This window comes from Tachypleus tridentatus, chromosome 12, assembly GCF_004210375.1.
Source record: "Tachypleus tridentatus isolate NWPU-2018 chromosome 12, ASM421037v1, whole genome shotgun sequence".
Classification (NCBI taxonomy): Eukaryota; Metazoa; Arthropoda; class Merostomata; order Xiphosura; family Limulidae; genus Tachypleus; species Tachypleus tridentatus.
In genome coordinates, this window is record NC_134836.1 from 28,472,012 (window position 1) to 28,544,100 (window position 72,089).

Consider the following 72,089-nt stretch of genomic DNA (forward strand, 5'->3'; position numbering starts at 1 on the left):
AGCCAATTACCTTGAAGATCGAACGACTAGTATTAGTCCACGGAGTACGCAATTTAAACTTATAGGGAACAACAATATATTACAAGTGAATTGTAAAATAGACCATTTACAAAGCGAAACGTAGGTTGTCGTAATGATCTGTATCCTCAAAAACGCAGTGTTTGATTACCGAAGATGAAAGTTTCAGCCCATCGATTAGTGAACTGGTCTGAGCATATTATAGAGCTCAATCGATTAAACCTTCGGGCCAATACAGAAATTATGTGTGTGACAAGAGACGCGACAAAATCATTAAATAGATAAATTAATGAAAAATTGAACAAATCAAGCTTATTTTACATGCAAATGTAGTCCGGATTCTCAAAAGAAACTCCTACAGTTTTCGAATAAATCCTTCCGATACAAACTATAGAACATATTTAATTATTTTAAAATAAACACTGTTCTAAATTTCTGATTTGACAAACTTGTGTTTTTGTTATATCGTTATTTACTTTCAGCTTTCAAAACTCTTTAGAAATTTTAAATTTATGCTTACCAGATGATTTTACTTTCCAACGATGACTGATTCTCTGAGGCCTAGCATGGCCATGTGGTTAAGGCGTTCGATTCGTAATCTGAGGGTCGCGAGTTCGAATCCCCGTCACACCAAACATGCTCGCCCTTTCAGCCATGAGGGCCTTATAATGTGACGGTCAATGCCACTATTCGTTAGTAAAAGAGTAGCCCAAGAGTTGGCGGTGGGTGGTGATGACTAGCTGCCTTCCCTCTAGTATTATATTGCTAAATTAGGGAGAGCTGTCGCAGATAGCCCTCGTGTAGCTTTGCGCAAAATTCAGAAACAAACAAACAAACTGATCCTCTGGTGGTGAAAGAGCTAATCCTAAGATGATCTTTTTTACAAATTTACTCATCTAATTGGAGCTCTGAAAAAGAAATAGTGATATATATCGAATGTCACGTTTCTTACTTTCGTACACCGTATAATAGTATAATGAAAGTTTCACGTGATTGACCTCAAATGATTTTCAAACCTTATTTCAAGAGTCCTTTCAAGCATCGCTGAGACGTGAAGAATAACGTTTTATACAAAGTGAGATAATACGTTCATATTTCATCTCAAGAAGTGTGGTTTAGAGCCAAAAATACGAATTAGTAATCGTTTGCTTGAAAAACTAAAAATCAGAAAATATGCCTCAGAAATGCAAATTGTTAGCCCATTCTCTGAGTACCGAATCCAGTACTTCATGTAAACATTTGCTTTGCTGACAAATATAATTACTTCAACTTCTACAAGGATTCCGTGGCATTTTCTTTAGCCCTATAATCACGAAACGACTTTTCGTGTACTTAGTCCATTTAAATTGCACATGCATTATTCTGTACGCTATATAATGGTTAGGTATAATTTTTCAACAGAATTAGTGTTTTTCAATCCTGTCTTTTCCTTAGTTCCTCTCCAATTTACATGATCTACTCGACTGTATGAGAAATAAACGTTAACGCCACTCACGTTTCCTTATTCTGTGAAACGACTAAATATTCATAAGATATTGATATTATTTCTTTGATATACGGTAAATACTATCGCGTATTTTACACAAATTTTAGTAGTTTCTGCTCAATAATTTACTTCAATAAACTGCGTTTACTCAGCAATGGATAAAGTAGGAATAGTTCACAAAATAAACAGCACCATCTGAGCAGTAACAGTCCATATAATTGAAAATATTAGAGTACTAATACTTCACATGACTTGTAGAATCACTGAACCAATGGCTGGGATCTCACGTTCTGGTTAAGTGTATGTCGGTTTCCATTTGTTAAGTTTTGTTTGTTTATTGTTAAGTACAAGGCTACACAATGAGTATCTGTACTGTACAAATATCAGTACCGAAACCTAGTTTTAATCTTCATAAGCTCTGCTTATTCTAAACCATCAAGTGACATTTCAAGTTTAAAATACATACCAATACAGATATTTTGAAGTGAAGAAAATACTGCCCATTAAATCCCATTCTAATAAATTCTCTAGCTTTAAATATTACCAAAGGTACAAATCCAGAAGTATGTAGAAAACAGAATGAAAGGGGAAAGTAGAGACGACCGTGGGTTTGAATCCCTCTCGCATCAAATATGCTCACCCTTTCAGCCGTGGGGGCGTTATAATGTGTCGTTGGTAAAAGAGTAGCCCAAGAGTTGGCGGTAGGTGGTGATGACTAACTGCCTTCCTTCTAGCCTTACACTGCTATATTTGGACGGCTAGTACAGATAGCCCTCGTGTAGCTTTGCGCGAAATTTAAAACCAAACAAACAGTAAAGAGACAACTGAAAAGATATTCTTGATTCGATCGAAGTAAATCCTATAACTGTGTTATCTACGCTTTATTCAGTGAATGTACAAAGGAGAGAATTATCAAAATATTTTTATTTTTTTGCAATTCAAGTTTCAGAATTCCTGATAACAAGATTTTCTCTGAAATTCGATTTGGTGTTTCACTGTCTATTTTTACTTCACGATAACAATTCATTGTCTGAAACCAACCACATTGTTTAAAGTCATTTCTCATATTTTAAAGTGTATCAGATTCACATCAATTTCTTTGTTTCCAGATATAGTAAGTTGCTTACAATTCCCTCGACTTTTAAAGTGTCCTGGTTAGATTTCTACTTTCATTCTAATACAGTTTTTGTCCTGAACTTAACCGTCAATGTGGTATCACTCTGTGTGAAATGTCATAATTTAATTCTCATTTAGAGCAAGAAGCCGACTTAGAACATTTTATTAAGTGAGATTAAAATCAGTAGTTGAAGAAAATAAGCTATAATAAAATGATAATATGTTTCGTCAAATTTAAAATTTTCCTATTGGTTTTATATTTCAAAAACACCGTAACACCTATTTATTATAAACTCGGATAGTTCTACTCTCGAGTTAGCGAGATTCCCTCTTAAAATACTCAAATTTTATAACTGCTGCTGAATATTTACGATCTCTGGCAGCAACTGTTTGAAGATTAACCAAATAAGAAGTCTTAAAAATGATGAAGGCAAATAAAATTTTATAAAGGAAATTGTATAAGTTAAAGTAAGTGTGTTTAATGTGAAACAGTGTTTGCCGGCAGTTCGCCTCGTAAACATCTAACAAAAACTCATTTTGATCAGTAAGGTATGCTTAATTTTTGCTTACCAACTTATATAAAACTATCATATTTTATTACTAAGGACATAGATAGGATCGCCGATATCCTTGTTTGTTATATTATTATTCAGGTAGTGTTGCTTTTAAAAAATTATACGCGAACTGTTAGACATATCAAGTGGATACGCTATACGTCCGTGATCGAATTATTTTAGGTGAATATCATATAAAGGCTTTTCACCTCGTTAACCATTCAATATAGAAATGTTGAGTCAGAAACGACGTTAACAGCTGCATTATCTAACTGATCAATATTTGCAATGCCAAGTCAATAAGTTATTTTCTTGCCACGTGGTTAGAGTATTGGATCGTGGATCCGAGGGTCCATGGTTCTCGTCTTTGTCACAAAATCGTGCTCAGCACCTTAGGTTCTTGGGTTCCTTACAGAAGTGCAACACAAATTTTGTTCCTGGATAGTATGTGTTTTTCATAATTGCTTATGTTGTAAAAGTACAGAAAATGGCCATTATTCCCTTCAGACTTTGCTTTTGTGACCTGTATAATGAAATTTAGAAATTAACGTATTTTGTACATAAAAACGGACAAATTTGCACATTTTGATTTACATAAGATCTGAATAAAGCAACATATGAATCAAATTTACGTGTATTTATACTAAAGTTATTCAAAAATGAAAAAAAATGTTTAGAGTTGAGTAGCTTTTTGAGGTTTGCGGCTGTATTGTTATTTGTTATTTTGAATATTGCGTAAAGCCATTCATGGGCTATCTGCGCTAGCCGTCCCTAATTTTGTAGTGTAAGACTAGAGGAACGGCAGGTTACTCTTTTACCAACGAATAGTGGGATTGTCCGTCACATTGTAACGGTCCCAAGGCTGAAAGGGCAAGCATGTTTGGTGCGACTAGGATTCGAACCCGCGGCCCTCGGATTACGAGTCGAACACCATGCCGGGCTTTGCAAGTGTAATACAAATCACTTTCACGTATCAGCCTCCAAATATAGTCTCCCATCATGTTTTCGTTATATGGTCCCAGGTCACAAAAGCAAAGTTTGAAGAGAGAAATAGGTCTTTTCCATTTACTTTAGGCATAAGCAATTGGGAAATAACACTTTCTACCCAGGAACAAGAAAAGTAAAAATTTTATTACATAGTGTAATCGATACACATTAAATAGAGTAGCTTAAAAACTGTTTGTGGACAAACTTAAGCAGCTTACTTCCTTTTAGTCAGTCAGATCAAAACGAATGAGTCGTTTTGGGAATATCCAAAACACAAACAAGGTGTATTCTCATGGTTGATATACTTTACTGAAATTTTCCATTTAAAACTACTTTCACATAAATCAACCCAGAATTAATTGAATATTGTAAAATGTATTAGCAGCGTTAATTTTGTAAAATGAACTATTACTTGGTTTTAAGTTATGTATATCGCAATATGCCATTTCTTGTGTGTATTTAGGTACATGCACTATCAGAAACCTGCAGAATATTTGTGATCAAATTATATTGTCTCCCGGTGGGGTAGTGGTAAGCCTTTAGATTCATAGTGTTAAAATCAGGGGCTCGTTTCCCCTCGGTGTATACGTCAGATTGCACGAGGTGGCATTGTTGTAAGAAAAAACACACACAAACTGGTATATCTATTGCAACAGTACTTCTTTAAATACAGGATTTCTAGAATAACACAAAATAATCCTAATCGTAGGCACCGAAATCTATAAGCTCACTTTTTTGGCCTAACATTAGTCAAGCTTTTATCAGTTACAGCCTATATTTAATAAAGAGATAAATTAACACTAACTTGCTTACGTTTTTGCTTTAGTTTAGTAAAGGCTATGCCTTAACGTAGTTAACACTATAATTAAATAAACTTATAATATTGTTATACGACTTAACGTTAGACCTTTTGAAAAATTTCCACAACATTTTAACACGAAGTCCGCGCACATTTTCAAGAAATATAAAACTGAGTATTATCATAATAGACTTATAAAACAAATATTTATTATCCACTCAATGAACTTGCGTATAAACCTCTAATATTAACCTTCCAGTTAGCGAATCATTTTTGGGCCGTTAAATACTAATTGTTGTTGTTGTTTTTAGCTTGTTCATGCACTTAATGCAAAGATGTGACAAAACAAATAAAGCGAAGGTGTTTATTTTATGTATAAAATACAGAGGGGATCAATTTGCTTGTTTGTCTTAAATTTCGGGCAAAGCTACACGACGGCTATACACCAAACATACTCGACCTTTCAGCCGTGGGGGCGTTATAATGTCACGGTCAATCCCACTATTCTTTGGTAAAAGAGTAGCCCAAGAGTTGGCGGTGGGTGGTGATGACTAGCTGCTTTCTCTCTAGTTTTACACTGCTAAATTAGAGACGGCTAGTGCAGATAGCCCTTGTGTAGCTGTGCGCGAAATTCGAAAACAAAATCACATCAGTGCACCAAAAAAGGCTTCAGCTTTCTTGGCTTTTCTCATACCTTACCAATACATTTATTTTCGTTTCGAGAAATTTATAACAAAAAAACTATAGTGTCTTAAATCTATTAATATCTTCTCATTTTATGAGAAAGGATAAAGGAGATAAGTTAGAATTTCAATCACTTAATTGTATTTGTGTTCAAATATTTATGAAAACAGAAACTGGAAACCTTTAACGATAAAAATAAACATGTGAATCATTTTCAAAATGAGACTATGCTTTAAACCGTTATTATTTACCTCATCAATTTTCACTAGGGAAAATAAAATAACTTTAGGCCTGAAGAGAGAATTACTGAACATTAAAGGTATAGAATATATTACGTAGAGTAAATGAGTAGAGAAGACTGGTGCTACACAACATCACAGCAAGTCTGGTATTCATCAAATGCTTTATTACATTTGATGGAAAGCAATCGTTCTGAGCCTGGTCTGCTTATTTAAAAGATTTTGTGAAGCGTTTCGAGCTTCTTGTTTCCATACCAAACGATTTGATAGGTTACCAAGTAAAATGAGTAAAAATAAACTACTGATTTTAAAGTAATATTGCTGTGTGAGTGTGCGCAATAAATTTTTCAAAGGGCATTTAGATGCACAGCGAAATACTTACATTATGCTGTCAAGTATGTATAAACACATTTGTATTTTAAACAGTTTATACATCACTAGTTTATTAGAACCAATACGGAAGTTCAAATGTGGAGTTTTTAAAAAAACTGATGTTACTGTTTGATCGATATGACTAAATAGGTAATTTGATCAACAGTGGCTTTATGAATTATCTTTTAAAAAAACAATGAACGCTTAAAAATGTTATTTTTCATTGTTCCAGTATCCTATTCACTAGAGACTTGAAATAAAATTGGAATATTAAATAGGGATGAAATGCAATGAAAGTTTGTTTGCTCTTGCATGATTATACTGAAAGGCCACGTGCGCTAGCTGTCCCCAAGTTTCACCTGAGAGACTCAAGGAAAGACAGCTAAGTGGTAAAAGCGCCACCGCCATTTTTCGAGCTACACTATAAAATCTTATATACATAAACAAACATCGTTTCCCGTACTGTTGGTGTGAACTTGCACCAGAATTTCAAACATTAATTTTTTTTAAGAAATAAAATGGTAAGAGTAATAATTACAAATGTATTTGAGTTAATAAATCTCCCAGTAAATAATGACGGATAAAATTTAAAACTGGACAAAATTTACTTAAATTCTGTAATAGGTTTTGGCATGATAGTAGGTTAAATATTTTTATTAAATATAGATCACGAATCTTTACAGTTCTAATTGTTGTCTGTTTCAAATATAATTCACACTCTACAAAATAATTTTTTCCTTGTTACAGTAAAGACACATCGGGCTATTTGCTGTGTCCACTGAGAGGAATCGAACTGCTGATTTTAGCTTTGTAAATTCGAAGACTTACCATTGTCCCAGTGGAGGACGGGAAAGAATGAATGCAGCTCATGTAATAATTTTGAATTTCTTATAACCCGCAAAGAAATCTGGGCAAAGAATGGGAACTTAAACTTGTTAAACATTATACAAGGATATAAAAATACTACAAAATACATTTGGAGGTACGTATAATACTATTTGTAAACAATGAAATAAGTACACACAATGTAATTACAAAATTTAATACAGCTGAATTACATTGTACATGTAAGACCAACAAGGTAAATATTGTCGCAGTTTATAAATGAAATAAATATAGTAAACAAACTTATATCACAAACCTAAAAATGTTTAATTGCAAACAAAATGTAATGCATTTAATGTAAGAAACATAAATTATGAAGAGAGTATTATCACATATTGCATACACATGATCTGTTTTTCAGAGTTTTATTTTTGCATACCTTTTACTATTAGATAACCATCAAACTTATGTCATGATTATAGTTTTACTAGAGGCAGATTAATTGAACTCAAATCAAACAACAGTCATAGCATTAAGAGTTGTAAATTATTTTAATATAAAATAAAAATATCAGTGAAAACATGACATATGATACGTTAAATTATAATGCAGTTTCAAAAATACATTATAAAAAAATTGATACGTTAGTAAAACGAACTGATTTTGATAGTATTTATCAAAAGTCAAATATACAAGGTGCATATTACATGTTTAATACTATACTATTAAAACTTTGATAAAATGTGTGAAAATATTAGAAAAATAAATGATAAATGAATTAATAAATTCTATTTAACATAGAAATGTATTCGAAAATAAGGAAATAAAGCACCACCAAATCATATTGAGTTATTTAACCTGTTGATTGCCAAGTATTTCAGCTGCTACAATACAACTTTAATGCTTCTTCATTTTGTAACTTTTTCGTGACGCCATTTTGGATCGAAAATGAAACAATTTGTAAGTAGGGCAAATGCATGTATGTGCTGCCATCTAGCGTTGAAGTTAGGTATTATTGAAAACGAATTAACTCATCGGTGGCACTGTGTTACCGATCGGCTTGGACGAGTTATCTCCTGAACAGGTTAAAGTTTAAAACCCCTGAGTGGGTTTATAAAACGAACAAGAAATTATTACAAGCAAAATATGCTCGTAGCCAACCTAAGATAAAAAAAAAAGAAATATAATTAATGATTAGTTGAAGAATATCAGTAAATCCAAAAAAATAAAGTATTTCAGTTCATAAAAGAAGAATTCAATTTAAAAAACAGTCTTCATTATTTATAAGCTATTTAAATTCATTCTTTACGTGTAGTCATAAAAATAACATCCAATCAGGTTAAGATAATGCAAAGTAATTTATAAGTGAGAGTTGTTGTAGTTCTTAATTATAGTTGAGTTAGATGATATACAATAAATATTATATCAGTGTAAATTGTATGCTTTAACACCAACTGATGACTATAAAATTATGAAATTATAATTTTTTTGGAGAAATAGAAAAGTTGCAGGAAACGATAAAATCGCAGTTAAAATTTCAATGTATTGTAGTAATAAATCAACATATAACAAATAACATATTTATTTAATATCCCAATGGGAAAAGTAACATTTCCAAACATTTCAAACAATGTTGTCATTTTTAATAAAATTTAAATGAGGTAGTGGAAGTAATCTATATAATTACAGACCAATCACTTTATTATCATTTATATAAAAAAATTCAGGAAAACTAATTAATTTTTCATTTTTATTTCTTTAGTTCAGTAAATATTTCTCAAATTCCTAGCTCGTCTTTAGGAAAAAGATGAATGCATATATCAGACGTTTAATAAATTACATCATTTAATATATGACGATATGATAACTTTTCTTGGCATATCAAAAGGTTTAGATACAGTTTCACAAGAACTGTTATTTAAACAAAAACACAAGAACTGAATAATAATTATTGTTTAAAATTAAGTAGTTTAATTAATATAAATATAACTTTTTGTTATTTATTATTTCTGTTTTATTTAAAAGATTTCTATGAAATGAAACTTAATGTGGAAATAACTAGTTTTATAGACGATGTAAAATACGTAGAGGGAGCCAACAGAAATTACTGCGACTAATTTCAATATTTGTGGCACTTTGTGTTTACTTTTTTGTGACTCCTATAACACTATATGATCCTGTATCCAACGAAGTCGTGGAACCAAATTTTTTCACTCATTGGCAATACCACCGAAGATTGTGCTGTTGAGAATTTAATATAATTTTACTTTACCTGAATCTAAGGTAAAGCTGCAATCAGTGCAAGATCAGAAAAGCACGGCTCTGCATCCATATTATGTACATTATTGACCAGACAAAAGATAGCCAATCAACAGTACCCTACCACTCATATCAAGAGGTTAACCGTCATTCTTATAACGCATTCTCAGCTTAAATTGAAATATTTCACAGATTCAAGCTTAACTTGACATGTTGATTAGGTCGCAGGACTCACAATCAGTGAATATGCTTTCCCATTCAGCTATGAAGGAGGTATAATGTTACAATGAATCCCACTATTCTTTAGTAAAAGAGTATCTTAAGAGTTAGCAACGGACAGTGTTGATTAATCTATCACTGCTGAATTAGAAACAGCTAGTGCAGACAGCCCTAGAGTAACCATGAAAAATCCTAAACAACAAAAACAAACACAGATTCAAATTCGATTCGCCAGATGCAAACTCCAAAGCTCTATCATAAGGTTAATCCGCGCTCTTCGTCAATTAGTTAAAATATTACCTAGAAACCTAAATGAATTTCATCTTTCTATTTTCTACCTTTCAGTACGAAAAGAAAAACAAGGCTTTTAGTAAATGGAACTCAACACCTTACTTAAGTGGGCGTCAAATACTGCGGGTCACATCAACCTGAAAAGTGTTGTCAAATATTTGAAACATAACATCAAACTCATAAATGTTGTAAATATTGTGGAATGATGGATTGAGGATTCCTTGTTTGTATTTTGTTACTTACAAAACAGATTTTAATTAACGTGTTCGTGTTTTATTATTAAACTGATTTATAATATAATACGACTTATTGTTATTTTTTACTTTTATTAATATTTCGTTACTTGTGTAAATGAAATATCAATGGTGTTCTAATCCATATACCATTCTCATAAAAATCGATTTTAGCAACAGTCAAAGGTTTACATTATTAATTTTTTATTCTATATTTATTTTACCACACGTAACAATCAGATGTAGGAGAAAACACAGAATTTCCCTGTCTCATGTCATTTCTAGAGGGCCTAAGGTTAGTTTGTTTGTTTTGAATTTCGCGCAAAGCTACTCGAGTGCTATCTGCGCTAGCCGTCCCTAATTTAGCAGTGTAAGACTGGAGGGAAGGCAGCTAGTCTTCACCACCAACCGCCAACTCTTAGGCAACTCTTTTACCAATGAATAGTGGGATTCACATTATAACGCCCCACGGCTGAAAGGGCGAGAATGTTTGGTACGACCGGAATTCGAACCCGCGACCCTCAGATCACGAGTCGAACGCTTAACACGCTCGGCCATGCCGGGCCCAAAGGGCCTAAGGATTATCAGCTCCAACATTTCGCCAGTTATAAGCGAACACGCATACACACTCTTTTAACAACCATTCTTTTGGTCACGAATTTATTGAATTCAAGTCTTAAGTAAATTGGGAGAAATTAATCAATTCATTTTACTTTGGTGTGAATCTAATGCAAAGCTAACCGAGGGCTATCTGCGCTAGCCGTCCATAATTTAGCAATGAAGGACTGGAGGAAACAAGGATAGTCATCACCTCCCAATGTTAAATTTTGGGCTACTCATTTACCAATGCATAGTGAGCTTAACTGTAAATGTTACGTCCCCACTGCTGAAACGGCGATTATGTTTCATGGGACGGGAATTTAATCCCGCGATTCTCAAATTACGAATCAAGGGCCTCAACCATGTGGGCATGCTAGACCTTTCAGTTTAGTCCTAGTAAATGAGGGACAATGGATAAGTTCAATATTTGTTGATAATTTACGACTCTTTTCAGAAATTGAAACGAGACATAAAAATTGAAATATAGTTTTTATTCTTTTTCAGTATAAGTGTGGTTATACTTATTTTTATCGATTTCTTGAGCACAAAACGATCCTTGGAATATCAATACAATGTGTATATAAACATCAAGAACAATATTATTCCGTCGCACTAAACATAGTCGCCCTTTCAGACGTGGGGAGATATAATATGACGGTCAATTCCACAATTCGTTGTTAAAAAAGTAGCATAAGAGTTAGCGGTGGGCGGTGATAACTAGCTGTCTTCCCTATAGTTTTACTCTGCTAAATTAGGGACGGCTAGCGCAGATATCCCTCGTCTTGGTTTGCACGAAATTCAAAAAGAAACAAACAATATTCTCATATCCATCCTGGCAAGAAACCAACGGATTTCGTGGTTTGATTTGGAAGTAACATATCTTGTCTATTGACTAATTTAACAAATTGTACTGATTATTAGAATCAAAATAAAAAATGAGAAAACCTAAGCCTTGAATGGTAAACGTTTCTTGTATGTTACTTAAGCTTCAACATACATGTACCTCAGGCTCCAAAGCGTCGTATTTGTGTATTCCGTCTGTTGACTGTTTTTTTTTGTTTTATTTCTTCGAATTTTATTTTGTTTTGGCATAATTCTCTACTCGTGAAGGGATGATGAACTGTTCAGGCCATTCAATATGTATTTTGCGAATTTATCGAGCTTTCTAAGAGAATAAAATGGATTCACAATATCAGAATTCCGAAGAAAAATATGTGTGTAAAAATGTGAACACTTTCCAAAATTTTATACTGTAGCAAAAAGATTGAAATGGCGGAAAAAAATTGCTACTTTTCATTAAGATTTTGTAAATAAAGCACTTTATAATAGTTCAAAATATTTTGCTGCTGTTATATTAAAATGAAGACGAAATGTTTTGTTTAGTTTCCACACTGTATAAGAAAACAAAAACGTTCGCTTATTGATCTTTGAGGCATCAGAAACTAATCATCAGAGCAAGAAAACTTGAGAGAGGACTGACACAGACCAACAAAATCCTATGTTGGATTTTAACTATGTGATAAACTTCAATTAAATTTTCGTTATTAGCTTTGACAATAACTAGCCAAAAATTAACAACTGTTAAACACAACAACTTAAAAATCACAAACCTGTGAGAACACACAGCGTACCAAAACATTGTTCACAATGTGAATACTTTTCAAACACTACAGATCAAAACAACGTTAACAATGGCCGATACTCTTATTCGAAAACAACGGGAAAAAAATACATGCGCTTCATACGATATTTAATAAATTACGTCATTCGGTTGATGACGATACGATAATTTTACGTATTTTTTATTGGAATATCAAAAGGTTTTGACAATAGCTGTTAATAAACAAAATCTAAAAACTGGATGAACAATTATTGTTTTAGATTTGTTTAAACATAGTATATTAAATAGAACAAAAGTAGTTTAATTAATACGATTATAGCTATGAAATTACGTTTAGAACATCCCAGGGATAATTTCTGAGTCCTTTATTATTTTTGTCTGATTTAAACGATTTATGTGAAATTATGCTTAATGTAGAAATAAATATTTTTCGAGACGATTAATTACTTTCCTGATAACGCTAAACAATAACTAATTATTGAACTATAAAGAAATGATTTGATGAACATTATTTATGTATACATGTTAGACAGACAGGTCATATGAGATTTTCTTTAAGGTAATCAGAGGTATAATTGAAAGTAACCTAATAAATTATAGCAATTATAAATGTATGTTTTAAAATAATTAAAATGATAGAACCATTTATTATAATTTACAAAAGAATCAGAATATGTTAAATTTTTCCAAATTTTAACATACTTCAGATTTATTTGAGAATTAAAAAATAATAAAATCATGAAGTATTAAAATAAAATTTTATAAAAATGTAAATACCTTACTGAAACAAAGAATACTTATTATGACTGGTTAATTCAATCCTAAACGTTCCTTTCTATTTAAATTACCAATATATTATAAGGTGTATGCTGTTACACTATGCACAAATTTTGTTCCTGGATAGTATGTGTTATTTTTTAATTGCTCTTGTTGTAAAAGTACAGAAAATGGCCAGTATTCCCTTCAAACATTGCTTTTGTAACCTGGATAATAAAATTTAGAAATTAGCCTATTTTGTATATAAAAACGGATAAATTTGCACATTTTCATTCACATAAGGTCTGAATAAAACAACGTATGAATCAAGATTTACATGTATTCATACTAAAATTATAAAAAATGAACAAAAATATTTAGAAATGAGTTGTTTCTTTGAGATTTGCGACTGTAATGTAAATCACTTTCACGTATCAGCCCCCAGATATAGTCTCCCATCATGTTTTCGTCATACGCTCCCAGGTCACAAAAGCAAAGTTTGAAGAGAAATAGGTCTTTTCCATTTATTCTAGACATAAGCAATTGTGAATTAACACTTTCTGCCCAGGAACAAGAAAAAGTAAAAATTTTGTTATGTAGTGTTATAATCAGAATACGATAATGTGTATGTTTTCTTATAATAAAGCCACATCAGGCTATCTGCTGAGCCCATCACGGGCAATCGAACCCCTGATTTTAGCGTTGTAAATCCCTACACATATTGCTGTACTAACGGGGAACAAATATGATAATACGACATCACATGATTAAACTCTAAATATTTTACCATTTTGTAAATTACAAATTTGCAATACATGGAAGTGATAAAAATTAAAAATTAATATTTAAACCCCAATTTTGGTAATGAAAATCTTAAAGAGAAATATTAAATATTCAGAAAAGGTTTTTATTAAACAGATAGACTTTATAATAATATTTAAAATAAAATAAGTATAATAGTAGATATATGTGTGTGTATATATATACAGCTTGAAATTGAAAAACTAATAGAAACTGAGTTTTGATACCCGTTGTGGGCAGAGCACAGATAGCGTTTCATTGTGCTTAATAATAAACAATAACAATGAAATTGAAAAAAATTACTATGACTGATTACCTAGAAAATATATTTACAGCGTGTATTTATATATTTAAAATGAAGCATTATGAATGTGTAAAATATAAATTATTATGAAGTAAACATTTTTAAAGTGTAATTAAAATATATTTGTTTGATATTTAATTGTATACAGCTATTAATGTATTTATTTATTAAAAATAATATTGTTCTTAACCTCATAAAGCAATCATAATCCGCACTCGAATAATGTTTGTAGGTGTCAATATGTTTTGCAATTGTTGTTTTTTTTATAATAAAATATATAACTTTGAAAAATAACAATTTTTGTCTAACCAAAAATTGGGATTCCACAGTAACCCTTGTAACACACTCACGACTTTTGTGTGAGGACTTTGGTTTCTTTTTTGTGAAATGGAAAGTGAACAAAGGACCCACAGATCTATAGTATGACACGCTCACGACCAATACGCCACTCTTGACTCTACGATAAACATTGTATGTTGATAATATTTCGTACTTAGGAAATTCTCAGTTACATTGTTGCTGTATTTATCATCTTGTGACTTCACCTCTTACATAAAACTGAGCACATTAGGCTTTTGGGCGGAGTGCATCCTACTGGTTATGTACTGACGCTATGGATCGGGGATTCATGTTTACGACCCTCTTTCAAAAACAATGCTCCAACTTTGGGGTCGTAAGTACGATATATGAATGACTGTCAAATCCAACCTTTGGTTAACGTAACAATATCCTAAGAGTTTGTGGTGAGTACTGTATGTCAGTTTAAAATTAAAGATAATTATACATAAATGCTCTTTTATTAGCTATGCGCCAAATTCTGATATTTTAAATTTCGTTAAACCTGAGACATAACTGAATTAAATACACCTTATACTGTGGTTGTTGTGATATTAGCTTATCCGTTAAGGATTCCATTGCAAACGTGTGCAAAAAATGGCCACTTAGATCTATCATTTGCAAAAGGACGATCTTCTTCTGATGTGAGAACTCATCAGATAAGTTTACTCGCGATCTGTGTGAAGTGCTATTAGTATGCAGCACTAAACCAACAGTTTTATTTTATCTGGTAGTGAATAATTTTGGAAAGTCACACAAATCTCTTACTGTACGTTACTTGGAGCGAGAAAGCGCCACTTATACCACGGCATTGGATCTGTATTAACTTGGTTGTGTAAGAATATTGCTTGGCAGGCTTATGAGTTTCATATGATTTCCGCAAGTAAAGTGTTGTATTTGTGAGTGTGTGTTTTGTTTCTTATAGCAAAGCCACATTGGCTATCTGCTGAGCTCACCGAGGGGAATCGGATCCCTGATTTTAGCATTGTACATCCGTAGACATACCGCTGCACTAGCGGGGGGCAAGTAAAGTGTTTTAATAGTTAGAGTTTATATCATGTAAAAGCAGGGTTAGGGTCAATATTTTGTAAATAAATAGCATACCATCCTAATATTTAAACTATTATATAATATTTAACGTTACACAAACCACATTTTAACATTGTTGTGGAACCATAGCCTTCAGGTTGAAAAACCCTTCTTAATCTACAGAGTTGTACCTAACAAAAGAGTTGGAGAACACGTAAATCGTATCAGGCTGGAAACTTTATTCAATTAATCTTTTTTTTCCTTACTAAGCATCTTGGTAGCTAAGTAGTAAATTTGAAGACTTATGATGCTAAAATGAGGGTTTCGATTACACGAGATAGGCAGAGCGTAGGTAGCTCATTCTAAACATTATAAATATTCTATGACATTGCATACTCGTGGTTAGAATGACATATTAAATTAGCTATATTAATTACTTAGGTACGTTAAGGCTGTAACCTCCGTAGTAGTTTATTTTGATAAGAACGTAATGAAAGAGTCAACTAAGTTTTCCACCTAGCGAATCTCACTACTGAATGAGTTCCAAGTTATCTATTTCTCGAGTCTATAAAAGAGGAGAACAAACACGAAAGTGAATAAAACGAAGTTTTTGGCCCTAAGTCGATTCATAGCATATTACAGTGTTTAACCATAAAAGCATTAATGGTATACCCTGAGAGAAATGAAGTCGTATACTTTGAAAATATTACTTTGGTAAATTTTGAAAATATTGCAGTGTATTATGGTACTCTGAAGAAATCAACGTTTAGTATAAAGTGTTGTAAGGTCGAGTTATCCTACATACACTACCTATTACTCCATTTGTAAATTATAGGTGTATTTCCATAGGGTTTATAAAAATGTTCCTTTTCAAGAGTAGATAAAACCAAAATTAAAAACAACAAATATTTCTCTTGCTTTTAAAACTCATGCTATGCTATGTTATACCTAACAGGGTGTATAATTCTTCTCGTGAGTCATGACATACACACATTTTACAAATTGCAACGTTAATAATCCCTTATGTAGCATCATCTTAGTGTCTACTGACTTACTGACAGATAGAATACAGGTGCGAGTAGCTAAAACAGACCAAGTGGCCCTTGGCCTGATTTCGAGGAAATTATGCTTGGAAAACTTGTTTATAACAGCTTCCACGTTGTGAAAACAACACAATTTACTTTTCCAATACTAAGAGTTATTTCAGTGTTATGGTTAGTACCCTATGTACGATAACCTAGGTATAATTATCAAATAGAAAATAATTTATGTCAACGATATATTTATTATTAATCGTAATTTTACTTTACTACGTTTGAGCTGCCATATTCAATGTGGGCCTGTATTGGTAGTGGCTAAAATTCAACTGTGGGTCTTTTTTATGGAAGTGTAGCACAATGCTTCTCAAACACAAGTCTCGACCCAAAAATGAGTCGCGAGGAACCGCTGTTCCTTAAGCTGCAAGTGATGAAGTTTTATACACATAAAATATGAAAAGCGCATTATTTGTGTTGTGCACCTTTGGATGAAAGGAAATGCTAATCAGCAGGAAGAAGGCGTCACCCACTGTCCATACGTTCGTATTGCGCGTTGCCACGACGTAGTGTCAAAATATTATAATTTGGTAATGACTAATGATATAGGCAGTGCATCACTGGAGTTGACTGTTTGTTTTGAATTTTGCGCAAAGCTACTCGAAGGCTATATGCGCTAGCCGTTCCTAATTTAGCAGTGTAAGACTAGAGGGAAAGCAGCTAGTCAACACCATCCACCACCAGCTATTGGGTTACTCTTTACCAACGAATTGTGGGATTGACCATAACATTATAGCGCTCCCACGGCTGAAAGGGCCAGCATGTTTGGTGTGACGTGGATTCGAACCCCGCGACCCTCTGATTACGAGTTGAGTGTCTTAACCATCTGGCCATGCCGGGCCTTTTTCAGGAAGTCAAATTTTACTTTACTTGAAATGGTTTTTAATGCTTTTCTCGCTTGTAAAATATATCTCTGTAATACTCGTTCTTGTTAAAAACGTTTTTGTCAATGTCCAATCGAAATGAATCGTATATTGTGTTATGGTTGTTGTTAAGTGACATTATAATAACTTCGGTAAAAGAAAGGGTGGAAATTTGAAAACCGTTGGTTGTTATCATTTTGACCGTTATTAAAGATAGGTTCTTTTTTCCTAATTTATATTCCAAAATACATTGAATAATTCAAAACTTTTAATATTTAGCATATGTCAACTGGAAACCGTTATTTCTGGAAAGTGTTTGAGCATGTTTTAGTGAAAAGTTCGTTTAATAGAATTTTTTAAAAAGATTGTTTTTTATCAATTCTGTAAACATTAGTATTACAATGTGACCATTTTCTCACAAATAGTACAAAATCTGTATTTGGGGAAGGAATGAAACCTTTCGTGGAAAAAAGATATACATATTGATGATCTTTACTAAATACATGCATTCGGTTATTTTCTACAGACTTGTCTCACGCTTTTTGTTAAATGAATTACGAAAACAACCATTAGTAGAAGAGTTTTAGTTATTTGAAAGGAAAAACAATTACCTGGTTCAGTGGTTTTGTCAAACAAACACACACCAGTTTAATGATGAATAAGTCCAATGGTTTATCTCCATATTAGTCATTTCTAACAGTTGTAAATAGTGAACCTAGTCTCGAGCAAAAGTCTTTGTTATGAGTAGCATTGTTACACAAAATGGTTCTGCTGTCATTTAACACCTAAACTGGTTCGCGAATTCATTTCCGAAATGAGTATTTCTCCAGCATACTTAATAAAATTTCAGACTTTTCTCTTGTAATTATTGGTGATCGAATGTCATAAAGTAACTAACAAATATTGATCTGATTAAATGTAATTTTTTAACTAAACAGCTTCGTCTTAGGTTTGTTTCTTCTTTTTCAATATCTTTTTTCGATAAAATTGATTAATTGACCAAAAGCTATATAATAGTCCATTTATATTCTGCCCAATACGGGTATCGAAACCCCATTTCTAGCGGTATCAGATCACAGACGTTCCTCTGTGCCACTGGGAAAGATGCTTGTTTTGGAATTTCGCACAAAGCTACTCGAGGGCTATCTGTGCTAGCCGTCCCTAATTTAGCAGTGAAAGACTAGAAAGAAGGCAGCTAGTCATCACCACCCACCGCCAACTCTTGGGCTACTCTTTTACCAACGAATAGTTGGATTGACCGTTACATTATAACGCCCTCACGGCTGGGAGGGCGAGCATGTTTGGAGGGACGCGGATGCGAACCCGCCACCCTCAGATTACGAGTCGCACGCCTTAACGCGCTTGGCCATGCCGGGTCTTTAAAAAGGGCGAGCATGTTTGGTGCAACGGGGACACGAACCCACGACCCTCAGATTACCAATCGAGTGCCTTAACCACCTGGCCATGCCGTGCCCACTGGGAAGGAGGTCTCTCTCATAGAAAAGGTGAACTTATTGCAAAGCAGTAATTGAAGAACGGTTGTAAGCTATAATACTGTAAACAAACGCAATCTTAAATACCTAAATCATATTCTCAGACACCGTTTCTGTTTTTTTTTCTGACAATTTGTAACATTCGCTACTGACTGTTGAGGAATATAATTAATCAAGGGTTTCATAAACGGCAAATAAAGTTCACAGTAATTAAAGTTGTTACACATCCTTCAAAACAATTTTCCAAACAAGTTTATTTATGTGTTTCTGTATTTTTTATTTGTGTGTATGCATATACTGTAAATGTAAATTGCAGTTTTTGTTATAAAAATCTAAAATAGCAAAACTGTGACAAGGAAACCGAGGCTTAGCTGTTTGTCTGCTGACAGCACAATATGAAGCATTTGATCGTCTGGAAATGCGATAACGAGCGTTAAAATATTATCTTTTAATCAAAAGATTAACTTTTGCATCTCTTTTTTATTTCTTCTCTACGCTTGTTGAATGTTAATAAGTAGTGTCCTTTTATTACTGTGCTCAGTATAATGTAGATAATTAAACATAGCCTTCCGCGAGACTGGAACGATTCTAATTTTCTTTCCAGCAACGCTCAAATTCCTCGTGCTTTGTTTTTAGTTTTCAGAAGAATTAATAAGAAAATATTATTAACTCCCTCTAGAAATTCGAGCATAAAATAAAACGTTAAGGCGAATTTAATTCATGATCAGTTTTAAAATTTGATTTTTTAGGCAAGAAAAACTGAGAAGTTTCAATTATTAATCATATATTTCCAGAAGATGGCTCTCTTTTTTGGGCTAAAAGGTCACAGTTTTAATAGGTTAAAAAACAACATTTACACTTTAAACATGATCACGACAACAAATGTAATCAACTACTGGCCCTTACATCTCTGTTATAAACTTGAAATTAGTTCATTAGCTAATGTATATTTTATAGTTTTCGTGGTTTAATGTTTTCAACCACACGATTAGACACTAAGTTTTGATTTGTTAGACTACACCACACCACACTTAATCTTAATTCTAATCGTTGTGTATTAATGATACGGTATGCTTTTATAATGTTTACCACCATGATTAACTGTTTTATGTTTGTTATAACACTGTCATGATTTTGAAACGAAGACATTTAGTGGTAGTATTTTATATTCAACCTGCTTTTATATGTTTGTCTATCATAACATTGTCATGATTCTAAAATGCTGACATCTAGCTGTATTAAAGTCAATTTCAGCTTTTGCTTTTTCAGTGTACCAAAAGTTAATGTTTTTTTTTGTTAAAATATCTCCACCATATACTTTCTTGACTAAGATTAGTAAAATTCAGTCATGTGAAACGTATAACGAATTTAACATAAGGTTTTCTGTATATTTTATCATAAATGCTGTGGTTTATTGCCTTTAATGATGGCTCTAAAGTTTGAAAGTTAAAAGCAGCAGTTGTCCAACTATCTTTTATGCGAGGATTAAGCGCCAAACTCTATATTCAAGTGTTTTAAAAAACAGTGAGTATCCAATAGGTTTGGGTGCTAATGATGAAGAATTTATGTCATTATGGTAAGTCCTGTTGAGAGAGTTGTAGTAGGCCCAGTATGGCCGGGTGGTTAAGGCGCTCGACTCGTAATCAGAGGGTCGCGGATTCAGCCATGAGGACGCTATAATGTGACGGTCAATCCCAGTATTCGTTGGTGAAAGAGTATCCTAAGAGTTGGCGGTGGGTGGTGATGAATAGCTGCCTTCCCTCTAGTCTTATTCTGCTAAATTAGGGATGGCTAGCGCATATAGCCCTCGTGTAGCTTTGCGCGAAATTGAAAACAAACCAAAACATTATAGTAAATCTTGATAAGGAACTTATCCAGTTGCAGTAATCCCCGTTAGAAGATTATTCTCTGACATTGTATTCAGATGAATTAACTTGTTGTATAAAGTGGAATCTACTCAATAACATTAAATTCTGATAAAAAGTTATCTAGGTCACTAAACGATAATTTTTTGAGCAGATTGTAAAATTTAAATGCGTAACCAAAAATTAGCAAACATATTTGCACAGTATACTTTTTTAAAAAAAAAACATTTTTGTATATAAAATCGATATTTATGATTTCAAAAAGATTGTAACAGAATAATTTGTTTTTTAAATACACTTCTATGAAAATATTTATCTTCATCAGTTTCTTTACAAACGAAACTTTGCCAATTGCGTCCCTAATAACCTTCCAACTACTCCTTGTATTCATAGTTGATTTAATTTAAAAATACAATTCTTTAAATGGATTTGGGGATTGCTACTTCGGGTCTGACTGCTGAAAAAAACAACAACAAAATCACGCTTCTCACTGAGAAAGTAAAGATGGTTAAATCCCATAATTAAATCAAAATAGTCTAAGAGTTAACTGTGAGAGCAGCTAAGTAGTTGCTTTCCTTCTAGTTCAATTGAAAATTTGAGACGGATGACAAAGACAGCCTTGCGTAGGTTTGTGCGGAAATTCAAAATCAAACAAACTAAGTTCGTTACGTAGCATGCATGAAGTTGGGTACCAAATACAGTTTATTAGTAAGAATGGAAGTACCGTCTTCCTTCTACATTTTTTAGCTGTTTACATTTGATTAAAGATACGCTTAAGAACTTAAACAAGCACTGCCAAAAGCCAAAACCTTATAATATATCAACAGAATTGTAAGTTAAAGGAAAACTTGTCAGTCCATCAAAACATTACAATGGAAAGTCAATATCTTACACCTATCAGAAACATAGTAAGAAAAGCAGAATTTAGTGGATCTCTCAGATGTGTCTGATCAACAAGAGGGAAAAATAATGGGGCTAAAATAAAAAAAAAACTTATAGGTCTATCAGAAACGTTGTAATCCAGAGGAATTTTAAGAATACTTTTAAATAATATTTTATTGGTTTGCTTTGTGAGAATATTCCAATTCATAATCACAACGGTGTTGACACCTTCTGACAGAGGACCGGCATGGTCAGGTGGTTAAGGCGTTTGACTCTTAAACTGAGGGTCGCGTGTTCGAATCCACGTCGAACCAAACATGCTTGCCCCTTTAGCCGTGGGGGAGTTATAATGTGACTATCCATCCCACTATTCGTTGGTAAAAGTTTAGGCTAAGAGTGGGTGGTGATTTTTAGCCGCTTTCATCTAGCCTTACACTGCCATACTCGGGATGGCTAGTGCAGAGAGCTCTCGTTTAGCTTTGCACAAAATTCAAAACCAAAAAAAAAGGTTTTATTATTGTCAAACTTATGCCTCATGGTATTAAGTATGCGATTAATACCTGTATATTAATATCCAAGTTCCTTGTAATCTTAAACTGCTCTGTTATCCTTATAATTAAAATTATTTAAAATAGCCCAACGTTTACAATGAAATTAAATACTGAAACTTAAAAGCTACTGCTGTAACTCACTATTAGGAATATATTATAATCTACCTAGATTTTAAGTATAAAATTAGCTGTGAAGTCACTACGAATCTTACTAACTTTTTAAACACATACTTTTAAAACGATTTAAACACCAAGCTGCCTGTATATCGATAATTTTATTGGTTATAGACCCCTATCAACATATCAATCCCACATCAAAACACAGTAATTAATTCCTCGAATCATTCTTGGAGTCTCTATATCGTTTGCCCATAAAATGAGTTGTTTAACGTAACTTAGTCTTGCCATTTTATTACACGAAATTATCAAAAACAAAATTATTCAAGAGATATGCAAAATGTGACCTGTCCTGTATTAAACGGTATAAAACAAATTCTCTAAGTTGGGGTGTTAATTACGTATCCATATGAAGTTTTGCTTAAGAAATCTACAATCAAATCACTAATCCTTGAAAGTAGGCTTAGTAGTTAAGCCTTTATTTAAGTTTCTCCTGTACCTTTTGGAAACAAGAGTAGAAAAAAACTTTGTATTAATTAGTTTATTGGTAAGAAATGTAAAAATCAAAACTTTACTTTTATCATCCCATGAATTTTGCTACGTAGAAGATTTTAGGATTTTTAAAATAAAACGGAGCCGAGCATGGCTCAGTATTTAATGGGCTGGACTGTGGAACAGATCGACTTTCTCTGTTACCGCTTCCCACTTTGGAGCCCTGAGTGCTTTATAGGAGTGAACATCAGATCCAACTATTCGATTCGATGTAACTAAAGAGATAGCAGTGAGAGATTTTAACTAACTGCCTTCTCTCTAGTTTATCACTTCAAAATCAGGAACGGTTAGCGCAGCAGGTTTGCGCGAAATTCATCAAGAAATTATTTAAAAGGGTATGACGTAGTCTACTGGTTAGTGTTCCGCACTTTGTGCGTACATTTGCTGAAATATCTGAAACAATATCTATGTTTTGAGAACACGGACTGAAAGAAATATATTTGGAAACTAAAGATACTTCTTACCTACAACAAGCTAAGTTAATAACAAACTGTGATGCACAGATGTTTAGTGTCAGTAAACAGCAACCTGTGTGTGTATGTTCAGTATAGAGAATCTAGGCTGGAGATGCTTTAAAAGCATATTAACGTACCAAATCAAAATATTTGTAAAAACGTGATAATACATTAGGGACAATTTTATTTACTTAGCAATGTTAATAGCAACTGCTTTTAATCAAATTACACATTCGTCACACACACCACCTAAAAATAATGGGTCGAGAATGACTCAATTGTTAGCGTGCCTAAGCTGCAAGACTTTTGTGTTTTTGGCACGCGATCAATTGCCACAAAAATGTGATCCACACTTTGGGGTCGTAAGAGTGATGGTCAAATTCCATTTTTCAATCAGACAAAATTAGCTAAAAGTTAGAAATTGGCATTGTTGGATCGCTACCTCATTTTCATGGTTTATAAATTCAAAATTAGGATAGTAATGCGCAGAGACCATTTATGTAGTATTTCTACTAACGACACTGTTTGTGGAAAAATTAATATACATATATTTCAGTGAACTGATTAGACTAAGATAAACTGATGGACGATAAGCTCACTGAAAGAGATAATAGAGAAACGTACTGAGGAATGGTTGTTACAACCAGAAAACTCATAAATATCCTTTATTTCGTAAAATGCATTCCTTTTAGCAGTTTATTCTGTCTTTCTATATTCATCAGTGAGACAACGGTAAACTTATGGTATTAGAACGTTAAAGTCGTGGGTTCGATTCAGAGCGATGGGCATAAGAACTGCTTCACCACAGCTTTGTGTTAAAACAAACTCTTTTTCTCTGTGTATGAGATGACGGATGAGTGGGCTTACAGATATATAATAAAATGAAATTATTGAAAAGTACAACAAAAATGGAAAATTTCTAATGTCAAATGGAGACAAAAGTCGACACATTTTATTTTTTATGTATAAATTAATTGTTTTCTTAAAACGTTCACTAACATGGAATTTTCTATTTCTTGTTACTACTAAAACAAAGAATCATCAATGATATTGCAATCAAAGTATCCTAGATGACTTTAAGAATCAATGGCTCGTTTTGTTTAAAATTCCATCTTTTGGCAAATGGGTTGAAAGAGAAAAGATAAACATAATAAAGTAGATTCATGAAAAGAAGTGATATTGACACAAAGTAAATGTTCCTTAGTATAGTGATGTTCCTTAGTATACAGTCATGTGAAAAAGTTAGGACACCCTATGAAAGCCTATTTTTGCAGAATTACATTTACAGAAGATCTTGAAAAGTCTTCTCTTCAGTTTTAATTGTTTAGTTATATTCCTATAATCTCTCAGTATTGTTGAAATTGAGATTAATATATATATATATATATTCAAAAGTGTCACACAAATACACAGGCTTTCATTGGGTGTCATAACTTTTTCACATACCTGTAGTGAAAATCCTTAGTATAGTGAAGTTCCTCAGTATAGTGATGTTCCTTAGTATAGTGACGTTCCTTAGTATAGTGATATTCCTTAGTATGATGATGTTCCTTAGTATAGTGATGTACCTTAGTATAGTGAAGTTCTTTAGTATAGTGAAGTATCTTGATATAGTGATGTACCTTAGTATAGTGAAGTTCCTTAGTATAATGAAGTCCCTTAGTATGGTGATGTTCCTTAGTTTTGTGGGGTTCCTAGTATAGTGACGTTCCTTAGTATAGTGATGTTCCTAAGTATAGTGTAGTTCCTTAGTATAGTGAAGTCCCTTAGTATAGTGAGTTCCTTAGTATAGTGATGTTTCTTAGTCTTGTGGGGTTCCTAGTTTAGTGACGTTCCTTAGTATTGTGATGTTCCTTAGTATAGTGATGTTCCTTTCTATGATGATGTTCCTTAGTACAGTGAAGTTCCTTTCTATGATGATGTTCCTTAGTATAGTGATGTTCCTTTCTATGATGATGTTCCTTAGTACAGTGATGTTCCTTTCTATGATGATGTTCCTTAGTATAGTGATGTTCCTTTCTATGATGATGTTCATTAGTATAGTGATGTTCCTTTCTATGATGATGTTCCTTAGTACAGTGAAGTTCCTTTCTATGATGATGTTCCTTAGTACAGTGATGTTCCTTTCTATGATGATGTTCCTTAGTATAGTGATGTTCCTTTCTATGATGATGTTCATTAGTATAGTGATGTTCTTTAGTATAGTGAAGTATCTTAATATAGTGATGTACCTTAGTATAATGAAGTCCCTTAATATAGTGATGTTCCTTAGTTTTGTGGGGTTCGTAGTATAGTGATGTTCCTAAGTATAGTGTAGTTCCTTAGTATAGTGAAGTCCCTTAGTATAGTGAGTTCCTTAGTATAGTGATGTTTCTTAGTCTTGTGGGGTTCCTAGTTTAGTGACGTTCCTTAGTATTGTGATGTTCCTTAGTATAGTGATGTTCCTCTCTATGATGATGCTCCTTAGTATAGTGAAGTTCCTTAGTATAGTGATGTTTCTTAGTCTTGTGGGGTTCCTAGTTTAGTGACGTTCCTTAGTATTGTGATGTTCCTTAGTATTGTGATGTTCCTTAGTATAGTGATGTTCCTCTCTATGATGATGTTCCTTAGTATAGTGATGTTCCTCTCTATGATGATGCTCCTTAGTATAGTGAAGTTCCTTAGTATAGTGATGTTTCTTAGTCTTGTGGGGTTCCTAGTTTAGTGACGTTCCTTAGTATTGTGATGTTCCTTAGTATAGTGATGTTCCTCTCTATGATGATGTTCCTTAGCATAGTGATGTTACTTAGTATAGTGATGTTACTTAGTATAGTGAAATTCCTTAGTATAGGGATGTTTCTTAGTATATTGATGTTCCATAGTATAGTGATGTTCCTTAGTACAGTGATGTTCCTTAGTGTAGTGAAGTTCCTTAGTATAGTGAAATTTCTTATTATAGTGATGTTCCTTAGCATAGGGATGTTCTTTAGTATTGTGATGTTCTTTAGTACAGTGATGTTCCTTAGTATAGTGAAGTTCCTTAGTATAGTGAAATTTCTTATTATAGTGATGTTCTTTAGTATAGTGATGTTCCTTAGTATAGTGATGTTTCTTAGTATAGTGATGTTCCTTAGTATAGTGATGTTCCTTAATTTTTTATATCGCTTCAATGATGAGCTCACTCGATGCTTCTTGATATCACACAATTACGTTTCGCTTACAACTTCAGCAATCCTGTTTTCTGACATGATCGCACAAGACAATTATTCGTCAAAAAACAAACGACAACAGATTTTTTGAAAACTAGAATTAGGATTTTCTTAGCTTTGAAATATTTGTGGCAGTAACATAATTCATAATATTTGAGAAAAGGAAAAATAAAGCAAGTTTTTTTTCGTCTTTATAGGCTTTGATGTATCATTCTTACAATAAGCATACAGTTCGTTCTCCTTTGGAACAGCGGTATGTCTGCGGATGTATACCGCCAGAAACCGAGTTTCAATATCTTTAGTGGGCAGAGAATAGATAGCCGTTGTGTAGCTTTGTACTGAATAACAAACATCAAAAGCATAACGAAGCAGGCCCGGCATGGCCACACGGTTAAGGCACTCGACTCGTAATCAGAGGGTCCGTGGTTCGAATACTACGTTGCACCAAACATGCTCGCTCTTTCAGCCGTAGGGGCGTTATAATGTTACGGCCAGTTGCACTATTCGTTAGTAAAAGAGTAGACCAAGAGTTAGCAGTGGGTGGTGATGACTATTTGCTTTCACTGCAGTCTTACACTGCTAAATTAGGAAAGGCAAGAGCAGATGGCCCTCGTGTTGCTTTATACGAAATTCACAACGATGCATACAGCTCTTTCCTTCTCTCTGTTCTCATATACTGTTCCCAGTATGAAATAACACGGTTCTTCGATCTTCAGTTAATAAGACACACTTGTCTTGCAAGATTGATTAAGTGACTTTGCGACTTTTGTATACAGTTTGTATGTAAGATGACCCAACAACTTTTGCTGTTCACTAATCAATACTCTTAATCTTTGTAATTATATTCTCCTTTGGTCTGATCGGAACTAGTAACCGGTCCAAAAAAATTGAGTAATATCGCACTGGTCCTCTGCCGGTTCAGTACCAGTCAGTTTTGTTATGATACTAGTGGTAAAATTGGTATATTTATTGCAACTGTACTTATTTAACTACAGGATTTCTTGAATACAAAAAAAGTATAATCACAGCTGCCGACATCTGTCAGTACCCTGTCGTTACTAGGTATGCCTACTTTCGATAAATGGATAAATTAATAATGTAATTTGTGCACATTTTTTGCTTTATTTTAGTTAAAGCAAAAATTAACATTGTCGTTAAACAAACTTGTGAGGTTATAGTACACTAGGCCTTTTATTAAAATTTTAATATGTTGTTGTACAAAATATTTATTGAAGGTTTTTGCATCCGTCTTTTTTTTTTTACACTTGTGAGAATTAAGTGTGAACACATGCGCATTTATATAGTAAGATGTGCACTCGTTTTCAGTGCAGACGAAAACTGAGCGCTGTTGTAACAGATCATATCCCAAGTGTTACCAATTGCTGGGCCGTACTTGACCAACCTTGTACAGTGTCGTAATACAGGAGAGACAAAAGTCTTTAAACGTACTGAAGGACTAACAATATTTCTTGAAGCAAGCACGAACATTAACATTTATTAAGGTGGATGAGAGGTAAAATAACGGTTTACATTGAGCGCAAACAAATCGGTAAATAAAACTCAACCAGAAATGTAATATCGATTTTAGTTGTTGGTGATAGTTGGTAAAATATTTTATTATAAATTAATTTTATTCTAGAACTTTATACTGTTTCTACAAAAGTAATGGCCTAATGGTTAACACGTCGGTATGTGGATTAGAAGATCCAGTGTTCACAACTTGTTTGTTGCAAATTATTTATTTCTTGCTAAGCATAAAACAGCACGTGGGCTGGGTCTCTGTTCTCTGCCCACCGCAACTTCAAAACCAGATTTTGATTGTTATAAACCGTCATAGTTATCGCTGAGCTGCCGGGGAACGATACCATAAATTCACGCTCAGCACTTTCGGACTGTGTGTGCCTCATACGAGCAAAGGTCACGTCCCACTACTTGATTAGTGCAGACCAATAGATGGATGTGGCTCTGTTGACTATGGGCATAGGGTTTTGAATCGTGGGCATTCAGGCAAGCAAACTATCGGGAAACGTCTGGGCCAAGAGTATTTGAATAGGGGAATTGGGAGTCTTTAAGTAAATGCAGGCAGTTGTAACATTTGGAATGAATTACACAGTAGATAAAGATGTCAACAAAAAGTTACAGGAATATGATAGACAGAGGTAAATGTGATAAAACTAGAAAGTAATACCTGGGTTACTGATGTCAGTGAAACCTCTGAAAGAATGTTTTATTTGTAGTTGAACACAAACAGAACAAGCACGAGGAGACAGATTGAATTACTTGACCTACTGATTCTTTTCAAAATTACAAGTATTTCTTTTGGACAATGCAAAATTTCACCTTCGAAAATACAGGGAATCCTTCTCGGTTCCAAATTGATCAAGGATCCGGATAATGTTTGGTAGTGTGATGAATGATCTCAAACTTAATGTACCCAAGAAATTCAGAACAAATCCAGTTAAACTTTTCAGAGAAATTAGCAGAAATCCGCGAAAATGCCCCATCTCTCTATTATTTAAAAAAAAATCAAAGTAATACAGAATAGGGATCCGGAACTTGATTCAGAACAAATTAGTTGAGAACTGTTCCACATCGACTTCCTGTCTTTTGTAAAATATTCGTTGATATTGGTCATTAGTTTTCGAAATAATCGCGCAGAAACAGAAATACACACATCCTGACTCTATTGCAAAACCCTGACAGGGGAAGGTAAAAGTAACAATTGTTTGCAAATAGTCGATACCTAGACATAGATAAGATTGAGTAAACTAAGGCTAAACTGATGCTATACCTGCACAGTGACTTTCACTTTACTTATATCTAAGCACACTATGATTTAAAAGCTAAAACTATCTCTCTTCGGTTTATCTAAATTCGTATTATTGTTGTTTTTGGCACGGCATGACCAGGTGGGTTAAGGCGTGCGACTCGTAATCTGAGGGTCGCGGGTTCGAATCCCTGTCGCACCAAACATGCTCGCCTTTTCAGCCGTGGGGGTGTTATAATTTGACGATTAATCCCACTATTCGTTGGTAAAAGAGTAGCCCAAGAGTTGGCGATGGGTGGTGATGACTAGCTGCCTTTCCTCTAGTCTTACACTGCTAAATTAGGGACGGCTAGCACAGATAGCCCTCGAGTAGCTTTGCGCAAAATTATAAAGGAAAAAAAAATGTTGTTTTTGTATTCATACATTTCGTATGCACACTGTGTTCACAAATAAACTGTGCAAAATCAATAAATATTTATTTATTAGAAATCAATAAAAATAAAAACATTACTTGTTAATCCTTCTGGCCCCCAGCTAATACAGCAGTAACTCTACAGATTTACAACGCTAAAATTAGGGTTTCGATTCCCTTCGGTGGGCTCAGCAGATAGCTCGATGTGGCTTTGCTAAAAGAAAAACACACAAACACACATAATCCTTCTATGTTTGCCTGATACCTATTTTTTAGCTTATTGATGCCACACTTTAGCCTTATGGCGGTGTGCAAAAATGTGGTACTGGTTTTGTGACTTAAGACCCCACAGTGACATCGCGATATGTCTGCGAAGTTATACTACTGGAAACTGGGTTTCAATACTGGTGGTGGACAAATAACACATAGACCTTTGTGTATCTTTGAACTTAATAATTAAGAACAACAACTATTCTTCAGACCTGTGACACATATGTTGAAACCTGGTACCGGTTTCGTGGTTCATTTGTTCCTCTCTTCAGCTCTATTATCCATGTACAAACTCTTGGTATTGTTTAATTTGTCTAATTGTACCATTCTTCAGCTTTGTGGTAAACTTGTAAATAGCTATTACTGGTATGGAAGATGTTATTGCCATTCACATATCATGTTTTGTTTTTATAGCTTTATTAATACATGAAATGAATATATTTTATGATCACTTGTATCAGTTCATTTTTCATTATATAAAATTTAATTTTAAACGTCTGGTAAATATCGTTAGACAAGCGGTTTAAAATTTCCGATAATTCTTGTTTGGTTGGTTTTGAATTTTGCACAAAACTACTTAGTGGCTATCTGCGCTAGCCATCCCTAATTTAGTAGTGTAAGACTAGAAGGAAGGCAGCTAGTTATCACCACCTAACGCCAACTCTTGGGCTACTCTTTTACTAAAGAATAATGGGATTAACCGTCACATTATAACGCACCAACGGCTGAAAGGACGAGCGTGTTTGAAGGGTAACAGGGATTCGAACCCTCGACCCTCAGATTAGGAGTCGTGTGTCTTTACCATCTGGCTATGTCGGGCGTATGCAATTCTCTGCTAAGCATGTCCTAATGGTGAGTGTGGAAGATTCAAAGTTGGATCGCGTGACATAAACAGGAACACGCTCTGCATTTTAGCTATCTGAGCGTTACTAAAGTACCAACTAATTCCATCATTCACTTAAGAATAGCCTAATATGCGTAAGGCGTTGCTGTTCGTTTTCCAACTATTTGGTCAAAATTTCTAAATTAAGGATATTTGTGCCTAAAATTTACGGTTTCTAACATGACCTTTAGCCATATATTGCACGTAGTTGACTGTAACTTCGCATTTATATCATTCAAGTGTAATAAGAAAGAAACGACTTTCGAAAACATTTCATTTCACTACTTGTTTTATCAAAGTTTAAATGGAAAAATACTCTTGATTTTTGCGAGACGAAATCATGTTCAGTTTTTATGTTAAATCATGTTCAGTTTTTTATGCTAAATCATGTTCAGTTTTTTATGTCAAATCTTTTTTTTCTGATTTTGATATTTTTCGTTTTTGCAAAGTGTGTTATTATTACACAAAAGTTTACTGTGTTATATTAGTACTTGATATGGTATGTCCGACATCTTCATCAGGATCTGGGAAGGTCAATGCTATGTAGACCTCTTTTTTTTCTAAAGTGGTCATCCAGACTGAAGACCAAAAACATTAAAATTCGCGCACCACTCTTTCAGTTGTAAGAGTGGCCACCAATCATGTTATTAACTCTCACATCGGAAAGTGGCCTTGCGGTCAGTAATTCAAAATTTGGAGTGGCTGTACTGGTATTATAACTGACCATTTAATCTAAGCAAACAAAAGGAAAGATATACAGAAATGTTTATATATAGTAGAAATTTCTACAAAGTTATTCTATAATCTTAACCGAAAGAATGAAGTGTATTTATTATGGTGGCATGTCCGTCTCTGTCTGTTTTATAAAGTCATCTCGTTGGTTTCCGTGGAAAATATAAACTTCCAAATTAACGCTAGTTGTAAAGAAAAAAAGCTTTATGTGAAGTATTACATACTGTCGTCATGGAAACAAACGTTTGTTTCTTATCTAATCTTTCAGTTATTGCGAACTATATTTAGCCATTATGTGCTGACATAAAGTCATTAAAACGTTGTTTCTGAATATTAAGGAAAACGTTGTTTGGTTTTGGATTTCTTAGTATATTAAACTGAAAACTTGGTAAAAACGTATGTGCAAGTAACTTGTATTTCGTTTCACAAAAATCTCTGCACGTCATAAAATAATTGTGTTTATATTAATAGTAATGAACTCTGATTACGTATGTGCATGTATTTGTGTGCCTGCACTTAGCATATCAATCGTGGTTGTTTAAGTTTCTTATATTTAATAATTTTCTTGCAAGACTGCTTGAAATTGTATTTATGTTCTCGCATTTTAAGTGGTTCTCTTATGTGTTGGATGCCAAATGTCTTTCATTTCAAATTTCTACTGAGAAGATACCTTCCGGGTGCAACAATCTTCGTATGTAGAATTCGGTAGTGCATGTATATATCGTAAATCGATTCTTATTGTGGGAACAATTGTTATGTTGCACTCGTCACAAAATGTTTAATGCAAGACTAAAGTTGATACTATTTCAGAAGCTACTGCTCTACTTTCAAAACATAAGTGGAGCCAAGATAAGATCTTATTGCGAGTTAGCCTTCAAATATAATGATAAATAAGTATTTGAATAATGAGGTACATATAATGATATATATATATGTTTATAATAAGTTTGTAGAACTTCCCACTTTCAGTGAAACTGAACAGTACATAATATGTACAGAGAATTTCTGCTACGGTATATTCAGTAAGGAGGACCAATTATGAAGTGAATCAAAAATTTATCACCTACCATATATTTAGATAACTTCACCAGGAGCATCTGCAATGGTTTCCTAAAGTGGTTGTTACCATGGTAATTGGACCATATATCTCTCCAGAAGAGAAAGATTTTACGTCCAGACGAAAATTTGAGCAATAAAGAGAGAATTACTGAATATCAATCGTTTTTATCTTCTACATCAAATAATGTTTAAAACTATATCAGATAAAACTTCACATCACACGAGTGATTTTCTTATTTATTTTAGAACCTCAAATACCGCCATGAATTATTGTTTTTGAAAAATTTTCAAATCGTTTTTATGCACTATTTGCTTATATTACATTCGTAACAAGTCTATTCATTTTTCCTTGCTTTACAGTTTTACAGTAACTACTTCGTACTTAAAGTTTCTCTTTTGTTTTGTTTGACAGAGGCCAGGCATGGCCAGATCATTAGGGTGCTTGACTTATAACACAATGTAACAAACATTTTACTTTGTCTTGTTCCTGGGCAGAAAGTGTTATTTCCCAATTGTTTATGCCTAAAGTAAATGGAAAAGACCTATTTCTCTCTTCAAACTTTGCTTTTGTGACCTGGGAGCGTATAGCGAAAACATGATGGGAGACTATATTTAGGGGTTGATACGTGAAAGTGATTTATATTACAGTCACAAATCTCGAAAAACTACTCACTTCTAAACATTTTTGTATAACTTTAGTATAAATACATGTAAATCTTGATTCATATGTTGTTTTATGTAAATGAAAATGTGCAAATTTGTCCGTTTTTACTTAGAAAATAGGTTAATTTCTAAATTTCATTATCCAGGTCACAAAAGCAATGTTTGAAAGGAATAATGGCCATTTTCTGTACTTTTACAACATAAGCAGTTAACAACTAACACATACTGTCCAGGAACAAAATTTGTATTATGTAGTGTTATCATTCGAATAAGTGTGTTTAATTTATTCAGTTCAAACTTAAATTAATTCTGCAATTTCTCTCCATTATAGTATTACATAGTGTTATCTAAGAGTCACGGATCGATCGTGCGGACATTATAATGTGCGACCAATTCCACTATTCGTTGGTAAAACAGTAGCCCAAGAGATGACGGTGGGAAGTAACGACTAGTTGCATTCCCTCTAGTCTTACGCTAACAAATTAGGGACGGTTAGCGAAGATAGCTCTCGTGTAGCTGTGCGCTAAATTGAAAATTAACTTTTTCTCAGAAACTAGAACGATTTTATTCAATTTCCAAAATAAAATGGAGGTTGTAAATGACTTTATTTTTGAGGTTTATTCGTACACATTTTACGTCATTTTCAAGTCGCTCGATTTTTACACCTTGTGTTGTTTTCCCCTTGTAAATATTGAACGCATGATAGTTATGATAGCTTACACACATTGATTTAGGTGTAATTGCTAATTAATTATTAAAGTTTAATATTGCTAGAAGCTATTTAGCTTATATTATTGCGTTTTGGCTATTAGTATGCTAACATCTTCACGAAAGTCCTGAGCACTTAGTGTATATAGCAACAGACTTGGGATTCGATGCTGGGTGGTCTTGTGAGACAGATTGATGTGTTCTCCCCTCCTTCAGGACTCACCTATAAAGCAATGAACTAGCTATAACACCAGCTTTCTTAATACGACAAGGGATGTTATAACGTGACGGTCAATCCCACTATTCATTAGTAAAAGAGTAGCCCAAGAGTTGACGGTAGGTGGCATGACTAGCTGCCTTCCCTCTAGTCTTACACTGCTAAATTAGGGAAGATAGCCCTAGTTTACTTTGTGCGAAATTCAAATAAAACCTAATACAACAACCCAACATCGAATATCAGCTCTACCGCAATATACAACTTTTTTTAGGGCTCATTGTTTCTGGCTTAAAAAAGAACTTTTACTCGAAACGTCGCCAAACAGATGGATTGTTATCAGAGTTCTTAAAGGTGCTTTTTGTCTAAAAAGTCTAATTTTTTACACATATGAAGAGATAATTATAGAAAGATATATAAAAGAAAGACTGACAAAAAGATAACTACATAAAAATATATAGAAATACGGGCACAGATAGAAAGATAAATGTTGATGTGTATATATATATATATATATATATATAGAAAGAGGTAAATAAATTTAAAAATCTGTTTCCTAATGCGTATATAAATAAAATGTCCTATTTTATTTTGTTAAACTTTTCTCCTTTCCAGTTACGTCAATTGCAAATAAAAACTCAATACTTCACGAAACAACCTGCGAAAGACGTTAATGAATTAACAAGTTTAATATTTATCTTGTTAGCAAAGGTAAAAGAAAAAGTAACTTTCATCTCTACGTAAGGACACAAGATCCATCAAGTAGATTACAAGTATTTGAAAGTCTAAGAACAAAAAACTACAGGTTGTTTAAGACTTTCTTATATTTGATCTACTGTAATTAAGCAGTGTCGGTACCGCCTGTGTCGCAGCGTAGGTAGAGAGATACTGTTTTAAAAATTCGAAGGTTTAGACGAATATGTATCACTTTAATGTCCATAGCATATTATAACCTGAGTGTGTATGCGTTTCGTCTTTTTAACTTTTAGTGTTTGTTTTTTGGGAGAGAAATTACAAAACTTATTTAAATAATAGGATGATGCGTGATTGTAGCAGCTCAACTGGATAAAAGTCAATACCTCCATCCATAAAGATACTCTTCTTATTAATCATTCCAGCAAACTAGAAAAAAAAATACCGACGAGAACAGTGTGCATTTTGTAAAACATCCAATCTTGTTTTTTATAATAAAGTGTATTTTTAATTCTTCTGGTACAGAGTATTACATAAGTTTGCTTGTTTTGTGAGAAAGTGTAATTTTTTCTCACTATTTATGTTCACTGGGAAGATCAAAAGATTTACATTTTTTAAAGAAAATTAAAGTAAAAATATTTCTTGCACAAATAGTATGCTTAAGTAACAGCGAAAAGAACAAACACAAACATTCCACAGTTACTTCTTCTGTATTATTAAAAATAGTATTTTAGCTAAAGTTTTAAAATATCTGCTTGTTGTTTGGAACAGATATACGGCCTCTGAGCTTGTAATGACCTCACTAAATCCGGGATTCGATTCTCCGCGATGGACCGAGTAGATGGCTAATTACATAGCTTTGCGTCAAGGAAACAGTATCAACATTCGTTAATATTTTGGCGCAAAATTACTGAACGAGATTTTGCGGCAACGGGTTCGAAACAAAAAAATCCCTGGATTCCTAATCTGAGTTAATAACCACTAGGTTACTACATTTTGCCCATTTCTATGCTATGATCATTATGGAACTTTGGAAAAGTTAGATCATTTTCTATTTGTCATTATCAACCTGAGAGACACCAACCTGCCACATGAACTAAACGGTTAATTACAAACTCCAATATTTTCCTCCGTTATTTGACAAAACAAAGACGAAATAATAAAAATAATGGCAATCAACTGATGTGGATATTCCAAACCTATAGCCCTCTAGTGGCTCAGCGGTATGTCTGCGGACTTACAACGCTAAAAACCGGGTTGCGATACCCGTGGTGGGCAGAGTACAGATAGCCCATTGTGTAGCTTTGTGCTTAATTCAAAACAACAACCAAACCTCTAACATTATATAAGTATTTGGTTTATCTGTTGGCATAAAGTATTCGTTTGCTAGTTGAAAAAAAAACGAAAAGAAAGGGTAAGTAAAATTTTAGTTTTAAAAGAATATTCAATAGATAGCTGCCTTTTGCAAATGGTGAAACAAATTATTTATTTTGATAGTGTACTTTAAATGACCTGGAAAGATAAATTGTTTAATTTTCAGTGTCTTGAATTTCGTGCGAATTTATTCCAAGGCTAATTTTGCTAGTCTTCACTAGTTTAGAAGTGAAAAATTCGAGGAAAGGCAGCGTGTCAACACCACCCGCCGTCAATTTTTTTAACTGTGCTAACCAAATGGTGGGATTGACTCTCACATTATAAAATCTCTACGACTGAAAGGACGAGTGTGTTCGGTGACAGGATTTGAACTCGTCATTCGCAGATTGTCAAATGGCACAATTATTTGAATAGGTTGTTTTGTAGCTGATATTCTCCAGTGGCACAGTGGTATGCCTGCGGACTTACCCACTAAAATCGGGTTTCGATACCCGTGGTGGGCAGAGCACAGATAGCTCATTGTGTAGCTTTGTGCTTAATTCTAAACAAACAAACTAAATTGTAGCTGATATATTTATTGTATTGAGACTCTGAATAAGAATCCTTTAATTAATTAAAGGCTTATAATGAATATCAGAAACGAACTTCTTTGACTATTGTTTAGACTGAGCAACGTCAGTTATATTCATAAATTAGAAAACACGGGATAATTTGAAAAATTACATAACAGAAAGACTCCATTTCAAGTTATTTAATTTGTATGTTTATCGGCTCAACTGTGCAGTTGATAAGACAAGAGAAAATTGGATCATTATGCACTAGGGGAACGAGAGTGAAATAAATCATTGTGAAAAGCTGTGTCGTTTCCTAACAAACAAACTAGTGACGATCGATTCCATCGGAGCAGTAAACAGAACAGGTTTCAGTATTCTTAAGTTCTTCTTCACAAGTCTTAGCATCTTTAATTTTAATATTATTTAAAGAACTAATCACGGAGTAACATATGACAACACAGGAAGAATGTTAAGTATTCAGAAACATTTATTTTTAAACTAACACATTACCATAGCAATACACAACAATTGTAAAAATAATAATGAATGACGTCATAGTAAAGATGTTAATTATTGTGAAAGGTTTATTTCTGTTGATACATAACCATAGTTGGGCACAATCGATGTAACAATAATAACGAATGACGTCACAGTAAAGATGTTAATTATTTTGAAAGGTTTATTTCTGTTGATACATAATCATAGTAGGGCACAATCGATGTAAAAATAATAATGAATGACGTCACAGTAAAGATGTTAATTATCTGGAAAGGTTTATTTCTGTTGATACATAACCACAGTAGGGCACAATCAATGTAAAAATAATAACGAATGACGTCATGGTAAAGATGTTAATTATTTTGAAAGGTTTGTTTCCATTGACAGATTACCATAGAAATGCACAACAAAGTGAACAACTAAGTCAGTAACTGGATGATGAGCACTATTAATTATTTTGTTGTGACGTATCGTTACAACCTGTATCCCATTACAGCGTTGCGTTGCTTGATTAAACGCTACTTATGCGTCAACTTGGAAACCAAATCAAGACCTTTTTTCTACCGCACGTATCTATGAGCAACCGATTACCACCCACGTCATTCACTTTGTCTCTCTTATAAAATAACCACAGCTTAAAGTATGCATGTGGTATCGCACGGATTTGAACCCCTCTCATCAGTTCCGAAAAACAGAACTTCACCAGAGAGCCAGTCCACGTTTTTATTTTTACGGTGCAAATTGTGTTAAATGCAATATCAAGTAATTATATAAACCACGTAACGCAAATTTTGTTCCTGGATAGTATGTGTTATTTCTTAATTGCTTATGTTGTAAAAGTACAGAAATGGCCATTATTTCCTTTAAACTTTGTTTTGTGACCTGGATAACGAAATTTAGAAATTAGCCTTTCTATGTAAAAACGGGAAAATTTGCACATTTTCATTTACGTAAGGTCTGAATAAAACAACATATGAATCAAGATTTACATGTATTTATACTAAAATTATACAAAAATGTTTAGAAGTGAGTAGTTTTTCGAGATTTGTGACTGTAATATAAATCACTTTCACGTATCAGCCCCCAAATATAGTCTCTCATCATGTTTTCGTTATACGCTCCCAGGTCACAAAAGCAAAGTTTAAAGAGAAAAATAGGTCTTTTCCATTTACTTTAAGAATATGCAATTGGGAAATAACACTTTCTGCCCAGGAACAAGAAAAAGTAAAATTTTTGTTACATAGTGTTATAAGGTGAAATTCAAATGCTTAAATGATTAGTGGTTACAACCTGCTTATATTATACAAAAGGTTACTAACCCTAATGGTCGTATCTATAAACGTTATTTGTACCTTAACTTATCGAGTTTCTTTAGTTACCTTATATCTCTGACAAACACCAGCATGTATCTTAGAATGGCTAATATGGGTATTAACACTTATATGAAAGTGTTAATACTTATACCAGCCGTTCTGAGCTACATTTGTATTTCATGTGGGTTTCTCATCATCACGAATTACTTCACCATGGCAATCATGCGAGAAATGTAAGTCTTTTATGTTTTGTTGTGTACTGTGTTATCTGTTTAAATTCCATTATGCTTGAACTTACCTACATTACGTCATTGTTAACCATACACGCTCGTGTGATCCTAACAAAACTAAGAAACTTAAATAAAAAAAATCAGCAACAGAAAAGGTGACATTTATTTCATCCAACAGTGAAAAAGGAAAAACTAATCCCTAATTTTGTGAAGATAAAACTATCAAAGAATTTTACTCAGTGTACGAACATTATCCATAATTTACAGAAAAGAAAACTACTAAAACCCATTTTAAGCTCGAAATATAACGAACCAAATGACCTACACAAACAAAAAATTAATCTAGACGATCAACTGGCCTGCTGCATTCAACCAGATATTCATGGACTCATACAACGCAACATCAATCAACTAAATAGTAAGAAAAACAAGGAAAAGAAGGTCCGCCACAACTTGAAACTAGATAAACTAAGGAGCCAACAACAAAAAAAGACACCAACACGATAAACCACATAATTAACAGATCCAACCGAAAATTAAGCAATGAAAAAATACATCTACTTAACAAAGGACTCAACTTCACAGTAACACCTAGAAATATTCCATCCATCGAAATGAAAGCCTGCGTGGAAGACCTAACTGGAAGACTGATGATCCACTCTGCACAAATTGAAAATACCAACAAAACAACGAAAAACAACCACCAGAAAAAAGACAACTTCGACAACAATTCAACCGACAACCAACAACCTATCTTTCCCTGAAACACCTCAAAACAGTATTTTAAACAACTTTTTAAAAGAATTTTGACGCAAAACAATCAACATAATTTTACAGAAAAGAAATCTGAAAAACAACCTCACACAAAAAGATATTATTTCTATAAACAACTTAAAACAAGACAACAACATCAAAATACTGGAAGCAGATAAAGGTAATGCTATATTTATAATGAACACAAATAATTAATTCAAGAAATGAACAGCATCTTGTCAGATACAAACAAATTTAAACTACTAAACACAAATCCAACAAAAAACACACGAAAACCAATTAAATAAAATACTACTACAAAAGGAAAAAACCAACACAATCTGAGAAACCATTTATTCTTACCTACGAAAAACCGACTCGCACGGACCACACCTCGTATGGCACCCTCAAGCCTGACAAACCTGATTGTCCACTACGACCCATAATATCGAACTACAAATCATTTAACTACAACCTTGATAAATATATAACATGGGCATTTTCTAAATATGTCACATCAGCCAGCTCCTTTTTACAAAGACTCTTTCAACTTTAAATCTATTTATAATCAACTAAACCATAAAGCTTTAATGGCCAGTTTTGATGTAATCTCCCTCTTTACAGAAGTCCCAACAATTGAAGCCTGCAAGATAGCCTTAGAACTTTATATACAAGACCCCAACCCATTGATACACACTCCCAGCAATCAATTAACAACCTTTATAGAATTTACTACTACCAAAACTAACTTTATGTTCAATAAACAAAACTACCTACAAATAAATGGCCAAAGTACAGAGAATCCCGTGTCACCAGTTCTAGCCAATATTTATGTGATACAGATCGAACCACAAGCAACCAATTCAGCCTTACATCCACCACCATACTGGTACATATATGTTGATGATACAATTGCTGGATTCACATATACAGAACACACATTTAGTTTTTTTCAATCACGTTAACTCTATACACCCCAACATTAAGTTCACCTGAGAACAGAAAAAATCTAATCAGATAGTATTTCTTAACCTCACGATCATTAGAACTGATACATACTTCAAAACTAAAACACACAGAAAAATCACTCACACTGTATTATACATTTCCTGGGACTCAGCACATGAAACAAAACAAAAACTCAACATGTGAAGAAACCAAATAAACACAGCCATAAAACTATGTTCACCCCATAAAATTAACAATGAAATCAACAAAATAAAACAACACTTCATAAACGTCAACAAATTTCCTAAAAAAACCGTGAAAAAAATTATTCGCACACACCTAGCCCAACAACAAACAAACAACAATAATCCCCTCAACTGTTGTCTGAATAAAGGGACACAACCATCGCTCTTACAATGTACACACGGCTCTAAAGAGCGAATCACGTTTTTAATCACGAATCACAAGTTTATTGTGTGGCAGCCAAAGGAGACTTATGTTTAAATCATTAAAGTAATATATTATCCCTTTCTCATACAGAAAACAGCTTATGCTTGAAGGAAAATATGGAAAGTACACATTCACTCGCTGCACATCTGAGGTGGATTTAACGAAGAGATTGGGCATCTTGTAGTATATACTACTTGTCATAGTAGTTGTCAGTTTCCATTTTTGGAAGTCAACATAAAACTTCAGTATGATCTTACTTCATTATTTTAAAACATTAGCATTGAAATGGCAGAACACGGGGAAGGTTAAAACAATTATATTTATTATAGCTATAAACAATTATATTTATTATATCTATACACACGGGGATGGTTGTAACAACTATACCTATTACAGAACACAGGGATAGTTGTAACAACTATATTTATTATATCTACAGAACACGGGGATAGTTGTAACAATTATACTTATTATATCTACAGGACACAGGGATAGTTGGAACAACTGTATTTATTATATCTACAGAACACGGGGATAGTTGTAACAACTTTTTTCATTATAACCATACAGCACAGAGGTGGTTGAAATAGCTATATTTATTAGAACGATACAACGCGGAGATGGTTGTAACATCTTGACCATTTAGTAGTCTTCAAATGTTGGAGAGAAATATTCAAAGGAAAATTATCATTACATTTAACCTGTGTTTTACACACAACACATGTTGAAAATCGTTTACCTCTTTGATACGTAAAGCTTCGTTACCTTGTATTTTCTGAAAAATGCTGTACTGTACATTATAATGACCCACAAGTTGAAGGGTGAATCAGAGTCATGAAGGCTGAAATGAGATCTACTCATAACATGTTATAATTCTTAGCTACTTGGATGTACAATTGATATTTAATAAATGAGTGAGAGATATATTAATTTAATGCCTGTTCCTCCCTCTGGTTTTAGTTTTCAGAGAAAAAAGCTTTTAAAACACTAATTAGTCGTTTAGATATTTTTTAACAGCAAATAACAGCAGTTTGTAGCATTCACTCAACAAAACACATACTTCTAATATTTTAATTGTATTTCAAAGGCTGTCTAGCGGTATATTTTAATTTATAAAACAATTAGTATGTTATATAATGTTATATTTTAATTTAGACAACAATTCATATACTATATAATGGTATATTTTAACTAAAACGTCAAATGTTATCCATTGGTATATTTTAAATTAGACAGACTACCTGTCCCTTGAAAGGAAGTTATGTAAATACATGATTAGTGAAAGCTTATCTCAGAACATGAAAAGTTGTTTCTCTTACATGTTAAAAAAAACGCCCATAAAAACTGCAAAATACAAAATACTAAATCACACACAAGTATATATCTTTCCAAGTATCCATTGAACTTCCATACCAGATTTGGTGAAGTTTCATCTATTCTCTTGGAAGTAGTTACAGATGCATAATACAAACTGTACTGTTATACTTATACAGAATAGATATCAAAGAGTGTTTAGTGGTATAGTATATTTTAACAGATCAAAGATCGTATCCTGAGATATATTGTATTTTGGAACATTAGAGATGATATATTTTATGTTAAACATAAACTTTCTCTTATCTAATGACATATTATATTGTAGTCACAAAATGTTATTTTATCAAGTGGTACATTGTATCTTAGCTACGAAAGTTTATGTTGTTTAATAGCATATTTTACCTTATTCATTATAAGGGCTTTTTGTTATTATTCTGAATTTCTCCCAGTTTTAGTAGTGACAACATTCATTAAAAAATGAACTAACAAATCTTAATCCAAAGCTCCATTACGAAGTTCTCACTCTTTTGATGTTGACTTTAGAACAAAATTTATCTTCAAAAAAGTGCCAGATGGAAACCAATGTGCCCAGGAGATTATACAAACAGTAATTAACTTCTTCCTCTGGGCTAACAAAGTAAGCTGAACAAACTAAATGTAATTTCTTGATGTGAAAGAGCCTACTTAAAAAAAAGAAAATTTCCAATTTATATATTTATCAAAATAAATTCATCTGGTTATAGTTGCGGTGAGTTATATGTCTGTCGAATTAAAAACAACAAATAAACAAAATAGAGTTATGAATCGGTGAAAAAAATACAGTATTACCAGTTTTAATGAGCAAAGGGAAGTGTTAATAACATTACATTGGATTATTCATTTGTTCTGTAATTATTCTAGTTCAGTTGGAATTTTTACGTGAGACATGTTGTTGTTTCAAATTATTGTGTGAAACACAATGATGAATAAAAAGGTTTTAGACATTACCTAAACGTGAACCCATATGAAATAATAGGGAGGCAACGGTAAATTGTTGAAAAAAAATCCGTTAATCGAAAACTAGTGTTCTTGTGTGTTGTTTTTTTTGCTTTCGTTTCCACAACTTGTTCAACCAGCGTCTTTTTCACTCTTTTTTGTCAGTTGGCCTTTGAATTTCGTGCAAAGCTACACGACGGCTACATGCACTAGTCATCCCTAATTTACCAGTGTAAGACCAGAAAGAAGACAGTTCATCATCACCGCAAATACTCTTATACCAACGAATAGTGGAATTGACGATAACATTATAACGCCCCCACGGCTGAAAGAGCGAGCATGTTTGGTGTGACGAAGATTCGAACATGCGACTCACGGTTTAAGAGTCGAGTGTCTTAACTTCCTGGCCATGCCAGGCCCTTTATTTTCAAAACAGGCCCGGCATGGTCAGGTGGGTTAAGGCGTTCGACTAGTAATCTGAGGGTCGCGAGTTTGAATCCCGGTCGCACCAAACATGCTCGCCCTTTCAGCCATTGGGGCGTTATAATGTGACGGTCAATTCTACTATTCGTTTGTAAAAGAGTAGCCCAAGAGTTGGCGGTGAGTGGTGATGACTTGGTGCCTTTCCTCTAGTCTTACACTGTTAAATTAGGGATGGCCAGCGCAGATAGCCCTGAAGTAGCTTTGCGCGAAATTAAAAAAAGAAAAACAAATAAACAAGACTAAAAATTTTATTGTATATTGCATCATAGTATATTTGCAGAAAATGTAAAATTCTACTAAACTTAAATTTAGTCTTATAGCAATGTTTCTTATAAATGTATGACCAAACAATCCAATCAATTTAACTTGGTTGGACTAAACGTCCAATCCTTGATTTCTTTTTTGTTCGCTAAAGTTATTGGGTCGTTAAACTCAACAATCTTAAAATAACGTCGTAAAAAGAAGAAACTGAGTATAACATTTTATAAACACGGCTTTTGTATTAAATACCTAAAATTCTGAGCTAAATTAAAAACCTGATAGTAGTTCAGTACATATATTTTTGATGTGTAGAATATATCATGGTAAAAAATGTGAAATGTTTTGTTAGTATCCCTTTGCATTCAATCCAGTTATTTCATAACTAAACAGAATGATCATAAAATACTTCAGGTTAAAGTTTTAGCTCCGTAAATGTACATATTTAGTAATTTCATGGCTAGTCTTTATTATAATGGATAAGAGAAAGAATCTATCCAACTTTCAAAGGAGTATAATAGTAGGTGCATATGCAGCAGGATCATTATCACTAAGCCTTCTTTCTTTGACCAATGGTTGAAAATTTGTTAACAAAGTGTACCTATAGTAACATTCAAATAAAAATATATCCGCCACTGAGAACTATGACTAGAAACTGTTTAACACAACTAATCACAAAAGGCATTTGGACAGGCTTGTATTTAAAGTACAATATGCATCAGTTATTCCTCAGTTTGTTCGTTCCTTCAACAATTGACAAAAACTGATTTTATTCTGCGATATCCATGTAAAAGTCATAACAGAAATCATCTTTTGACAACTTACAACCGGGCTGACTTAGCTGAAATGTAAATTACAAAACTTAGAGCTAAAATTATTGAAAGCAAATCGTTAGAAGTATGTGACGTATTTCGATGAGTTACGCTCAATCATTTTCATAACTTAATTTAGGAATAATATACAGAAAAAAACACACAAGAAAACTTGATCTACTGGAGATAATGTAATGTTGTGGGGAATATTTTCGTGACAGATCTTGAGTGCTATAACTTATTGAACAGAAGAATAACATCCAGAGAGACAACTAAATGTAGTTATCAACTGCTTCACCTGCACAATGTCGTACTTAAATCATGGTTGGCAACAACTTTTTCATCGCGTTAATATAATAATCCATTACTCTTGTCCTTACCATCATGTTCTTTTACTGGTGAAATTACTCGATACATTGTTTGATTGAGAATTTTTGGATAAAGATAAAGTTTGCGTTTGCCAGCATCGATAAACCAAATTAAGATCATACTCTTTGAAGATTGGATACAATTGAAAAGGGCAATTCCTGGCATTTTGTAAATCCACTTCAAGCCTAGTCCAAGCTATTAAAGAGACAAAAAATGACTAACCCGATGTTAGATGAATTTTCTAACGAAATGTCCATTCTCTATATATGCATATTTATTGACGTCAATAGTTGTATTTCAACGTGGATATTGCGTAAAAAACAACATATTTTACACTTAAAACATACAACATTTCAGAATGTTTATCATGTTTGAGTTACCGTCTTGTTACCATCTTTATAATTAGTGTAGGCACTAATGTGAACATTTTAGGAGGACACGTTTAATATAATTCAATGTTGCATTTACTTCACTATTCACAAGTACCAAAGCTAGTTCTAATCCTACAATTGCTTTTACTGTGACTTATTTCAGTTAAGAATTAATTCACGGACTAAACTTGACATAACAACATAATGTTTAAGGATAATGTTATGTATCATCCTTCAAGTGAAACAAAAAAAAATTAAACACAGCTCTTATCATTCATATATCATTAAACTTTTAAATTCAGTCAAATTTCATAGGGCAACCACTCTATTTTCTTAGTTGAAGATGGTTTCAACTTTGCCTAAATTTTTATTTGTGTTATCTGGTTATATAATTCTCGCTGTTAAGTACGAAAAATGTTGACACATCAACATTATCAACTTCTTTTACAATCTTAAACACTTCAATCAGATCTCCTCGAACTCTTGTTTTTTAACAGAAAACAGTTTTAAGAATTTTAATATCTCACCTCATATTACAACCCCTCTAGCCCGGACACCATTTTAGTAATTCTTCTTTGAACCCTTTCCAATAATTCATAGTCTTTCCTGAGGTAAGATGCCCAAGGCTAAACATAATACTCCAACTGTGGCCAAACCAGTGACACATACAATAAAATTATAACTTCTTTAGACCTTTATTCAATACTTCTGTAGACACAGCCTAAAATCCTATTTGCCCTACCATTGGCAACGGCACACTGCTTAAATTTATTTTTCTTTCATGACACTGTTAAGATTATTCCTATCCAAATTATGACAACTTACATAAAATATCTTGCATTTATCATAATTAAAATCCATCTACCATTTATTTGCCAACTCAATAAATGATCTAAATCCTGTTGTAAAGCAGCAGCATCCTCTCCACAGCCAGTAACACCCAAGATCTTAATATGATCAGCAAAAATAAATAAGTTATTGGACATTTCTACATCAATGTCATTAATGTAAATAAAAAAGGGAAATGGTCCTAAGACTGAGCTCTAAGGTACAACGTGAGAGGTTTATTTGTTTGTTTGTTTTGAATTTCGCACAAAGCTACTCAAGGGCTATCTGTGCTAGCCGTCTCTAATTTAGCGGTGTAAGACTAGAGGAAAGGCAGCTAGTCATCACCACCCACCGCCAACTCTTGGGCTACTCTTTTACCAACGAATAGTGGGATTGACCGTCACATTATAACGCCCCCACGGCTGAAAGGGCGAGCATGTTTGGCGCCACGGGAATGCGAACCCGCAACCCTCAGATTACGAGTCGCACGTCTTAACACGCTTGGCCATGCCGGGCCATAACGTGAGAGGTAAACGACCCCGTGCTTAACTGACACAGATGTTAAAATTATATAAATAATACTGGATAATGTTGATCATAAAAATATTAATATGATCCAACAGTTTTTCATCCCATAATAGGCAATAAGATGTAATTTCAACATAATCCTACCAAAGGACCATTCGCGCTCTTTCCATCGCAGGGAATCGGAATAAGAACCTTACCGTTGTAAGTCTGTACAATTACAACTGACCCACTATGTTATTTATTGTGTTCACAGGGTCATTAAATCGTTCGAAATGGTGTATACATTTGTTCAGAAGAACATTCGAAATAATTTATATTGTTCACAAAGAGATTACAATAGTCGAGATGGTGTACTCTATTCATAAAGACATTATGAGAATCGAAATGTTGTATTTTCTTTGGCAGTTTAAATGGTGTATTCTTTCACAAGGAATTAGGTTAGTTTAAATGATATATTTTGTTTACCAGAATTGATGTGTGTTTTTCTTGTAGCAAAGCCACATCGAGCTATCTGCTGAGCCCACTGAGAGGAATCGATCCCTTAATTTTAGCGTTGTACTTTCTAGTAAACGCCCCTTCTAGTGCAGCGGTAAGTCTACTAGAAAGTAAAATAGTTTAAATGTAATTACGTATTCACAAGTAATTCGGATAGCTTGAGTAGCGTGTTTTATTCACAAATTCATTAATGTAGTAAGTACAATTGAATGACGTGCCTTGTTCACAAGAACATTAGAACGATATAAATAGTTTTTTTTTCTATTAACTAGAACACTAGAATAGTCTAAATAGGTTTTTTTTTCTGTTAATGGAGGCATAGGACCGCTTTATATCATCCACTTACAAACTGCTGGATAATGAATTGTATGAACGAGACATGCCTTCATGTCCAATGGCAAAATACTTTGTCAATGTCTTCAGAATCTCTAACCAAATTAAATTATTTGCTGAAGATTATTAATTTATTCTAATTATCTTATGGTTACAGTGTTTTGAATATAATGCAAAGTAATGTGTGTATAATTCCTACAAAATCGAGCACGGTCTTACACTTTACACAGTTAAGAGAAGCGGACAGTCAGTGAACGAACTTTTCAGTCTAATTTAACTTATGTTTGAGAAGAAAATACTGCGAGTTACAAAATATAACAGTTACTTTGTGAGGTTCAATAATCAATTTAGTAACGTGATTATTTATTTACGTTTCTTAATGTCAAGTATAGTTTATATACAAATTATTTTAATAAATCAATTATACATTCCTTGGGCTAGGCGTATCCGAGTGGTTAACATCCATGGTTCTCGTTCCATAATTGTGGTCAGAATTTTGAGACTATTCGTACCTTATACGTGAGGATCGATTCAACATTAGATTAGCCTACTAGATGGCGGTGGGTGTTCTGGAATAACCTCATTCCCTTTAGTTTATCAGTTTAAAACCAGGGACGACGGGCGTAGATGGCTCTTTTGTAGCTTTAAATTAAACAACTGGGAAACAGTGTTCTCTTGTTTGACTATGTCCTAAAAATCCAGAGTTAAAACAAATTAAAATCATATATTATAGATACATTTTTATATTATGAAAAGAACTGGTTACATAATCTTTATTCTTCAGAAATTACCAAAGAGAATTCATTTCAGTAAAGATGGGTAACGAAACCAAACTATCTTCTTAGATATACCCATCAAGGGTTTCTGAATTTTCGAAACAGTTTTGGGTTTTCGTTGGTTTTCTTCATTTCTGTAATACAACTAATTTCAAGAAACAGTTTCTTGGGTTTCGTAAGGCACTTCTTCTGGAAACAGCTACCCTCTTTCTCCACAAACATCTACATATGAGTTGTTTTTGTTTCCTCTTGTTCTTGCAAAGTGTGTCACTGAGAAAATTAATTTTACATTTGCAAAATAGCACACTAAAACACTTTTTTGGTTTAGCAGCACACCTTTCAGTAAACAGTTCTCGCTTTACATAACATAGCACTCAGAGAAAGATTTCTTGTTTTTGACAACATATATTTCAGGAAACTTTTCCCAGTTTTCTGTAGTATACTTTCTACGAACGAGTTTTTGGTCTTCATATTAAGTTAAGAGACGGTTTCTTGGTTTCTATATCAGTAAACAGTTTCTCAGAAACGTAAATATGTGCTAGATCATAAAATCGTCTTTCATTTATTAATTTTGTTTTTTAAATTCGCATGTTTCAACTGATTAAATTTTCTCTTGATATTTTTCGTATTTCGATTAAACAAAATTTGTCAAAAATAACTCAAACAAGAATTTGTTTGTTTGAAGTTAAACATAAAACAACACAATGGGCTATTTGTGCTCTGCCCACCATCAAAACACGAATTCTAGCGTTGCCAACCGGGACTAAGCAAGAGCAATTAGAGATGATACTACCATAGCTTCGTCACTCCTTTTCGAGACTGAATGAGTTTATTTTGGATAACGTCACATTTCACCTTCGAAAACTCAGAAAATGCTTTTCATATCCAGAATGATCAATGTCCGGATCATTTTTTGTAATGTGATCAAAAGTTTCAACCTTAATATGCACATGAAATTTGGTACAAATCCTGTTAAACTGTTACAGAGTTATTAACCCAAATCCGCGAAAATGTTCTAACTCTTCATTATACAAAAAAATCTTTCAAAGTGATTCGAAATTTTGGACCCAAATCAAATAGAGCGAAGATTGTCTCATACTGATGTCCCAGAATGTGTAAACTTTTCGCATACATTGGTTTATTAGTTTTTCGGAGATATGAGTGAGGAACACAGACGTACACATACAGAGACCTGTTTACAGTGCCCTCAACCTTCCCTTCCGGGGACGAGGTTAAACAATGGCTTATGTATAGCACTGCGCGTGTACACTAACAAATAGAAAAACACGAAATGTTAGAGAGAATTCAGTGTATTTCAGAAATTAGGACTTTAAGAAAACGTAAAATATGGAACCCTCTCCACAAGTGCCATATATAATAGAACCTTATATACTCTGTAACCTTTTTTGCTTGTACTTTAAGTATAAAGCTACACAATGAGCTATCTATACTCTGCCCATCATGGGTATCGAAACCCGTATTCTAGCGCTGTAAACCCACTGACATAATATATTGTAAGAAACTGTTTTTAAAGCTAGTTAATTAGCAGGGTACTTTTTCATATAAAAAACAAGGAAGGAAGCATCTCCGAGTCATACTATAATAGAACTCTTGCTTACATGATACTGGAAAAATTTTTATTATGTGATGTTTAACCCCTAAATTCGCGAAATTTTGTATCCTGTGTACATGTACGTTTGCACGATTTTTCTGTTTCACTTCCGTTTCCCGTCACGGAGAACTTTATTTTCCTCCATTCTCAGAATGCAGATATGCCGTTAAAACGTCACACGCGGATCTGATGCACTGACGCCATCTATACAAATATAATACTACTGTATGTTGTACGTTCATGTAAATACCTCGCAAGATGTGCTTATATGAGTTCTTTCCCAGGTATTCTTCACCGTTAGTTCGCCCATATTAATAGAGCTTCAACAAATTTCGCATGAAGATTTGTTGAGTCCATGAAGAGATTCATGGTAATTTACAGTTTCATATTTTGTATTTTACTGTTCTTTATGGGCCTTTTTTTAATAATATATAAAAGAAACAACTTTTCTTGTCCTGAGATAACCTTTCATTAATCATGAATTTACATAACTTTCGTCCAGAGTACAGATATTAAAGATAGTTTTTAAAGCAAAGCATCTTATATTTTAGTCTATTTTATTTATTTTTCATCGAATTGTTTTGGCCAACTCGAATCTCATTTTTCAGGGTTTTTTTACTAAAATTATATAAATATTTTGAGAGTCTTTTTTATTTGCGAACCTGGAGCAAATTTCATAAGATGCTTTCTGTTAGTTGCATGTTATTCTGATTCACCATACAGCTTCAATCACTTTATTTATATAATGTAAATTTACAGAACCATTAGTAAAACTTAAACTAGCAAATATTCTTTAGTTATTTTAAGCTGTGATAGTTTACCTTTACCTTTAGGCCCGTCATGGCCAGGTGGACAAGGGTCTTGACTCGTAATCTGAGTGTCGCGAGTTCGAATTCCTGTCACACCAAAGATGTTCACCCTTTCATCTTGGGGGCGTTATAATGTGACAGTCAATCCCGCTATTCATTGGTAAAAGAGTAGCCCAGGAGTTGGCGGTGAGTGGTGATGAATAGTTGCCTTATCTTTAGTCTTGCACTGCTAAATTAGGGACGGCTAACGCAGATAGCCCTCGTGTAGCTTTGCGCAAAATTCAAAACAAACCAAACAATCTTTACCTTTGAATCAGTGATATGAACTAAAATAATTGAAAGGAAAGGTAGTCAGATGCTTATTGAATTACTTTATTATCTAATGAAAGCTTAAGATATCTCGTGTGAGCTCTTCTTATCTATTTGAGTTTGAGTGACAAGTTAATTATCTTTCTTTACATATAATCCAATATGCTTAAACACTGTTGCTTTCAATAATTCAGATCCTGTTTTAATACTTTTTTCAAACTTTTTCCACTAAAATCTACACAAACATCCATCAGCATCACCATGTGCTTGTTTTGAAACTGATATCCTGAAGGAAAGGAATCTAATTAACAGTATCACCGTCAACTATTATTATTCCCTAATGAGCTTTTACCATTTTGATCGTAACGAACCACAAACTCTCAAAATTACAACTTTGGCATCATAATTATCAGGCTCCACGACCCTCATACATTACTCAAATTATCACTTACGATGAATAAATCCTTACTTGTGACAAAAATTTAAGTTTACCAAAAACAAATGATTATTTTTTCGAAGCACGTCTGTTAAATAGATAATTGAACAAGAATTATATAAAAGTATTAAATATTTAGTTTATTATCCCTGGTGGGCCTGAAGTGCTCTAATAGTTAGCATGTTCAATTGTGGATCAAAAGGTGCAGATTTCATGAAATTATACCTGTTTTAGTAAATACTGTCATTGGGTTCAAAGGGCCTTATAGAATACGTAGTTGTGGTAGCCGATACCCTTGACTGACTACTTTCTCTTCTGGCCACTACTTCAAGATATCGGTCGACTGTACTTGAAATGAAAGCCTGACTGGCCTAAATGCTCAGCTTATAAACGCGTAAAATGCCACGCTCAGATTTTAAAATTATGTTTCTCAAATATGTTACATAGGTGTTTAATACATAGAAAAGAAGAGAGCACGAACCACTCCCCCATTTCCTAGTTAATTTACACACTATATTGTCAACAACTCTATAAGATTTACATAGATTACTTTTGACCTTCCACGTTCATCAAAATTAGGCACTCCTGATTTATTACTTAAATTTTATAGAGTTAAGATGAACCAACCAGAAAAACATATGCATTACTTTGGTTGGTTGCTTAATAAATACAGGTTTCACCCTATATGTCGTATCCTCAACTGAAAAAGATTATTCTGCAATCTCCAAATGGAGAAGACTTTTTCATGTAACATTTTTTATGGCTACTTTTGTTACTCTCGCTTCCTTTTACCATTATTGGTTCTTATTCCTCAAATTCCCAACTAGTTCTCAAGATCTTTCAGGTATCAGTATGGAATGGCACAATACATGTTAAACCTCTGTAAATCCAAAACATCATGGCATTTATTTAACCAAAAAGATCTCATGAAAGGGAAAGTTGAGCTCTTGTTTGTCCAGATTCTTACTGACAGCTGCAGCAAATATTGTGTTTCTTCTGGCGCTTTCCCAGTTTGTCGTTTTGTGTTACAGAAGGAAAAAAAAACAACTAAATTACAACTGGAAACTTTAGTCTAGAATTAAACAAAAAGTGGCTCAACCGAATTTTTAAAGGTTGAATTTAGTTTCAAATTCACATTTATTCCGCCCTTATCTTCAGTTCTTTTAATCTGTGTAACGTTGTATAAGATGGATGATCACTTTCTTATGTTTGCGAGATAGAGTTTTAATAATTGTTTTCTATAGTTTAAATATATATTTAGAATGAGAAGTTAATGATAGCAAGAGCTTTCTCTGGCATCAAGATCATTTCCATGACATCCAATATTACCTTCATTGTTTCCGTATCGTTAAACTAGCCTCATTAGTACGTTTGTCTTCCATCTAATTGCATTTTGACATTCTATCTTACAGTAGCAACAGAAAATAATTATAAATTATTTTTTAAAATTTGTATAGTTTTGTTTATCGAACAATTAAACACTGTACATATAATTTATTTCCCATTATTAAAGTATTTTTGGCAACAACTACACAGTTATTATTGATGTTATTAAACAATATTTTATACTATAAAGCTGTCATTATTTGTAATATTAAACTGTTTTTATTCTCAATAATAAAGAGCTATTATGCACGCTATTAAAAGTAATTATTTATATTTTCAAGTAGTAATTAATGATATTATTTAACAGACATTATTTATATTATTTTTCTGCCATTATTCTTACTGTTAAACTCTCGTTACTCCTGTTAATAAACAGTTATTATTTATAGTATTAAATAGCGATTATTTCCATTACAGAACAGTGATTATTTGTACACTTAGTCATTAATTCTACTAAAAAACAGCTGCTATTTGTGTTATTAAATGGTCATTATTCATAATATTGGCCAGTACTTATATCTACTGCGAAATAAATATACTATATTCTACTGAAAACTCATTAATACTGTTATTACACAGTTATTATCTGTTCCACCCAACAATTTCATCCCTTAGTTCTAAACGTAGTTTCCTGAAACCATCTCTAGATGTTTTCAGTTTTATCTGTTCATACCAAAGCGCTTCCAGCTTTTGTTTCAACCTACACTTATTTTATTTCTCACTTTTAGACATCCTTGAATATTTGTAGATGTATGTTTCTGAGGTGGATCATCAAGCAATATTAGTGTTTGGTTTGTTTTGAATTTCGTGCAAAGCTTCACAAGGGCTATCTGTGCTAGTCGTCCCTAATTTAGCAGAGTAAGAGTAGAGGAAAGGCAGCTAGTCATCACCACCCACTCCTGACTCTTTTACTCTTTTACCAACAAATAGTAAGATTGGCTCTCACAATATAACGGCTCAAAGGGCGAGCATGTTTGGTGTGACAGGGATTGGAACCCGTGACCCTCGGATTACGAGTCAAGTGACTTAACCACCGGGCCATGCTGGGCCGAAAAATTAGGGGAAAAATGAAGCGATATTTTAACGATGAACTTTGATTCGATTGAAAGTTTGATATTAGGACATTATTCAAGCTTAATGTTACTATACAGAAAACGAAGACCACTATAAAAGCAAAAAAGAAACAGTCTAACACTGCCATCAAAAGATGGAGTATCTCTTGGTATTGTTCTGTGAATAACGTTTGAAATAAAAACTTAGAATTGTCAATTTATCTCTACTAGAACAACACACGTTAAGTGACTTGCTATACATTACAGATAATGTTTAACTATATCACTGCCTCGGAAGTACAGACGTTTGCACAACCATCACAAAAGTGCATGTTTCTTCAAACTGTCCAGCCATTTTTTTTATATCGCACATATGCGCAAAGCTATACAAGAGTATATACACTATCCGTCTCTAATATTCAACTGGTACAATACAGGGAAGGCAACAACACCCACCTCTTGAGCAATTCTAATCGATCAGTGTGTTTTGAAGGTCACATTTAAAGCGCATCCACGTTCCTAAGTTGTGAGTACGGAGAATCCCGTGTCACCAGTTCTAGCCAACATTTTTATGACACAGATTGAACCACAAGAGACAAATTCAGCCTTACACCCACCACCATACTGGTACATGTATGCTGATGATACAATTGCTGGATTCACATGTACAGAACACACATTTAGTTTTTTCAATCACGTTAACTCTATACACCCCAACATTAAGTTCACCTGAGAACAGAAAAAATCTAACCAGATAGCATTTTATAACCTCAAGATCATTAGAACTGATACATAATTCAAAACTGAAACCCACAGAAAAACCACCCACACTGGATTATACATTTCCTGGGACTCAGCACATGAAACAAAACAAAAACTCAACATGTCAAGAAAGCAAATAAACACAACCACTAAACTATGTTCACCCCATAAAATAAACAATGAAATCAACAAAATAAAACAACACTTCATCAAAATCAACAAATTTCCTAAAAAAAAACCGTGGAAAAAATATTATACGCACACATCTAGACCAACAACAAACAAACAACAATAATCCCCAATACAACAAACTACAAAACCTTCCACTGCTGCATACCGACATCTGCCAAAAGAATAACCGACATTTGGAAATAAACTTATAACAAAACATAACATTCCAATAAACACCAAATTTATTCAAAAAACAGGTATAAAACTACTTGTAAAACTACACTGACAAAAACAACACCAACATAATTTATAAAATACAATGCAACAACTACCACAATATCTATTTTGGAGAAACAAGCAGAGAAATGGAAACTAGATTCAAAGAACATAAACAAACACCTTCACACGGATTTGAACACTGCAAATCAAATAAAACACAACATAACCATAGAAAACTAACAGATACAAAGTAGAGAAACAAATATAAACAAATGCAAAATCATAGAAGTCCTACTTATACAGCAACAAAATCCAAAATGAAACCAAAATAAAGGAACACCATTATACCTGTACTAATTAATAACCTAATATTTAACTGCAACGCCCCCTACAATCCCGTATCTGTTTATACTCTCGTCCCTAAGATGTGTGCTCGGTAACGGTCAGTTGCAAACTCTCTCTTTGTTCTAGTCTGAAGATGACATAGGAAGGTCGAAACGTTGTTCTCTGTTTATCAATAAAAGTGTTAATACCCATACCAGCCGTTCTGAGATACATTTTTATTTCAAGTGGGTTTCTAGTCATCAAGAAGAACATCCCGGACACTTTTCACTGACTAGAGATTTTACAGCTTTAAAGATGGAAAGCACATGCAAAATTTGTTGATGAATATGGGTTTGTTAAATCTGAATTACAGAGGGAATTATAAAAAAAAAACAATGTTTGAAAACTGTATACTCTTAATATGGTAAAATTACTACTTTATATTTGTAACATCCTTTGCTTGTAATATTATGTACTCTGATTTTGGTAAAACTAGTCTTTGTTACTTTCTTCTTGTGATGTTTCGTTACAATAAAACTAAACCTCTTATCACAGTACATTAAAATTTTAAAGTCTACCGACAATTTACCGGTACCAACAAGCATGATGAGATTGAACGATAGTTTAATTGCTACCATACTGTATTTTTCTTTGTGAGTGAGGGAATGAATAGCGGCCATATTTTAGTGGGCAGTGTGCCCCGAATTTTTAGAAAGTGGGTGCACAATATGAGTGTAAGTTAAATCTTATTGTTCAGTCAGATAAGAACAGCCCAAGAATTGATAGCTGTTGCTATTGGTTAGCTGAGTTCCGTCTAGACTCAATATATTTCCTTCTAATAACTCGTTTTAATTTTACCACGTTTTAATAAGAATAGATGGATCGATATTCGAGTTTGATTTTAACTCCGAAGGTCACTGGGGAATTATTTTATATATTCTACACACAGAGTAGTTGGGGGTCGTGTGAAGACTGATTGGCGAAGTAGTTCCTGACGAACTTTATCACAGTGTAAAAACAATCCATAAAAATGTAATTTTCCCCACATCTTCTTAGAGAACATCATGAAAAATTCATTGGTCTAAGATCAAAGATAGTTGTCTGTGTGGTATATTTCCTAATCTTATAATTATACAATATCCTTGTTTGTCTAATGGCACGCTACTGTTTCTGTAATGACACAATGTCCTTGTCGTTTGTCTAATGGCAATTACTGTTTCTGTAATGACATAATAACCTTCTTGTTTCTTGATGACGAGAAAATTACTCGAAATAAAAATGTATTTCAGAACGGCTGGTATTGGTATTAACAATTTTAGTAATAAAACAGAGAACAACTTTTCGACCTTCCTAGGCTAACCAAAAGTTGACCTATGAAGGTCAAATCGTTGTTCTCTGCTTTATTAGTAAAAGTGTTAATAACCTTGCTGTTTGTTTAATGACAACTACTGTTTCTTTAATTACACAATATCATTGTTGTTTGTTTAATGGCCACTACTGTTCTGTAATTACACAATATCATTGTTGTTTGTTTAATGGCCACTACTGTTCTGTAATTACACAATATCATTATTGTTTGTTTAATGACAACTACTGTTTCTTTAATTACACAATATCATTGTCGTTTGTTTAATGGCCACTACTGTTCTGTAATTACACAATATCATTATTGTTTGTTTAATGACAACTACTGTTTCTGTAATTACACAATATCATTGTTGTTTGTTTAATGGCAACAACTGTTTATGTAATATCAAAATAACCTTGTTCTTTGTTTAATGACAACTACTGTTTCTGTAATAACACAGTATAATTGTTGTTTGTATAATGGCAGCCACTGTTTCTGTATTCGCATAATCTCTTTGCTGTTCGTGTAATTACACAGTACATATACTGTTCGCGTAATAACACACTACCCTTATTACTTATGTAATGGCACAATTACCTTCATTATTCCTGAAATGACACAATTCCTTTGCTCTTCTTCTAATGGTGCACTACATTTGCTGTTCGTATAATGACACAAACTACTTTTACTGTTTACTGATTACACATTTACCAAAATCGTTTCAAGTTTTATCAACATCATCTACCAGTTACAAAACACACTGTCTTTAAAGTCAGTTCTTAGTAAGTGTATCGATAAACAAAGCTCTTTCATGAGCACATCATTTATCGTATAATCAGAGCATAAAAAATAAATTTTTTATTTGGTGACACCTTTCTCACTTCAAGGCTGTCTTACAATGTCATACGAATTAAAAAAACATTAATAAAGATCTCTACAGATGTGTGTATCTATGTTTTGGTTTGAATTTCGCGCAACACTACACGAGGGCTATCTGCGCTAGCCGTCCATAATTTAGCAGTGTAAGACTATAGGGAAGGCAGCTAGTCATTACCATCCAAAACCAACTCTTGAGTTACTCTTTTACCAATGAATAGTGGGATTGACCATCACATTATAACGCCTCCACGGCTGAAAGGGCGAGCGTATTTGGTGCGACCGGGATTCGAGCCCGCGACCCTCGGATTACGAAACACGTGTCTCAACCAGCCCATGCCGGGCCTTGTTTCGAGGGACGTTTTATTCTATATTGATACGAGTTTTTTTATTTGTTGGTTATTTTACGCTTACTGATTGGGTACCTAGAGTGTTAGTTCTGTTCTTTATTAAAGAAAAGGCCCGGCATGGCCAAGTAGGTTAAAGCGTTCGACTCGTAATCTGGGGGTTGCGGGTTCGCATCCCCGTAGCGCCAAACATGATCGCCCTTTCAGCCGTGGGGGCGTTATAATGTGACGATCAATCCCACTATTCGTTGGTAAAAGAGTAGCCCAAGAGTTGGCGGTGGGCAGTGATGACTAGCTGCCTTGCCTCTAGTCTTACACTGCAAAATTAGGGACGGCTAGCGCTGATAGCCCTCGTGTAGTTTTGTGCGAAATTCAAAAACAAAACTAACAATTTATTAAAGAAATGTTTTAACAACTCAATATTATGAGAAATATTTTTTTTACTCATATCTCTATATTTCATTGGATAAAATTTCAAACTTGCATAAGATTCCCAAGAAGGGAATTGTACATAGCGGGAAAACTTGAATCTTTAGAAGAAAAAAAAATCATCAGTAGACAACAGCAGAACTCGTTATAGTCACTTGCCAACTCTTTATTTATCGAGACAATAACAAAACTTCTTCCGTTTAGGCCAAAGTAAACAGTTTCACGATTTTGCTTTCAGCACTGTTGATTATTTTCCTATTCTTTTCTTATCCATTTCTTTAACAAACAACAATTTTTTGTCTGTTTTATGATGTTCTTAAAGATATATATATATGTCTTTTTATTCTAGTTTTCTCATATAATAACAAGCATATCTTCCATTTAAGTTTCATTTCATTATTAGCAATAACAATTGGGAATCTGACCCATAGATATTCTGTTTTCTACTGCTAATCCACTCTACAAAGAATTTATAAAACTTTTTTTCTATTTCCATCCCTGGCCTCTTACCTACTCGTTCAATCTTTTATTTGAAATACGCAATGTTTTAGTTACTACCAGCCCTGTAAACACTGTTTGCCGTAGTAATAATGTTCCGTTTCAAAGCGTCATTGGCATACTTTTGTATGCAGCCATAACTTTTATAATATCATGTACACATGAGAATGAAGTAGGCGTAAATCTGATGTTGGACGCACCCCTAGTGACGTTCACAGAAGTTTTATTACCACATACTTATCCCTACCACTTTTGGTGTACCCATTCTTACATTTTCAATTTTCTTTTAATATATTTCCAGTTGTCCCTGCACTTTTTTGTACAAGATGACATGACCTTATGTTTCGTTCAATCATTTATGTTGATATCCTGTGTGTATATCATCAGGGTATATCGTACGCCATGATATTACGCTATATATTAAATGCTTTGTTAATGCAAAATTGATTATATTTTACGATACGTTTTATAAATTTTTTACAAAAGAACATAGTTTGTCTTCTACCCTAGATATTGAATTTTATCTCAAGGCTCACCCTACGTTGGCTTACCTCATACTACTTACAGTCTCCAGATCGTATCACAAGTGCTGTATATATAAAAAACCACACCTCCTCCACTGGTATATATGACCACACCTACTCAGTGTACCGATTCAGAGAGAGAGGACGTATTTATTTTAATATGGCTTTTTTGTTCTAGGTATTACCTAATGTACGTAATATAAATATTTTTGGACTCTGTTCTACTGTTCTATTTGGTGAACTTACATTTATGATAAGTCTGTTTGTTACAGAACTAGAAGTGTGCAACAATGTCAGTAAGTTGAAAAGGTTTAGAAATTTGTTGTGCTTGCGAATTTTTCGTATCTGCTCGGCTGACTTTCTCAAGAAATTCTATGACTTGCAATTTTGAAAGCGGTTTGTTGTTACCAAGAGATGTCTGTTAAACACGTATTATTTGGTTGTTGAAGATGTATAGGAGTAAATAATTTGTATTCCATGTACTTCGTATTTGCTCTGTTCCTGCTATAAGATGGCCGGCATAACCAGGTGGTTATGGGGTTCGATTCGCAATCTGAGGGTCGCGTGTTTGAATCCTTACACCACGAAACAAACATGCCCTGTCAGTCATGTGAAATTATAATATTTCGATCAATCTCCATATTCATTGGCAAAAGAGTTACCCAAGAAATGGCGGTGGGCAGTGAAGACTTGCTGCCTTTTCTCTAAGCTTCTATCGCTAAATTAGAAATGACTAGAGCAAATAGATAGCCCTTGTGTATTTTTGCGCGAATCCCAAAGAAAAACCGAACCGGTGGCTCAGGGTCAAGGTAGTAAACCTGTAACACTAAAATTCTGGTTTGATATCAAAGACGATAACAAGACACTGTGTAGCTTTGCACATAAACCCAAACAACAAAATATAGTTTATATCCTTAATATACTAGACGTACTTCCTCAGGACCTGAAAGCGTTTTGTTTCAAGAGTAAATAAAACCAAAGTTGAGAATAACACATATATTTGTTTTTCTTTTTACAAACAAAGCTACTATAGGTACTAACGTACTTATGACACGTACATACGAAAATACTTTTCTGTTATTTATTCTTAACTGAACATCCATTGTACAGAAACAAGGCTGTCAATATCCTGAATCATATAATACTTTGTAAAATGTTGTTTTGGAAATTTGAAAAAAAAACATCATGTTTTCTGTTTGTGTGAACATACTTTACGCAGGAATCTTTTCTGTTTGTGTAAACATACTTTACAGGAATCTTTTCTGTTTGTGTAAACATACTTTACACAGGAATCTTTTCTGTTTGTGTGTACATTAGCGATATTAGTTACATTTTAGAACATGCATAACAGTACAAAAGATGAAGGTCAAATCAATAGTCGATATTTGAACATTATTTTAACGTATCTCTAAATACCTTATGTTATTTCACTGCAAAACAGTAACAACAATTATACCACTCGTAAAAGACGTCGAGTTCATCGTACCCTTGGATGATACATTTCTGACCCTCAGTCCAGATGAAGGTAGTTTTAAAGTTTATCATAGTGAGTTTTATACCCAATCTCTGCATGTGGAGATACAAATTATCAATGACCGTTACGGTGTTACAGAAGTTAGAAAGTACAAGAAGAAACGTGAATAACTGAAGAAGAACGCCATAGAAGACATAACAACTGATGACGTTCGGCTTTCGAAACAAACAAAATTGTGTCTGTCTGTGCGTCCATTCTAATCAACGGACACTGACCATTTATGGAAGGACAATGAGGAATAATATACTACATACGTTTACCAAGTGTTATCAAATACCAATCATTTTTGATCGGGTTATAGGTCAAATATAACGTGAAAAATCGGTCCCTACATTAATAGATAGGCCCAGCATGACCAGGTGGTTAAGGCACTCGACTCGTAATCCGAGGGTCGCGGGTTAGAAGTTCCGTCAGACCAAACATGCCCACCTTTTGAACCGTACGAACATTATAATGTGACGTTCAATCCCACTATTCGTTGGTAAAAGAGTAGCCCAAGAGTTGATGATGGGTAATGATGACCAGCTAGCTGCTTTCCTCTAGTCTTACACTGCTAAATTAGGGACGGCTAGCGCAGTGTAGCTTTGCGCGAAATTAAAAACAAACCAAACCACATACGTTTGTCATAGGAATGCTACGCATGATGTTAAATTCCAAACCTAGAAACGATTATTATTTTTGTCTTTGCGAAACAGAAGAGAGCCTTCAATAGCCGCGGCATTTGAAATTCTTTGCGACTGGTTTATGTGGAGGTTTTTTTTTATTTTCGTGACCTTGAAGTTTGATCTCAACCCTCCAAAATATAAATCCACTTTCATCAAAATCCATTCAACCGTTTTTAGGAAATCTTGCTGTCAAATACACACATACAAACACAGATAAAAGTATAACCTCCGTCCACCTTCAACGGCGGAGTTAAGAAGGGTGTCAATTCTTTACATCAAAACTTAATGTATCTCGTTTTGTCAGGCATAGGTCAACGAGGTTATGTTTTTGTGGGTAAAAGTTGAGTTAAATGTAATTTCGTGGTTTGGAAAATTAAAATAATTGGTTTCGAAGGGTTGGGAATGCAAGAACAGAGTTATAATTAATAAAACAAAGCATTATACTTTTTACAAAAAATAGCCTGGTGTGACCAGTCTTACCTGGATTGAGAACCTGACGATTCGTGCCTCTCGTTATGTTACACCTGAAACGTACTCCTTTCTAAGGGTCTTTATTGAGTTATGAATGTTGACAGACAAGAGTATCCTAATAGATGATTGTGACTACCGCTGACTAACTAACTAACTAACTTTCCGTTAGACTAAAGTCTAGAGTTTGAAGTAATGAAATCGCAATATGAGGGTTGCGGGTTCGAGTTCTGCCATCTAACATATTCGCCGTTTCGACCGTATGGGTGTTATAATGTGATGCTCAAACAATTCTACCGTTCGTGTGAGCGACAATGTGTTGACTGGTTGTCTTTCTTCTTGACTTTCACTTCAAAATTAGGGACAGATAGCGCAAATAGTACTTGAGTAGCCTGGCGCGAAACTCGTTAAACAAACAACTTCTCTAAACTACAAGTTCAAAATCAATAAGTCTATACACAGATAGTCCTCAAGCTTCTGTGCCAGAAATTCAAGAAAGAGGAAAAAAATATTTAGATAATTTTGGGCAAAAATTCTCAACCAAAAAAAAAACTTGCATAAAAATAACAGAAATCATTCTCAGAATAAACAAGTGACAAAAGTTATCACTCTACAACGTACATAACTCTACAATTCCAGAACATTTGTCTATTAATTAGCTAGACACTCAATTCTATTCTGATTCGTGATGAAACAATGCTTGAAGTTGTACAGCTAGCATTTAATATTAGTGTTATTTCGACTTTACGCTTCTTAACATGTGACAAGAGTTGAAATATTCCTTTTTTTTTCGGAAGCTTTGACGCAACATAGTTTTTATGTTCTATCTTTTAGCTTATACCTCCGTCATCTCTTGACCGATTTGAAATCTAATGACAGTTTTGGACTCAGGAGGTCAAATCCTTTTGGTTTATGTATTAACAGTATCAAAAATTTCATATATTAAATTTCTCTAAACCAGTCAAAAAGAATTTCATATGCCGCGACTATTGAAGGCTCCCTCCTGTTTCGCAAAGACAAAAATAATAATCGTTTCTAGCTTTGGAATTTAACGTCATGAGTAACATTCCTATGACAAACTTATTTCAATGGATACGTTTAAAAGGGAAAATATTGGTAAAACTCTAATCAAAAGAAGTTCGAATTAAGTTTTTCAAATTAACCAGCCCACTTTTTTCTGCTCGCTCAAGCAAGATAGCTGAGAATGATTTGAATACAACTTCAAAGACTTATTCATACTTTCAACGTCAGCTACTTCTAAAGCTTTCAGTAATTAGGTAAATACCAGGTTTAATCATGGTAGAGATACGTGTAATTAGTTAGAGCAGTGTAAAGCAGTCTACATTCAGTTCGCATTGAGAGTAATTTTGTGGGCGTAGTTATCAAGTCCCAATGAAGTAATCACGTGGCTCCTCAGCGAAATAACACAAAGGAGACAGACTGTAATCAGTACCATTTGTCCCTGTTTTACTTCCCGTCAGTATGCGAAGATTCATATTGAAATTTATACTGTCATTCCAAAAGTTTGTTTTATGCATGGTTACTTAACAACGTGTAGCATAATTTGTAATATTATTTTTATTTCTTCCACCACTGGTAAAATATTATGCGTAAGATGAGGAAATTCAAACTAATTATTTTTGGTATCTATTATGAAAAATTCCAATCACCATACTTTTCTTTCACCAATACATGGATGTTACTAATTTATTCTTCAGTGGATAAATTGGCTAATATACTAAACATACATATGAATCTCAACCTGTAGACTGCTTATAGGATATACATCACAACTTAAAAACACTGACGTTGTGGGTAGGGACGTTATAATTTGAGTTGACGGTGGGTGATGATGACTACCTACCTTCTCTCTAGTCATTCGCTTCTAAAGTAGAGGCGACTATAGCGCTATCGTGTAACTTTGCACGAACTTCAAAACAAACAAAATCAAACCATTTCAGTGAAGCATGAAAGTAAAGTCTACGTTGTTGTTATATATTATTACTGATTGCTTAAAAATGAATACTGAGCCAAATCTATCATTGGATGTACCAGTTGTCATTTCGTTATATTAGAGTCGAGAAATTGCATTCCTCATCAGTAACCCTAAACAAGAACATCTGATTAGAGTTTTTATAATTATGGACTATATACTAAAGTATAATATTTTTAGCTATCGTTTATTACCCTCAGTGAACCTATGTTTATACATGACTCAAAGAAGTCTCTGGTTTGAGTTTCTTTTTACTTGTCCTTATCCAGCGTTTCTGATGTGAGGTAGATATCCATGAAATTGATATAACAGTGACAAGTGGTGAGTCTACTGGTAGATTAGTCTTCGTATTTCTTCACCCTCTTTATTTTTCTTATAATGGCACACTTCCTCTACTGACCCTGTAACAACATTCTACCTTTAGGCTTCTTGGAATGGCTCTTTAGCCTTACGTTTTAACCTTTCTATAATAATCCAATTCCTTTTTTTATTGCTCTTCCCCTAAGGATTCCCCATTCTATAATGACCTTTTTTATAACGAAGTCTCATCTTTCGCATACAAATGTATTTTTATTTTGTAATTATCCATAATTTAGAGTCATAGCAAAAAGACATTTAAAATACATTTTTGGTTTTCTTCTTTTGCAAAAATAACGTGCGAATTTTACAGCATCTACACACATACATAGATAGATTTTTAAAAAGAAAAAAGTTACACAATGGGCTATCAGCACTCTGCCCACTACGGGTATCTAAACCTAGTTTCTAGCATTGTAAGTCCGAAGAAATACCGTTGTGTCACTGGAGGAGGGGTCATGTAGAGAGAGATAATAAGAGCAGAGAAAGACGGTTCCATGGAAAGCGTTATTCAAAGAAGAAAATAACAGGCGCTAAAGCGTTATTGATTCGTTTCTGGTAACTTCTTTTTCTCTTTCATTTAATACAGTTTTCAATAGTTGCCGATTCAATATTTACTGTATGTTTAGTTAGAAAGGTTTACTGAAACAATACCAGGGTTAAATCAGGCTCACTCTGTATTTTGATTCAGTCCTTTAGTACAATTTATTCTCTGTGGGAGCTCTCTTCATCTTTAAAAGAATATAAGTCTTCGATAAATCGGAACGTTCGCATCAGGGTGTTCTTCTTGCTTCTGAGTTTATTTGTTACAGGTATTTCTTGTAGTTTTGGCTATCGTTTTTGAAAATTTTAGTAATTACAAAAACATAAAAAACCAATCTGTCCTAACGTTAACAAATATTTCACTTGTGTTGAGTTCGTTTCACTGATTTATTGAAAGTTTTCAACATAGTAAAATACTTTTGTAACACTTAGCTTCTGAAAGTTCTGCTCAGTTGACGATCCCTGCACCTAAAGTTTCTTGAGTGTCTTCTTTCAAGTTATTGATTTAACTCTTTGATTTCCTTAACTGAATTTAACGTTGAAATATTTCTTTTCGTTTATTGTTATTTTGTAGATTTTTGTTATTCGTTGTTTAATATTCCCTACTACTTCCTGTTTTCTAAGCGTGCTCATCGCGTTTGAATGTGGTTACACTTCCCTATTTCCCTTGACTTTCAGTCTTAATTTACGCGTTTCGTCTCTTTTGCATTCGTTTATTACGCTTTCCACTTCCCTTGTTAGATTACATTTTTATTATTCTTTAATTCACGACTTTAAGGAGTTTCATAAACCAGATCAGTGATAAACTTCATCATGACTGTTGTTTTCTTGCCATTGAAGAACGATTAATAAATTATTTTAAAAATAGATCTAAGTACTTACTGACTGTTTTACTGACAGTTTTGACATTTTTCCTGCAAGATAAAACCTTGCTCGCAAATTGAGTTCAGTGCCCTCAAAATATGAAACAGATATGAGGAAGACAAAGTCCAGTCCTCTAAGGACAAAAAAAAAAGAAAGAAATGTTGATTTTAGGATAAAAGCGAATGCTTTCATGAAATTAAATTGAGGACAACATTTACGTTTTGGAAGCTGTGGAAGTATTTGAATTGAAGATCTGAATTATTGTAACAATAAAAAATCACCTGTCATTAAAGTTTGGTTTAAGGGATGCAGCAATAATTCCTTACGTTTTTACCCTTAAACTCGGACAAAAAATTATGCCTCTTAGCAGTTGGAAAGGAAATTTCAGGACTGCTAGGGAATGATTTAGTTCAAAGACTGAACAAAATATTTACATTTATTTTCTTGGTTCAATTCTGCAGTTTTTTCATATTATCCTTGTAATAACAAGAAGGCACTTTTTTGATAGATTGTTTAGGCAGAGTATTTATGATAAAACTTTATAGAATGGACGGCAACTACCTGTTGTGTAGAGAAAAGTGAAGAGGACGACGTTTCGAAAGTCGTTTTTCTTTCGTCTTCAGGTCAATGTGTGTGTAGGTGTTGGCGGTCTTTTATAGTGTCCTGGTGGATTGATGAGAGAGTGTTATGATTGATGGGATTATCACTCTTTCTGAATGGAGGAGAGATTTCCTGTAGATTCAACCAATAGCAGCCACAGGTTACTCATCTCTAATCCGGTATCTCTGTTTAGTGAAGGTTTAATAGTGTTAATATACGTCTATATACGTAGTTTACAGATACAGTTCGAGAGTGCAAAGTGATATAGAAAATAAGATCATTAACCTAAGGCCTCCCGCTAGTTCAGCAGTAAGAACGTATTTACAACGCTAAGATCAGGGGTTCGATTCCCCTTGGTAGGCTCAGCAGATAGTCTGATGTGGCTTTGCTATAAGAAAGCACACACACACATTAACCTAAGTCTAAAGTTCGTCATCTAACATAACACAGTTATAACTGTTGACATCTGCTGTACAAATCCTCCTGGACCCTATGGCTGTACAATTCCGACATCAAACTTAAACCATTCTCAGGAAAGCCAAGAAACCAAAACTGAACATCACAAAACACGAATGCAGCACACTGAACCGTCCAAAACGAGACAACAACACCAAGATTGTACCAGCAGACAAAAGAAACAGTATAGTTATCCTAGACGTCAACAATTTTCACACGAAGATCAAACAGTTACTGGACAAACACCAATATAAAAATATCATAAATGATCTTACAGAAAAGACAGAGAGACTCATCAATAGATCGCTGAACAAACTAAAGAAGCAAGGCTTAATCAACGAGAAACTAGCCAAAGACTTAAGATCCAAGGAAACTTTCCCTCCTCAATTCTACGGACGACCTAAGGTACACAAACTTAATATACCTCTAAATCCTATCGTCAGTGCTTAATACTCACTTTTCCATCAATTAGCTACTTTCCTTATCTCCACTACAAGGAAACACTGAACATCATATTCAAAACTCGACAGATTTCATTGTACAACTCAAAATGCTACACATCAAATCCTAGAATATTATGGTCAGTTTTGAAGTCACAGATCTATTTACTAATGTCCCAACCTTAGAAACTCTTCACATCACCAGACAACGACTTTTGAATGACAACTCTCTACTGCACATAACAGATATGAAAATAGACGCCATAATGGAACTAACAATCTTTTGCCTACAATCAAACTATTTCCAATACAACGAGGAATTATACGAACAAACGGGTGGTCTAGCCAGGGGATCACCAATCTCTCCAATCCTTGCAGAAAGTTTCATGGAAGACTTTGAAGAAAGAGCCCTTTCATCCACACCGCTAAAATCAAGTTTCTACAGATGCTATCTCGACGACACCTATTTGGCCCTACGGTGATGAAAACTTACTAGCCTTCTTAGAACATCTCAATTCCGTAGACAAAAGAATTCACTTCACTATGGAAATAGAGTAACAAAACAGTCTAACCCTTCTTGACATATTCATCAGCAAACAAACAAGACAAATAACCACAACTATATACAGAAAACCCACCCACACGAACAGATACCTACGCTTCCAGTCCTATCATCCAACCTCCATAAAACGCCAAAAGATCGTAGAGAGTTTTAAACAGAATGGTTACACCTTCTCCTTCATCAAAAACTCCTTGAAGAAGACCACGACAGAAAAAAATATCAGAAAGTCACCACCACTACCACCATACCTACACCATTTCAATGAAAAACTCAAATGCATAGCCAAAATATTCAACATAGAAGTGCGGTGGAAATTTTACAATACCTTAAGGTCCATTCTGGGTAAAAACAAACAGAGATCTATCTAAGAGAATTTCAAAAACGTCATCTATGAGATTCCGTGTTCCTACTACGATACATACATTGGAGAAACGGGCAGAAAACTCACAACAAGAATGAAAGAACATAAAGATAGTACAAGACTCATGAGAACACAAAATTCAGCCATTGCAGAGCACTCCACGTTGACTGGACACAGAGTAAACTAAGAAAAAAAACTAAAATAATCGACACGGACAAATTCTAGGAGACAAAAATAATAAAAGAATCATTTTATATTAACACCATTAAACCTTCACTAAACAGAGATTCCGGATTAGAGGTGAGTAACCTGTAGCTGCCATTGGTTGAATCCAAATCAAATCTCTCCTCCAATCAGAAACAGTGATAATCCAACCAATCATAACACGCTCTCCACAATTCACCAGGACTCTGTAAAAAACCGACAACACCTACACACACACTGCAAGCAATCACTTTTTATAGGAAATTAAAAAGACACAGAAAAACTCTAGAAAAAGTAAACATCTCACTCGGCAATACGCCTATCGACATGAGCAAGTACATCACATTCCTTGGCATCACTTTGACTCAAGATTAACATAGAAAAAACATGTTAACAACATACACTTATCCATCAAAAAACGCATTTCACATTTGATGACCATATCTAGCAAACACTCAAACTGCTCAACAGAGGCCATCATCCAAATATACAGGGCTTACATTCGTCCGTTAATAGAATATGGATGTCAAGTCAGATATAATGTCTAACAACACACTACAGAAGATTCAAATACAACAAAATAAAATATTAAGAGCACCAAACCGACTACCATCATACACACCCATAAACTATGTACACAAAATCAGTAACCTACCAACTCTTAGAAACAGGCTCACAGAAATATCATACAAATATTACATAAAAGCAGAACATAGAAACCAACTAACTGCATCATTATGTAAATTATCCAGTGCACCTACAAATTACATTTCACCATATAACATATTTTAACAATAAAAAATCACTCAACAAAATACATAGTCACAAATATGGTGAATATTGTTTATATTTAAATGTATTTCCTTTCAGATCCGGGCACAAGACAGGTAAAACTTTCGGCACCTGTCCTGAGAAAGTGGGTTTTCTCGGGGCACTCCCGTTTTCTCCCACATTCAAATCACAGGCATTGGATCGTTAGATCCCAGCCAAGGCAATATTCTTGCCCGGTCCTGAATCGGGTCGTTTTGAGTTGATATCTCATCGGCTTTTCGGACTTCAGACTCCTGCTTGGCTCACTTCTCTTGTGCCGCCTTTGTCTCGCTCCCCCCCTTTCTGACCCGTCATTTTTACAATGCCCCACTGCAATTCATCACCTTAAACAAATAAAAGTGAAATATAGGCAAATTCACAACCAAATTTAAATAATCTTTCATGTGAGGGAATGAAGAGAAACCACAAAGTTTCTGACCACCCCTATTGGGATCTTCAGACTTTTTCTCTCGAAACTGAAGCCCTGCCAAGTTCGTTTGCTGTTTGCGGTTTGCACACACACTGAGCTGGAGACGAAAGGCAGAAGCTTTCGAAAGGTCATCCTCTACACTTGTGTCTCCACGACAAGCAGTTGCCCTCCATTCTACAAAGTGTCATCAAGAAGGCACTTGAGAAAGAGAACTGTTTCCTATGACAGTCCTTTTGAGGATATTTTATTATAAATTAATCAAGATTAATATTAATTAAAAACTTCATAATGAATTATTTTATTACTGAAATAACAAGTTCAATAGACATGTTTAGTAATGGACCACAAAAGAAAATCACAGAGATAAAAATACAACCGACACGTAGAAGGGGGTTGCATCTAGAAATTCAAAAACTTCAGACGAAAGATTAAATAAAGAAAAACTAATACAATTTTATTTGTTCATAATTCAACATACTTTTTTTTTCAAGGATCAAGAAGTAAGAGAAACGAGACAAAATTACTAGTAACTTGAGAAAAAAAAACTATTTTTCTCAACTTAGTTTTTATGTAAAGAAAAGAAAGACAGTTTTTTGCACTCTATTGTCCATCATCCATGCTAACAAATTAGTTTTCACTCAAGTAGCACACCTTCAACTTTGTATAGGGAGCTATTTTGCAATGTTAAACGAATTCCAACCCTCAAATTTTGGTTATTTTTAAATAAGTTTAACCTGCAGTTTTTTGCTGAAGTTAATTTGTTACTTAAGGACTACATGATCTCGTCTTTTGGTAACTGGATTTTGTAGAAAAGATTAAAATAATAAACATGTGAAACCTTAATTAGGTAGAATATTACACGATGTCAGAATATTTCACTGTCACATCAAAGGGATTGGTTGTACGTGAACAACATGATGCGGTTGTATATTTCTTGATTGATATAACTACTATATATTTGAAGAAATAACGAGTATTTTTTATGTATTGTTCCAAGAAGACGTTGAACCAGAGTGTACCCACGTTCATAAAACCATCATGTTATATAAAACTAGTATATATAATTTATGCATTGTATATTTAATCAAGTAGTTTAGGTAAAACAACGTTTCAGAAACGTTGTGTTATTTTTTAATATAATTACAATTTACGGTCGAGTTTCTGTAGTCGTACTAGCTTCTGTCATGACCTGTATATTGGAAACTATTCAGTGCTTAAATCTCATCATATAGGAACGAATAATGACGTAGTCCTTCGTCATCTAGGAACGAATAACGACGTAGTTCTTCGTCATATATGAACGTTTGTTTGTTTTTGTTTGTTTTTTTTAATTGCGCACAAAGCTACTCGAGGGCTATCTGTGCTAGCCGTCCCTAATTTAGCAGTGTAAGACTAGAGGACAGGCAACTAGTCATCACCACCCACCGCCAACTCTTGGGCTACTCTTTTAACAACGAATAGTGGGATTGACCGTCACATTATAACGCCCCCACGGCTGAAAGGGCGAGCATGTTTGGCGCCATATAGGAACGAATAACAACGTAGTTCTTAGCCATATAGGAACGAATAACAACGAAGTTTTTGGTCATATAGAAACAAATAACGACGTAGTTTTTGGTCAAATAGGAACGAATAACGACTTTGAAAGTGGATTTTTGACCTTTTTTTTCCTTCTCTTCAGAATAAAACAAGTCTAACGACAAAAGTTATATTCAACCAGGAATCTTAGTTTTATGCGTGTGACAGATCTTGAATCATATTTCACAAGACGTTGTTTCTTTTCTTCAGACAAATACTACATTCCACCGATCACAATAACACAGAAGCTACCTGTGTAATTCTCCTATATCGGTTACTTTAGACAGAACACAGTCGTATTTTATTTCTTGTTTTTTACATTTATATGTTCTTACCTTTTCTGTCACATAAAATTAGAATAAATATTACATCTATTTAACTCAATTGCTGCCCTCAGTAGATAATGATTATAGAGGTCTGTTTTTGTTCTAATTCATCGAAATTCTACAGGATTTTGTATTTGTTAT